Source organism: Hyalella azteca, unplaced genomic scaffold (genome assembly GCF_000764305.2).
Source record: "Hyalella azteca isolate HAZT.00-mixed unplaced genomic scaffold, Hazt_2.0.2 contig16131, whole genome shotgun sequence".
Taxonomy (NCBI): Eukaryota; Metazoa; Arthropoda; class Malacostraca; order Amphipoda; family Hyalellidae; genus Hyalella; species Hyalella azteca.
In genome coordinates this window covers 1-55,459 of record NW_025945958.1, presented here as the reverse complement: position 1 = coordinate 55,459, position 55,459 = coordinate 1, and the positions used below count along the sequence as shown (strand labels likewise).

Sequence of the window (55,459 nt, the reverse complement as noted above, 5' to 3'; positions counted from 1 at the left end):
ATTTTTGAATACTATGCGTCTCTATACATAATTTAAATCACTTTTCCTGTTAAGTTTGTGTACTTACATACACTAAAATACGATTTTTCAAGTGTACGAATATTTATTTCTCCCCACTGTATATAGTTTGTGTGTCACTCCCCGGGTGAAGTCATTTTCGCAGAGGCAGGATAAAATTCTGGCTAGAACAGAGTGTACCAATCGAAATCTAATTGTGGTTAGAAGCCCTTTTCCGGATTTATAGTGTCCTAAGAGTATGACAAGGGGCTAAAAGTATGACAAGAGCTGAGAGTATGACAAGAGCTGAGAGTATGACAAGAGCTGAGAGTCTGATAAGGTGCTAAGGAGTCGCCCTGCAAGCGCGGCCTAATCGGACATTAGCTGCTGAGTTACCTGCTCTCAGCGGCCAAGGCAGCCCCTGTTGCAGAGTGTCCGAATTTTGTTAGGGTCGGCGCCTGGCCTGGAAAAGTCAATCAACTGGGCGTCTCAACTGGTGAAATCACTCAACTGAGTACCTCACCTAGCAAAGTCAGTCAACTGGGTATCTCACCTGGTGATGTCATTCAACTGGTAGTCAGCTACATGAAGCCACACGTGGCCGCCTCTGTAGAGAATCAATTTATGCTGAATTGCTTGAATTTGTTTTTAAGAATTGATTAAATTACTCAAGATAATGAAACTTGAAAGAGATATATTATAATCTTAAACTGATGCGATTAAATTAATTTCATGATTCAATCCCTTCAAATGAATGAAACCTAGATTTTATTGACTGAAATAAAATATTGGTCGCGAATCGTGGATTAATTGAACGGTCAGTATATAGTAAGCATTAGGTTTCGTTTTAATTTTCGACTGAATCAAATAATCAAAATAGTTTAATTATATATGTATATATATCGCTGTGTTTTAGACCCTTAGCTCTCGTGGCTCTCGCGGCTTCGATTTTAATAGCTCACCATGTGTGCACTCGTGATAAATGCATGGGTCATATTGTTCCAAAAAGTGATTATCAAATAGACACTTTCTCTTACACGGTGCGAGGAGGAAGCACCAAATGACCAAAACTGGGTCAGAATGATCCACACAATGAATAAGAGGCATCGCTATTCGGACAAAGTCACAATCATATCTCTGAGTTTACCCGTCACCAGTTTCTCACGGTACGCGAGAAACTGGTTAAATGCATAGCACGAGAATTTACTGCACGTGTGTCTTACGAGTCTTTTGGAGACATTTGGAGTGGAATTTAGACTCACGTGTCTTTACTGTAACACGTCTGTCCCTGAAAGGCTGTCCTGATGTCATCGACTTGCAATTGCTCCAACAGTTGTCGCAGTTCATTTTCTTCCAAGCCACAGTACTTCAGCGCTATGGAACCAAACCTGCACGGGGAAACAAATGAGATTGACAGCTTTCACAAATGTTCCCATCACATCTGCAACAATGACGAATAGACTCGTAGTTTAGGTGAGACTCGTAACATACGTGAGACTCGTAGTATACGTGACACTCGTAGTATACGCAAGCCTCGTCGTATATATGAGACTCGTAGTATATGTGAAACTCGAAAAATTAGCGTGGGAACATTTTTTTACTGTTGTACTCAACCTAAAGGCTTGTGAACTGCACGCTAACATCTTGTTATACGGAGCAATGGCTCGTATGGCCCGGACTATGGCCCCACAGCTGCCGGGCTCGGGGTTACAGACCCACAAATGGGGAGGCGGTGGGGCTGGAAGACGCACCCCAAGTGTCGCTTCAACCCCAGCATCGTGTCCCTCCGCGCACAGTGGTGGGGCCTTGGCTTCAGCCACGCTATCCCAAGAGGCATCCTGCGGCCATATCCTCACCTCTGCGATCAACACAACAAATGAATTTTGCTTCAGAGTTCTTGCTCTGGCCTAGAATGATCTGCCTCATTAAGCATCTCACTGCCAAGCTACAGCCACTACTAAGCTTGAAAACAAACGGCACTATAGTAGCCTAGTATAGGTACTGCCATCATTCCTCAAAAACGCATGCAATGGAGAGGCATGACGATTAACTGGCATACGGCACTCGACGGACACTGGGGAGTTCTGAGCATAACGTAAATATAAGAGGGAGAGACGACTTCGCCAATGAAAAGCGTGACCAAAAGAAGAGGCTTTTAACAGCACCTCCTAAGCTCTTCTGTAGAATAAGAATTGCGAATATTTCTGTATTTAATTTGTTAACATTATTATTCACCGCCATTTTTATGTCCGCCATTTTTTATCTCGCCATTTCTCCAACATATCTAATAGCAGTTATCTTTTTATTTACTGTGTCGTATGTTGACTAATCTTTACCTATGTATATATTTAGTGAACTATTTCCGAAACTTGTTAATTATTGAAAATGTCGAGAAGAATCTGTTCTTAGCCAAGTCTGAAGATAACTAATTGTTATGGCTCCTATATTATTAATTTACCGACGATATCAAGAGTTGATTATTAACTATTATTCTCTTGAAGGTGGAGGTCGCACCTCCGTCTGTACTTACCAAGTCGATTGTACCTGCCCTGCAGGGCGCCCAAGTTAAGGAGGCCGTGCAGTGCGAAGGTCAGGAACGTCCTTGCCGCCGTAGAAATTGAAGCGACAGCGGCGACGCTGGCAGAACTGCTGATCCTGCCGCTAAACCTAATGAGTTGACACCTGCACGTGGCAAAACTTTCAGTTAGTTGATATACCAGCAAGCGGCAACACACTCAGAGTTTGTTGGCATCTGCATATGGCAACAATAGTAGTTAGTTGACACCTGTAGGTGGCAACATCTGAAGGGTAAGTGTTGACATCTGCAGGAGACAACACAAATGCAGTTAGTTTACGTCTGCATGTGGCAACACATATGCAGTTAGTTTATATCCGCACGTGGCAACACTATAGTAGAGTAAGTTGACATCTGCATGTGGCAGCAGCAGTGGAGATAGTTCAGTGGTCCACAAGTGGTCCAATGGTTGACAAGTAGATTAAGTTGACAACTGACACACCAGTAGATTAACTTGACAACTGGCACACCAGTGGAGTAAGTTTACAACTGACACACCAGTGCAGTAAGTTGACAACTGGCACACCAGTGAGGTAAGATGACAACTGACACACCAGGGGAGTAAGTTGGCAACTGGCGCACCAAGTGAGGCAAGTTGACAACTGACACACCAGTGGAGTAAGTTGACAACTGACACACCAGTGAGGTAAGTTGACAACTGACTCAGCAGTGGAGAAAGTTGGCAACTGACACTCCAGCGTAGTAAGTTGATAACTCACACTCCAGTGTAGTAAGTTGACAACTGACACACCAGTGAGGCAAGTTGACAACTGACACACAGTGGAGTAAGTCGACAACTGACACACCAGTAAGTTAAATTGACAACTGGCACATCAGTGGAGTAAGTTGTCAACTGACACACCAGTGGAGTAAGTTGAGAACTGACACACCAGTGGATTAAGTTAACTGATTCCCCAGTGGAGTAAGTTGACCACTGCCCATTCATTTAGGTCAGTGGTTCCCAAACTTTTTCAGGTTGGCGCCCCCTTTGGCTCCCTAGTGAATTTCTAGCGCCCCCCACAGACATACGCCTCTTTCTTGAAATTTAGTACGCCGCAATTTTAAAAGATAAAGGTTAAACACCAATGTGTATTTTACAAATAGAACCCTATTTAGTGAACCAATATGTTTTCAGCTGTTTTAACTGTCTCAGCACTAGAAACCTAGGACGTCTCGGGCAAATTTACGGCCGGCCTCGTGGCCGCGGTCTCACGACCAATCTCCGAATTCCATTATCAAGCAATATCTCCCAAACTAATGAACGCAGCTCTATAAAACTTGGGACACTTATTCACCAGAACCAAAAGGCGATGTTTAGCTTGTATTTTTTTTCAATTTCACCTTCATTCGTGAGTTACGCGTATATTGCGAAACAGGCCGAAATTCGCAGTGATCAAAGAATTTTTCCAAACTATTGAACAGATTTGAACTAAATTTTGAATATACATTCCTAACTACCAAACGGTGATTTTTTACCTTATAATTTTTTTCGATTTTTCCTTCGTTTGCGAGTTTTTTTCATTTCACCGTCATTCTTGATTTCACACTTCCTCATATTCGGCCCGTATCGCCGGGTAATTTGTCACTTAAATTCGCGGCGATCAAGAAATTTCTTCTTAACTACAGAACAGATTTCAACGAAATTTGTATATAACTACCTAACCTCTCAACGGTGATGTTTAGCTCGTGACAATTTATCCATTTTGCTTTCGTTCGCGAATTATACAGATTTAGGAGGAACGGCCGGCTTTTCTACCGGACGGTTTAGCCAAGAGCCTTATACGTATAGCCGCAAAACTCGAAAATGAAGGCAAAGCGAAAAACTGTGAACATGACCGTTGCTGAGGTTCGGTATTTAAATACCAAGTTTCACTCAAATCTGTTCAGTAGTTTGGAAAAATTTTCTTGATTACTGCGAATTTAAGCACGTATTGCTGTTTTAATCACGAATGAAGGTGAAATGAAAAAAAACTCGCGAACGAAGGCACAATCGAAAAAATTTTCACGAGTTATACATTACCGTTCGGTAGTTAGGACTGTAAATTCAAAATTTCGTTCAAATCTGTTCATTAATTTGGAAGAAATTACTTGATCACTGTGAATCTCGGCCCGTATTGGCGGTATTGCCATATAACTATGGCAAAATTCAAACAATTTTCACGAGCAAAACATAATCGTTAGGTCCTAATGAATACGTGCACCAAGTTTCATCGAGTTAAGTTCATTAGTTTGAAAGATATTCCTTGATCATTGAATTTGGAAATTGGCCGTGAGACCGGCCGCGAGTCCGGCCGTTAATTTGTCAAACAGATCTGGGTGAAAATACCATCGCTGGGAGTCATGTGCTGCACGTGTTGTGTACAAATCGTCAAACAAACGTTCGAATTTATGACTTCGATTTCGGACTATCGCCCCCCTATCGCCCCCCTACCGCTCTCCTCTTCCTTACCGCCCCCCAAATTTTTTCCACCGCCCCTAGGGGGCGATATCGCCCACTTTGGGAACCACTGATTTAGGTGTTGGCAAAAATACACCTCGATGTGTCATTCATACCCTTCGTACCCTCTATGCATATTGCCTCCTGTTTTAATCACTCTTATCCTTTAAAGTGACTAGGTTCAATGTAACTATATATAGTAGTAGATCTTTAGAAATAATACACCTCGATGGATTGTTACAGACCTGGAGCCATGCAGGCACCCAAGTAGATCGTCGCAAAGCCCGTATTTGTTCGGTGTGAGCTTCAACATCAGCTGTCCACGGTGATTCCTTGCCACCGTTTCCCAGCTGGAGCCCTCGGCCCGCAGCACCTCCGGTAACAACTCGATGTCGATGAGTCGTGGTTGTTTGTGTTGCAACGTCAGAGCGACTGCTACGACATCTCGAGCTGGAGAAAGAGTTAGGACATATCTAATCTTCACGGTGGTAGCACTAACTTCTTGTCATTCGATGAAATTAATACTTGCAATACTTCAGTCAAATATTTTAAAATTACTCTAGTGCCTAGTCCTCTCCTATAGCTCAACGGTAGAGGCTCTGCTTCGCGTGGGGGAGACCGGAGTTCGAATCCTGCAGGCAGGGAGTTTCATCAGCTCGATTTCTCACGAGGTATGTGTATGGTATTCTGAAAATTTGTTCCCGCTACATGTCTGATATTGTTACTTGTACTATCGTGGTACATCTATGTACGCTGCCCTTACAATGCTGATTGTGTGGAACTATGTCAGTAAATACATAAGCATCGGATTAGAAACTAAGTTAAAAAATTTTTAAGATTTCATTCTAAAAAGTGGCCATCGGTGGCTCGTCAATGTGCCACTGGTGCCAATGGGTAGTTATTTGCGGAAGAACAGCTTATCAGGTAGGGGGGCCATAGACAGGTTATAGGTGTGGTAAAGGTGGTGCACGCCACCCTTAATTCACTGTATAAATCATAGCTGCTCCATCTGTGGCGTCCGCCTATAGTCATCTTAAACACATAGGTGCTCCACTCTTAATTTTTATTTGGGCGCCGGCCCTAGCAGACTTCCATTCACTCTGTAAAGACGCTTTCAGTGATTCATGGCTAAGTCGGTTCCGCTCAATTGTTTCATGAACGATGCATTTTTACATTTATCCACGCAAATTTTATTTCGCAATCGTCCACCAGGAATTCATGGAGAACGAGTTGAATTCCAGCAGCAAACCGACTCGTAAATTCCAGGGCACAGAGTAATCATTTATCTCACCTGCCATATGTACAGTGTACATTAAGTTGATTACTTCATTCACAAAAAACACTCTCAGGTGCGATGGAATTTCCCGGTTACCTCAGGTCTGGGAGATCACATTCTATTTGTGCAATCGACCGCTTAAGGATCAATGAATTAGACATTAAAATTAAATCAATACTTACCCGTATAAATCAATTACTTACTCGCGAGCAAAAATCAATAATCAAGTTTAATATTTCAAAATTTACAGTCCAATTCTGTTCTACAGTCCAATTCTGTTTAATTACAATATTCTGGGAGAATCTTTAAAAATTGTTTGATAGTAAAATCTTTTGGTTTTGCAAATTCAGCACAAGAATAAATCAGGATAAAAACGATTCCAAAGAGTGCATAATAACTTCACCGCAATGGACAATTATATTATCATTACATGTTGTTCAGACTTGAGAAGTGTAACCGTGCCTTAAATATAATTTAGTTCTATGTCTAATTCCAGATAACTGAAAGCGAAATGATAATGAACTGAAATGTTGCCCTCTGTGTAACAACGGGCATAAATAAGAACGGCTTTACGATACCTGGGGTCGAGCAGAGACTCAAGAACATCATCGCAAGGTTGGAATCCAGTTTCCCAGTCCATCAGATTGAGGCGCAAGTCTCCTCTGTGGAGTTGAACAATCTTATGCCACCCTGCCGTCCTCAGGACCTGGGGGGACGCCTCCACCGCCAGGGTGGTGCATGGGGCGTGGGGGAGCATCATTGCCACGTCATCGAGGTCACACTCTGCAAATGTTGGTCGAAATTTTTTTTACAGGTTTAATTGAGTTTTGAATAATAAGCTGACTAAACAACTTATGTAACATCTTCGCTTTTGACCAATGAACATGACAAAAATTTTCACTCACTATTCACTTTATTGACTAAAAGACGAGATAAAATAACTCAGCCTCACGAACAAGCTCACCGTTTGTCCACAAGCCCACCCAGTTCAACAATCGTTTTTTAGCTGAAAATGCGAAGATAAAATATAATTGCGAGCTCATGAATCTTTCATGAACGCTACCCAGCAGGCATCTGACGTTGAAACAACGTTGTTTCTTGGTTGATTTCAGGTTGAAATGTTGAACAACAAAAATGAAACGTCATATCAAAGTCAAAATCTGACCAACACTAGAAGGGACGTAAAACAACCTTATTCCAACGTTGAAATAACGTCGATATTGGTACGTCGAATTTGTACTAATTTTTAAACCTTGAATCAATGTTGATTTCATGTTGAATTGCTGAACAACTCAAATTAAACGTCCAACCAACGTCGAAATCTGACCAAAACTAGAACGAATGTAAAAAACCTTATTTCAACGCTGAAATAACGTAGATATTGGTACGTTGAATGTTTACTAATTTTTAAACGTTGAATCAATGTTGACTTCAGGTTGAAATGCTGAACAACCAAAATTGAACGCCCGATCAACGTCGAAATCTGTCCAAAACTAGAATAAAAGGAAAACAACCTTATTTCAACGTTGAAAAATGATCGATATCGGTACGTTGAATGTTTAGCCATTTACCAGCATAGAACTAATGTTATCACAACAACATTGAATGAAATACATATAAATAAGTGTACGAGCAATGACCACAGAATGCATTTCAATTTTCGAGTAGTCGAACAATTCCTTATCTTATTCCTATTGCTCATGCACGCGAGCTGCCGTGGTCAAGGTTGCTAAGGCGTTGCGCGATCTCCAGCGATATCGGGTTCGAATCCTGCTATGGACGAAAAACAGGTCGGGTTTTCAACGTTGATTCAACCAGAGAATTTGACGTTGCAGCAATGTCGTAGTAGCAACGTTGATTCAACGTTGCATTGTGATGTCAGTACGACGTTTCGTGAGAGACGTTGCTTCAATTTTCATTCTGAACCTCTTTTCACCGCGGTCTCGACGTCGTATAATAGCCAATTCAACCAGAGAACTCAACGTTGCAGCAACGTCCTAGTAGCAACATTGATTCAACGTTGCATTGTAACGTCAGTAAGACGTTCCATGAAAGATGTTGCTTAAATTTTCATTCTAAACCTCTTTTCACCCGATCTCAATGTCGCAATAGGTAGTTGATTCAACCACCGAATGCCTGCTGGGTAAAATAGCGGTGTTTCATCCACTATTTTCCTTGTAACTTTAACTTTTTGATAAATTATCTTTCTTTAACTTCAGTTAGGAAGTATAGAGGAGGGTTGAGTACTGGAGACATTCATAAAGTTATTTAAGCATTTATTTGCCTTGGATATGAATAAGAAGAAGGGTTGAGTACGGAACAGCACATGCAGTGATGCTATCAGACGTTATCTCGATAAAAGAAAAAAGAGCCGGTACTTCGTTAACCGACCAAACCTACACTTACAATGCGAACGAACGGGAACGTTATCTTCCTCTTCTTACCCCATACGACACCGTATACGATTATAAGAAAGATAGATAAGATTTTCTAAACAGAAAGTCACTACACTAAAAATTAATTATTATCTCCAACACAATAAAGTTGTATGCTATGCAGACATACGAAATAAAGATATTTTGACGAAACAGAACGATGATCAATCGACGTATAAGAGTTTGTTCATGAATCATCCCCTGTAAAAAGTGCGAGATAACAATAAAAAATGAAAGTTAAAAGGGTGATGAAACACTTGGCACAACAAAGAAAATGATAACGAAACTTATAAGCAACGACTACACACAGGGGAAATGTAAGTAGAACTTGTACAAGGATTGAAACATTTGGTAAGAGGAGACAGAATAAATAAGTAATGAGGGGTATCGCGTATTAGAATAGAATAGAGAATTCGGCTCTGAAGAAATAGGCACATGGCCTGTTGCCGATCCATGTACTTTTCGTGACTTGATTAACAAAGAATCCGGCCTTTGTAACCCGATCTTTCCTTAACTGACGATTGATTGAGATAGCTGCTGGACTTTTTGCCTGGGGCCGTATAATCAAAACTTCGTATGTACGCAAAATCAACTTACGAGTGGCGTAAGTGCTGACTTGATGACGTAACTCTAGAGGTGGTATTATCAAAACATTTGCGCGGGAAGATACGAAACGTAACTGTACGCCTGCTCGGAGATGTCGTAAGTGGAGTTCCTTACAAGTTTAGAGTGTCTGCTGTAGCAATAGGAAACTATTGATTTACTAGCAAGTAGAAACACGGTGAATTGTGATAGAATTTTGTCAGTAATCCGACACATAATATGTATGTGATCGTGCTAAACGGTGATTTTGGGAAAAATGTCATTGCCTTTTGTGCTATAATTTACAAGCAAATGTTGATATTCATATCTAAGAGTTTTATGATCACTCTCTTGAACAATATATTAATGCCTTTTTGATTCAAAATTATATTGAGGTTAACAAGCCATCCATTTTTCTAGTTCTCTGCAAATAAATGTATTTCTTTTTATGACAGTCGCAACTCCAACACACGAAATTTTCTAAATTCTTTGTAACCTTCTAAATAATTCTTCTAATTTTGAATGGGATTAATGCATTTATTTTCTCTTATTGCAAGAAATTTCGGTTAATGATCACGACAACAAGTGCACTGATACTCGGATAACGTCTCATTTATTTCTCCCAATACACCCTAGTCAGGCACCGCAAATACCGCTGACACCGCACATCCTGCTTTCGTCCAAGCGCACCGCGCACTGGTCGGGAGGATCTATAGGAACAGGAACTCCGAAGCCTCTGAGTGGTCAGTTAGCCAGATGGTTTTGATAATACGCCTTTAGCTAAGACTTGTGTATGAAAGTTTTGATAATGCCAAAATTAGGGTGTACTTACGTAACACGTAACTTTTGTCGTACGGAAGTTACGTAACACGTAAGTTACGTAACACGCAACTTACGTATGTAAGTTTTTGTCGTAAGTTTTGTAACACATAACTTACGTAACTTTTTCGTCGTAAGTACGAAAAATTACGAAGTTTTGATTATCCGGCCCCTGGCCCGTAAGTTGCTAGGCATTTTAAAACTGAACATATGCTCCTGCATAGCTTCGTCTAGTCTGTTCTTGAAGACGTTCATACTCGGAGCGTCAACGATGCTATCAGGGAGGCTGTTCCACATGTCGGTGACTCGAAGCGAGAAGAAATGTTGTCGCATGGATGTGTTATTCCTTGATACATGATACACAAGTAAAGAAGACATACACGGAAGTATATCCCATTTGCAAACGAAACTCACCGCTCTTTATCATGAACTTCCCGTCTTCCTTGAGACTACATTGTGCAGCTTTGTTGGCAACCGTCACTTCCAGTGGGCGGCACTGCTTCGCGTCCTGCCAGTCTCGGGCTGTGGCCCGCGGTGGGCAGCAGTGCATTGCGTCCCGCCAGTCCCGCGCTGTGGCCCCCGCGTCCCGCATCCTGTGTTGTAGTTGTGGCCACTGAGCACTGACGTTACTGTCGTTGCTGGACTGAAGCTCATCGATGACTTGACTGACGGCTCTCGCAGTCCTGCAGGAGAATATTTTTAGCCTGGGTCACATAGGCAATGTTTGGTACTAATATAATTAATACTCTTTGAAATCGTAAGCTCAAGCAGAAATTTATTACTCAATGGAAAATTTGCGATCCAAAGATATCATGATCGTGTAAAAACTGACAACGGGAATCTCGGTGTTGTTTGGCGCAGAACATTCATATATAGTTTGTATGTCACTCCCCAGGTGACGTAATTTTCGCAGAGGCAGGATAAAATTCTGGCTAGAACAGGGTGTACCAACCGAAATATGATTGTGGTTAGAAGCCCTTCTCCGGATTTATAGTGTCCTAAGAGTATGACAATAGTCTATGAGTATGACAAGAGCTGAGAGTATGACAAGAGCTGAGAGTCTGACAAGAGCTGAGAGTCTGACAAGGTGCTAAGGAGCCGCCCTTCAAGCGCGGCCTAATCGGACATTTGCTGCTGAGTTACCTGCTCCCAGCGGCCAAGGCAGCCCCAGTTGCAGAGTGTCCGAATTTTGTTAGGGTCGGCTCCTGGCCTGGAAAAGTCAGGGAACTGGGCGTCTCAACTGGTGAAGTCAGTCAACTGAGTACCTCACCCAGTAAAGTCAGTCAACTGGGTATCTCACCTGGTGATGTCATTCAACTGGGAGTCAGCTACATGAAACCACACGTGGCCGCCTCTGTAGAGAATCAATTTATGCTAAATTGCTTAAATTTGTTCTTAAGAATTTATTAAATTACTCAAGATAATGAAATTTTAAAGAGATATATTATTATCTTAAACTGATGCGAGAAATTATTTAATGATTCAATTCCTTCAAATGTAATGAAACCTAGATTTTAACGACAGAAATAATATATTGGTCGCGAATCGTGGATTAATTGAACGGGCAGTATATAGTAAGCATTAGGTATCGATTTATTATTCGACTAAATCAAATAATCAAAATAGTGTAATTATATATGTATATATATCGCTGTGTTTTAGACCATTAGCTCTCGTGGCTCTCGCGGCTTCGATTTTAATGGCTCACCATGTGTGCACTCGCGATAAATGCATGGGTCCTATTGTTCCAAAAAGTGACTTTCAAATAGACACTTTCTCTTACACGGTGCGAGGAGGAAGCACACGTCGAAATGACCAAAACTGGGTCAGAATGATCCACACAATGAATAAGAGGCATCGCTATTCGGACAAAGTCACAATCATTTAATTCTCTGAGTTTACTCGTCACCATTTTCTCACGGCTCGCGAGAAACTGGTAAAATGCATAACACGATAATTTACTGCACGTGTGTCTTACGAGTTTTTTGGAGAAATTTGGAGTGGAATTTAGACTCACGTGTCTTTACTGTAACACGTCTGTCCCTGAAAGGCGGTCCTGATGCCATAGACTTGCAATTGCTCCAACAGTTGTCGCAGTTCATTTTCTTCCAAGCCACAATACCTCAGCGCTATGGAACCAAATCTGCACGGGAAACAAATGAGATTGACAGCTTTCACAAGGTTCCCATCACATCTGCAACAATGACGAATAGACTCGTAGTTTAAGTGAGACTCGTAGTATACGTGACACTCGTAGTATACGCAAGACTCGTCGTATATATGTTACTCGTAGTATATGTGAAACTCGAATAATTAGCGTGAGAACATAAGTTTACTGTTATACTCAACCTAAAGGCTTGTGAACTGCACGCTAACCTCTTGTTATACGGAGCAATGGCTCGTATGACCCGGGCGATGGCCCCACAGCTGCCGGGCTCGGCGTTACAGACCCACAAATGGGGAGGCGGTTTGCAGGACACGGCGTGTTAAATGTTCTCTCTGAACGGTACTCGAGGCTCACGATACTTGCGTCCACGATACGTCTGACTGCCTCGAACACCCGACCGTGACTAACTCGCGGTCGGCCCGCGCTCTCCCTTAAATACCGCGCCGGTCTCGCGCAGCGCTCTAGCTAGGCGGTTCCGAGCTCCTCCCTCGAAATCCTCAATCACTAATTTTATGTAAAATTTATTCCTATTCCTATTCCTAATCACACTCCCCTCCACGCCAATATCACCCGCTGGCTGATCTGCTACATCAGAGGCAGGACAGCCAGGTGCTCCTACAACAGCTGCATCTCCTCCCCACGCCCGGTCCTCGCTGGAGTTCCACAAGGCTCCGTCATCTCGCCCGTCCTTTTTAACTCCTATGTGTCAGACTTCCCCCAGTCCGCCCCTCTAATCACCTCATATGCGGACGACTTCACTGCCGCTGCGAAGGTCGTGCAGATCGCCGACGCATCTGCGGTCCTCTCCTCCCACTCCTCCGATGTGGCTGCATGGGCTCGTCGGAAGGGTTTATCGGTTTCTATCCCCAAATCCCACACTACCCTCTTCACCTCTGACACCCATCAATCACAAACAGACCCTCACGTCTGCTGGGAGGGGTCCGACCTTCCACTCTGTCGTACCCCGAAGGTCCTCGGGGTCACTTTCGACCCCGACTTCACCTTCTCGCCTCACATCGCTGCTGTATACCAGAGAGCCCGCCCGCGCCTCAACATCCTCAAATCCCTTGCCGGAACCAGCTGGGGACAGCAGAAGGAAACCCTCTTGGAGACTTTCAAGGCTCTTATAAAGTCTCTTATCACCTACGCTGCTCCAGTGTGGTTCCCCAACGCCTCTCCCTCGGCAATATCCAAGCTGCAAACTATTCAAAACTCTGCCCTACGCAAAGCCACGGGATTTCTTCTGATGGCCTCCGCTTCCCACCTGCACAGCGAAGCAGAGGTCTTACCCGTGGCCGACCACCTCTCTCTACTCTGCTCACAGGACCTTGCCAGTGCCCTTCGACCACACCATCCCAGCTACCATATTGTCATCAAGACATCAGGGCCCCGTCCCATGAAGCACACGCTTCAGTCCCGCTTCCTCCTCTCGGTCTCACACCTGCTGGAAGAGGGATCCCTCCCCCCCCCCCCGACACCTACTCCGCTGCCCTCAGCTCCCTGCACAGCTCCGCTGTCTCATCCTACCTGGCCTCAGCAGCTCCCAACAAGGTGCTGCTGACCCCTGCCCCCACTGTCTCATCCAGCGAGCTATCCCTGCCCAGGGCGGCCAGAAGCGCCCTTTCCCAGCTCCGCTCTGGCTACTCATCGCGGCTCAATTCGTACCTTGCTCGCATCGGCGCAGCCAACAGCCCACTCTGCCCTGAGTGCGGCTCTGTAGACCAAACCACCCATCACCTCTTCAGCTGCCCTTCGCATCCCACCTCGCTGACCCTACTGGACCTCTGGTCTAACCCTGGACCGACTGCGGCTTTCCTCTCCTCGCTCCCATCCTTCGCCGACATTCTTGGAGCGGAACCTCCGCTCCCCCCTCCTCCCCCCGGAGCCGCCGCCTCTTCGTGGGCGCCGCCGAGCAGCGGTTTCGGGCAATTAACAACAACAAGTAAGTTGACAACTGAAACATCAGGGGAGTAAGTTGACAACTGACTCAGCAGTGGAGTAAGTTAACAATTGACACACCAGTGAGGCAAGTTGACAACTGACACACCAGTGGAATAAGTTGACAACTGGTTCACCAGTGGAGTAAGTTGACCACTGCCCGTTCATTGAGGTGTTGGCAAAAATACACCTCGATGTGTCATTCATACCCTTAGTACCCTCTCTATGGGGTAATCACTCTTATACTTTAAAGTGACTAGGTTCAATGTAACTATATACAGTAGTAGATCTGTAGAAACAATACACCTCGATGGATTGTTACAGACCTGGAGCCATGCAGGCACCCAAGTAGGTCGTCACAAAGCCCGTATTTGTTCGGTCTGAGCTTCAACATCAGCTGTCCACAGTGATTCTTTGCCACCGTTTCCCAGCTGGAGCCCTCGGCCCGCAGCACCTCCGGTAACAACTCGATGTCGATGAGTCGTGGTTGTTTGTGTTGCAACGTCAGAGCGACTGCCACAACATCTCGAGCTGGAGAAAGAGTTAGGACAATAATCATTTTATCAAAACTACTTTAATCAAACCCGGGCGATAACCACCTGAAATATTACGTTCTCTACCCATGAACAGCCCACTTGGTCATTCACAACCCAATTGCCGTTCAATGTTTCGGTAATTGGGTTCGCACACATCAGTTAAATATTTTACACATTTTTGGGTATGCTAATTATCACTTAATTTTTAATAGTAATTACCAGTGCGAACTTCCCATACGTCAGTCTCTTTCAAGGTGACCTCGGCTGCTCGCTCCGCCAGCTCGCTGACATCGGGGCAGCGCAGGGCCATCATGTAGAAGCTCCCTGCGAATGTTAGGTAAGTTGCGGTCAAGTCACATCCCATACTCGGCAATGATCCATTTCTCCAGTTTACAAGCATTTGACGAGAACGTTAAGTAAAAGAGAGGGTCTACCCTCTGTTCTGGAAAAGAATTGTTTTTCCGTTTTCTGGTCTCATTCTGTTGCTGTAAAAGGGGCGTATTCTAACAATCGGTACACAGATTTCCTAAAAAATTGTATATATACGCATTAAACGGGACGACAATGAGAACGCGTGAAACTGGACAACAGTGAGTCATGAGGAGCATGTTGCGATGTTGGTATCCCAATACATGTAATAAGCGATGGGAGCAGGAAAATCAATAGCAAGCTTCAACACCAGCTGTCTCAATGTACGGGTTGAGATGAAACGTTCTAACCACTGTCGTTTCGTAATGTATGTTCTCTGCCACGAACACTGCTGACTTTCATTCCGCTATATCGTTGTTTCTGTTGCTAGTTATACTTGTGTTATGTTAATCAGTATTTAATGTCAGTTACTCGCATTTCAGATAACTGAACATATGTTCGAATAAATCTTGGATTGTCAACTCTTCCTTATTTCACAACATATTTTTTCTGCTTATACTTTTTTTGGAACACCTTCCAGTTATTTGCTTCTCCTGAACAATCGAAATTTATAGTTTACGTTGTCCTAAATAGTTATGTTCTCCTTTGATTTAAAAGCTTCAATGTGAATGTTCCCTAACACTGCATGAATATCACTGCAGTGATACCGGCAATGTTAAGTGCCTAGATACGCAAACAGTGATACGCCTAGACTTGCCAACTTGTTTTAATAACAAATAATAATACATTTTTTATGTTATATAATATTTTATTTATTGTTAATATGGTTTTATGTGTGTTATTTGTTTCTGATATTATGGTGATTCAAACATAATAATAGGGGGCAATAAAGGCGACTCCTGGGAATGTGCGGCAAGCATTTTTTGCTTATACATTAATTATTAATGGAAATATTCTTTCCACATACGCGAACATTTCCTCATACGAACCCAGTCACGGAACAGACTAAGTTCTTATGTGGAAGGATCACTGTTTATCAAGTCCACACTAACCTCATGTTAATTATAGTTATAGAGCATCAGGCCTCATATACGCTCCAATCTTGTATAATAAAATGTGATCTTAAATTCCTAAGTTTTAAATGAATTAATTAATTATATATAAACCTATTATAAAAATTTATGTATTATTTCTGGGATTCCTTAGGTTTCATTAATAAAATGTGATAGCCACAATATCCTGTCACTATAAGAATTGAAATATGACGATGGGTAGGATTCGTGCTCAAATATCTCTTCTTTATATTCACCTTATTATCAATATAATATATTACATATATTCACATTTTAAATGTATATATATATATATTTAATAAATTTATTTATAGAGGCTACTAAACACAAACATCTCTCAAAAAACGTATTCGTTTCTTGAATACCCGCAGGGTCGTGATAATGAGCTCAATGCACAAGCAAATGAACCATGCGTCACATTAATCACGAGGCCTTGAGCTGGCTGGTAGCCGCTTCCTAACAAATGAGTTATTGTTTGTTTCCCCGACAGGCTTAGTTGCTACACACAAAAAACGCACACGCTTTAGCATGGTTATTTTATATTTTTTTAATTATGCTTACTTGCAAGTGACGTGTAATGATGCGATGTTTACTTCATGTAATATATATATTTATGGTGATAGAATTTAATTGAATAGAATAAAATTTTGAATCTCAATTCAGTGCGTCAGTCCTCTTGTCTTCAATAATTATTGATGATTTCAAATTATTACTTATGTTATCTCAATACGATCAATGGCAATGAATTTGAGCAATTGGTGGCTATGCTCCATTGTCACGCACCTCCCAAGCACAATGTAAAAAATAAAATCAGTGACACAAACGCGTTTATTTTGTGAATAATAGCAATACTGTCGTTATAACGTTAGGATAGCAGCGGTAAATATGTTGTGAACAACAGCAGCCAATGCAGCGCATCTCACTGCCCTTATCATGCAATCTGTAAAACACAACTTGACTTCCTTCCACCTTGATTTTTTGCAAAAAAATAAACTTGATAAACTTCCTTAAAACTTGATTTTTTGCAAATTATCGGTAAACAAAATAGACACGGGAGGCAGTGATAAAGGAACAACTGCTTTTCCACAGAAGAAAAGACACAGGCAACATCACCATTAGACACACACATACAACTTGCCTCTGTCACACCACGCGGTGCACTGAAACATTCGTCAGCACTCAGCTCGCGTTATCTATGAAGGTCATTGAGAGCATCTGCGTCTCTTTGCTGTCGCTATTTGCAAAAGGTTAATGGTTCCTCTTAAGTAGGAGCTTTATTCACTTAATAGACAACGTTAAAAGTTATACACAAGTAGTAATAATTTTCATCTGGGCATTGTTTTTAATCTACAGAAGTTATTATCACTGAGTGCACTAGAAGTCAGAACTTCCGCACAAATGTCCTTTTTCGCTCGCCGAGCATTGTTTGCGAACGCGGTTGCCGAACGTTTGCGAACAGGATTCCAACTGATAACCTGTACCAACCTGTAGCAGTTATCCTCATGAAGCATAAATCACGTAATTTAGAATATCGAATTCGCAATGATAAACTAGTAACCTAAAATAAAGGACAGAGGAAAATGAAGCATTAATTTTAATAATTTAATCCTTGCGTTTTCTTCGGCCTTATTAAAAAAATTATTTATTCGTTTGCCAGATTTATCCAATCGAATTTAAGTAACGTAAATTAAACAGAAGAAAATAAAACCGTTACGGCAAAATGAAGTCACATGTTCCTTCTAATAAAAGAATTTCAATCTCAAGGCATATTCGATTATTAGTCACTGTTTTCGTCTACTCCACGTTATATCCAGGAAATTAAAATTGAATAAAAAATAAGTCATTCAATTAAATTAATTGTAAGTTATTATCAAGCAAATAATTTCAATAAATAAATCAATATTTATTATAATTTCCATTTTACGCAGTTGATCAGACTTCCCAAGTGAACACATCATCCCTTCATATATATCTGGAGGATAGGTGATTACTATATGTCCGGAGGATAGGTGATTACTATATGTCCGGAGGATAGGTGATTATTATATGTCTGGAGGGTAGGTGATCATTATATGTCTGGAGGGTAGGTGATAATCCAATGTATTTGAAATTTGAATTCAATTCTGTAATGATATGTGTACAAATATGATGAGCAAATTACAACTAAATTTTATTTAGATCAATGCCTTGATTTTGAGGAAAAACGTTCCAGAAAAATATCATAATCTAATACTGAATAATTCATACTTAGCTGATTATCAAGCTGGCAATTGTGAATGTCGCGACAAGCGAAAAAATACTTTTATCAGAGCTGTGGTGATCTGCGACAGCGATGTCAGAGCTGTGGTGATCTCTGACAGCGATGTCAGAGCTGTGCTGATCTCTGACAGCGATGTCAGAGCTGTGATGATCTCTGACAGCGATGTCAGAGCTGTGATGATCTCTGACAGCGATGTCAGAGTTCGACATTAAGTTCAAGCTTCTTGGGTGTGAATGAATGAGAAAACGTTCACAAAATTCTGAGATAGGAATGGAGATGAAGTGGCAATAATAGCTAAACATGTCTCATGTAAATTACTCGCGCACATGTTTCTATTTCATACGCTGCCTCCAGGACGATTTGAGATTTTATCTACAAATGTCATTGTAAAGGTGAGATTTTATGCGGCTTATGTATATCTCAAAAATTTTTAACATTATTTATTAAATAAAGTTCGCCGTATAATCAGTAGGAAGCGCTCAGTTAAGTAGATCAATTAGCTTGTATACAGTGTAGAAAGGCAGTGTATAAAATCTGGATAATTGAGAGCCCTTGCAAGGGCCATCAAGACCCAGTTTTGCCCGGCAAAAGGAGGTATCAGTGCTACATGCAAAAGTGTGTCACTATTTCGACAATGTGACTCATCAATTTTTCTGAAAGCAGAGGTTCTGTATTGACTTTCATGGACAGTGCGAGCTCTGCTCAGTCAGCTGACAAGTGTTTTAGTGTGCCGCGGGGCGTGAAGGTGTGGCGGTGTTGTGGCTCCTGCTTTTGTGAAGTTTTGTCATAAATCCACTACTTCTCATGCTTATTGTCTATAAGAATAATGCCTTCTATATGTTCATAAAGACCCGAAATTGTCTCTTGGTTTGTTGGCGGCAAGGAAGTTGTTTCCTGTTTGTTTTGAATGCAGATAGCATGTCAGTGCATCGATCCGCGCGCTGTTGCCTCGGGCGACCATGGCTGTTGTTATAGACAGATTGATCGCCCATATCTTAACCATGTGAAAACTTTGTCCGTAATATTTACTAATTTCTTAGCATTTACTTTTTAACGGTGTGTTTGAGAGTTCAATGGAGCATTCCATTATAAATTATATCGCCATTGATTTTACGTATCGGAAAAACTTCCATGCTGAGAACAAGTGAGAACAAGACTGTCCGCTATTATGACTGGATATTTTTGTCGGGCAAACTGGGTCTGGATGGCCCATACAAGGGCTCTCAATTTTCCAGATTTTCTACACTGTATAAGCTAATAGATCTACTAAACTGAGCGCTTCCTTCTTAACGGCGAACTTTCTTTAATAAATATTGTTAAAAATTTGTAACTTGTACATAAGTCGCATTAAATCTCACCTTTACAATGACATTTGTAGACAAAATCTCTAATCGCCCTGGAGGTAGCGTATTAAATAGAAACATGTGCGTGCATAAACATATCTTGACGTGACGTGAACATTAACATATTTTAATCACTACACACGACATGCAAGTTATAATAAATAAAAATAAGCATAATAAGTGATGACTATCTCAGAAATACTAAGGCTATTATACATGCTCCAATTCAATTCTTATCGTGACGGAATATTGCCTGGGGTTTACTGTTGAGGAATCAATCACAAGTCATTACGAACAATACAATTTATGTAAAACAAATTCGTTGTATTTTAGATATAATATTTTAATTTTAAGATTTTATTCAAATTTAACTACAAATTGTATGTTAGTAATAAAACTAAATTCTCCGAATATTTCAAGTTGAGGGTTAAATTAGATTGATATGGTGCTTTATCTTTCCCTATCAACTTAGCAAGACTGTAGTATTGGTGTGATAAAGAGAAGCGTGGGTAACAATAAGTAGGAAAAAGATTTAATAAAAGTAGTAGCACGTCTGAAGAAGAGCTTCCTGTTAACCAGCAATCATTCAATAATGTCAACAATTTGAACACTTGTCTCTCCCAGCGTTGCCACTGAAACATGGTGCAATAGCTGCCATGCGAAGCTCGGTTGCCAAACACCGCCATATTGGCGGCACACGACTGGCGATGTAGAACAGCTCCTATATGTTTACTTACTGGCAACTAACTTCGTATTTTACGCATAGGCGTCAGTAACCGTGATGTCTATCTAATAAATAATATAATTGCCTAGCTTCGTTATTCGTCAGAACGCACTAAATGCGACATGATTGAGACTTATTGACTAGCGGCTCTGGCGGCTTCACGCGAGTGCTGCTGCTGCTTCACGCGAGTGCTGCTGCTGCTTCACTCGAGTGCTGCTGCTGCTTCACGCGAGTGCTGCTGCTGCTTCACGCGAGTGCTGCTGCTGCTTCACGCGAGTGCTGCTGCTGCTTCACTCGAGTGCTGCCGCTGCTTCACGCGAGTGCTGCTGCTGCTTCACGCGAGTGCTGCTGCTGCTTCACGCGAGTGCTGCTGCTGCTTCACTTGCTTCACTAGAGTGCTGCTGCTGCTTCACGCGAGTGCTGCTGCTGCTTCACGCGAGTGCTGCTGCTGCTTCACGCGAGTGCTGCTGCTGCTTCACGCGAGTGCTGCTGCTGCTTCACTAGAGTGCTGCTGCTGCTTCACTAGAATGCTGCTGCTGCTTCACTCGAGTGCTGCTGCTGCTTCACACGAGTGCTGCTGCTGCTTCACTCGAGTGTTGCTGCTGCTTCACTAGAGTGCTGCTGCTGCTTCACTAGAATGCTGCTGCTGCTTCACTAGAATGCTGCTGCTGCTTCACTCGAGTGCTGCTGCTGCTTCACTCGAGTGCTGCTGCTGCTTCACGCGAGCGCTGCTGCTGCTTCACTTGATAGCTGCTGCTGCTTCACGCGAGTGCTGCTGCTGCTTCACTGGAGTGCTGCTGCCGCTTCACGCGAGTGCTGCTGCTGCTTCACGCGAGTGCTGCTGCTGCTTCACTCGAGTGCTGCTGCCGCTTCACTCGAATGAGCAGTCTAAGCCGTAATGGGAGGATGAAGGCTGATGTTTAGGTACAGTTGAACGTTAGGGTGGACGACTTTATAGTGTTTTGAAAGTCAGTTTTTTTGCCGTACTCCCTGCAGGCGTCAGTCACTTTATTCTCAAAATATCGGGGGAATAAAATGGAACGTAATTATCATGCATCTGCCACCGGTGACATAGTTTATGAACGATGCGACTGCCTACTCAGGTATTGCCTATGAAAAAAGAACGATATAAAATTTTAACCTTGTTCGAAGATCACCACAACGCTGGTACGTTGTTTTGGGTTGGTTGTTACAGGGCATCATTGCTCAATCCTGTCTTCACTCTCACTTCTTCCCGTGCGCAAGCTAGCATCCTACTGAGTAGATTAGTTTTTCAACTTTAGTTTTTGGACTTAGGAGCCATAGGTGCATAGCCCAGCAGCCACTGCTCCAGCCATTATGGTCTTCGCGGCATGTTCCCCCCACCAGCAAGCGTCTTCCTCAACACTTTCCAGTTTGTCTGAGCATTTTTGTACATAGTGTTTGCTACAAGGCTTGTTTGAGAGTTAAATTTGTGGCCGACGGCTGCGCACTCTGTTGTTCGTACGGAAATTAATGCCACGTGGCCTAGATGTTCAATTGCAGACAATGGGTAAATTTTAAAACTTGCTGACGGAATATACAGAAACTATGATTAGGCGGAAATCTTTAGACAATTGTAATTTATAAATTAAATTACCTAATTGAATTCTAAATATTACTCCAAGCGATTGGTCCACTTAAGAGGCCAATAGCCCAAAGATAATGTTCAAAGAGTAAATCAATAATGTAGTTAGTAATGCTAAATTAGCCCCAAATTTTTAGTTTAAAGAATTAATATAAGCAATAAGCATGCAATAAATAATATTATTGAGGAGTTTAATTGACCGGGAATTTAATCTGAACGTAGTGAATAAGCATGAAGAAGGGGATGAAAATGCTATTTAAAAGTGGAAATTATCAGAAAAATACTTGGGCTTGGGCTTTCGCCCTCGGCGGTCGATCACTGTCAACAATTATCTCTAATTTTAAGGTGGTGCAAAAAAGCTATTTATATTTTAATTCGGCAAGAAGCATGAACAATTTAAATTTTTAATAGTTCGGTTCTGCAAAAAGGAGGCAAGATTAATGTACAATTTCTTATACGCAACCTACATTTCCTGGGCAGAAGCCTAATTCAGGATGGCGCTGGCCCCGGCTGAGACAACTTTATTTAAGGAAATGGAGACCATTCATAAAGTCTATGATGCAATTATGACGCTATGCCCGAAGTATATCCGCAAGCTTCTTGCTCTGGAGTGTTGGGATAAACATAGCTCAGATAGCTATAAAACTTATCTAGAGAAATGTCAAGGCGGCCCTTTCAGCCAAAAGGAATGGAAAAAGCTTCGCGGTTATAATTTCGAAACTGAGACGACTTCCGACAAGTTTGATGTGACTGCGTTGAACCAATTATTCCAAATTTTATTTGAGATCAAGGATGACTGGAGAAACTCTGAGAAACTGTTAGAGAAATTGAAGGAAATCACATGCATTAGAAATGATCTTATGCATGTTGCTGAGTCCATGAAAAATCCAAAGAAATATGAAGAAATTGAAATTAAATTGTTCGAGCTGTTAACAGAAGCAAAGCAGTTTTATTTGTCCTCTCAAAGTGAGATAAACTCCATGGAAAAAGAGCTGCGAGTTGATATAAGCACGGGACCTTCTCCTGGAGGGAGAGAGTTGGCTTATGCCGTCTACTGCGTCATGACAGATGGGAAAGAGACTGCAAATTTCGGGTTTAGAAAGTACATAGAAGAAGAATTGCCCCTTGAGGTTGGTCAAGTTAAAAGATCCGAAGTGTTTCATCCCCTCGAAGTAATGCTGCAAGACGATGTAAACAACATACTTCCTTTTCAGGACATATTTTATTCGTCTGAAGAGAAAATCACGATCGTTTCGGGCGTTGCAGGAGCTGGAAAAACTACACTACTCATGAACATAACCCAACAGTTCTCAGAATTACAACCTAACCTCCCGGGTTACCTACAAGGCTTTGATATCTTAGTCTTCGTAGAGTGCAGGGACAGAACAATCAAAAATCTGCAGCAAGTCATTCAGGAGTTTTTTAAGGAAGTGTGTATTAAATTAGGAGAGGGAAGGGTTTTGCAAGCTCTTTTGGAGATCCACGTTCTGTTTCTGGTCGATGGCTTTGACGAGCGCAACGAAGGATCGATGGCAGTTTTGCGTGAGCTGTTGAAGAAAGCCTGGCATTCTGAATCACGCATTCTCATCACGACGCGTCCTCACGCAGTCAAGGATCTGAAAATTTTTTTATCCCAAAATAACTGCAAATTTTCAAACTATACGATTGCTCCTATATCTAAGCTGCAGGAGCAGTTAAAGTTTATTGAGAGGTACGCACAAAGTCTGAATAATGACTCTGTGGCCATGCAAGAACGATTTACTAAACTTGACTCGCAGTTACGCAAATTCTTTACTGAGCCTATAACACTGCTGAATTTCTGCTCCATTTTCAAGGACTCTCCCGGTAAGATCAGCCATTGGAAGATCGCCAATGACGTGGCAAAGGACACAGTGCAGCTATACAAGGCCGTCGTGACAGCGAAGCTGAGCGATATCGCTGTCGCCAACAAAGATATACTGATTGATGACCTGTTCATGATTGTTGGCCGGTGCGCTCTTGAGTTCCTGTCCTGGAACAAGATCACATTCACAGAAAACGAGCTTCTGCGTTTGAAGCGTCAATGCTACGAAAAAATCTAGTATTATGAAGCCGACAAGGAGGTTGATGCAGCAGTGTTCCTCAACGCCATGCTAAGGGTGAAAAAATCGCTAGCTGGGAAGGCTTCCGTGTCATACTCCTTTGTGCACAAGTCAGTCCAGGAAAGACTGGCAGCGTCCTACGTTTCAACACACTTGCAAGCCTCCGACGTTTTTCTGCTAGATATCATGTGAGCAAAGCCTCCTTCAAACAGGAGGTACGGGTCAGCTAGCGAGTTTGTCGAGCGCATGACTGAATAGTCCGTTAATCTTAGTTCTGTAATGCACTCCTGTAGACAAGTATAAATTACTCGTGAAGCGAAGCGTGATTATCTTTTAAATTCATTCCCTCACCGCAGAACTGCTGCCGCTGCTCCAGGTCTTCGTTCGGGGGAGAAATCCTGTTTGAGTACGGCTGATCGAATGCCGACAATGCAGTGCAATTTCGAACAGTAAGCGTGAACACCTTCTATTAGCTGGGTGTATTGTATAATTTATCTGCTTATAGATTCCCAGCATCATTTTTTTTCATTAAGAGTGTGGTTCACAGCCTTGATTACCGAGCCTTACTGCTCTGATACCTATGAGCTTTTTTCTGAAAGTTTGGACCATGTATTTATACTCTTGTATGAGATGTACGTACGTATGAATATTTTTCATGCTACTCGATGTGCTTTTTGCTTCGATTTTTCGATAACAAAAAGTTAAATCTAAAAAGTTTGTCAATACTTATCGCATTTGAAATGGGACTCTCTTAGACTAAAATTTCTTTGAACGGCCTTATTCTGATGGATTTGTTGACAACCTGTCTAAAAACCTCAGCTGTCTCAGGACTGATTCACGGGGCGAGCGTGTGCAAGGGTAAGGGGATGTCCAGTAATCGGCTATTGATAATAGGCTCTGGTCGACCTCTGGCAATTCATCAGCCATCTGAAAACTGTCCTTTTTCTAGGAACATTATTATGGTTGTTGAGCAACGGGATAATGACCATCCCCGCAAATAAACTCGTTTTACTGCGTTGTCCTAATCATGGAGCCGCACGGAATTCATCATGCCTCACTGAATCACCCTGTTGAACATAGATGCTAGCTATCTGCATTTAAAATTCACGAGGCTGCTAATATTTCGTGCTCTGCATTATATTTTTCTCATCCCAGGCTGCAGGAAGTTCTTCTGTACGTCCTGCAAGACTTGCACAGCAGTAGCAATCCAGCGCAATTCCATGGACGTTGGCCCGAACTAAGAGACGCCTTCACCGACGCAGGCGTCGCCAGCAGCGCCGACTGGCAAAATTTGTTGTTGCGAAGTCCTGACGTCATCGAGCTGGCAAAGCACGCAGCACAGATCACAATCGAAGAAACCGAAGAATGGGAAGTTCGCGATGGTGAGTTATATTCATAATTGAATTGATTATTTTCATCACCTAAATAAAAAACTTGTACCCTGAGATCGCTTCACTCGGCTTATGGATCTGATGTACCAACTGAACGAAATGAACTCCTGGTCAGAATATCCACTCCGAACTTATAGTTTCCTGAAAGTATGACAAGGTTTGGTCAAAGACGAATCATGTCGAGATTTCAATGTGCTCAGAAGGCTGCTTTTCAAGCCTGGCCAAAGCGGATATAGGACGGCGGCCGCGGATTTACTTGCCCACAAGTCTTAGGCGGTCCTCGTTGCGGGATTCTGCCCGTATCCAAATTCAATTGAAAATTGGTATGTAAACGAACTGATGTAGCTCTTGACTAAGATTATGGTCGCCGAAATGTTGAAGGGCAGTGAGAATTGTGTCTGACATTCAGGAGATGTGCCGTTTTATCTCGCATTCACCCGACGCAACAGTTCTTGATTAAGTCGTGATTGAAAATCGTAGGTTAGAGTTTCTACTAACGCTCATTACGTTACGTACTGATGAGAATAATTAGACGTTAGAGAGGTTACGATTGATCTTAAAACGTTGGCAAGCATGCAGGGTTTCAAGCGACGGGATCAGTGTAGACACAAAAGCGCTTGATGGAGCCAGTCTTGAGGTGACTTTCAAGTGTCATCCAAGTGGCGGCAGAGACATTGCCGGCGCTAAGTGACATTTTAGCGGTGCAGGTACGCTCCATATAACGGGCGCGCAGCCGTGCACCACCAATTTTGTGCACCAATAAGCACTGATTCGAACGCCTTGGATCTCTCCGGATCTCCGCCAATCAGCCGTGAACCACTAGGCTTTGTCCTCCAACGGCCTTACATAAAACCTGCCGTTCATCAATAGCCCGCGGACTTCCGGGCATCGTTAAATTACGTAATTTTAAGTTCACCGCATCTGAGGTTAGGTTTCAGATAGCATAGTTCTGTTCCAAAATTTATCGTCCTTCGGCGAGTGGCCGTTCGACCGAGGGCTGGTTCGACGCACGGAATAGATATGATTGTCCAAAAGTGTTGGAGGCTACGTTCCGGAAGGCAGGAATCATGATGGTCCATTACATACAGGGCAGTGGTGGTCTTCGGCAGGCGACCCCATATAACGACGGCACTAGGTCTCTCCGTGCGGGACCTATCATACGATGATTACTAAAAACAGAACAGAGCATTTTCAAAGGCCACAAATTATATTTTAATATAGTAGAGAATCTGCAGCCACGGCACAAAACTATCAACTAAATGCAAATAAGTTGACAAAAGCTCATTGACGTCGGACCTATTGAAGTTTAGAGACAATATAAAGTGTGATTATTCCGGCAAAAGTAGGCTGCCTACTCGCAATCGGCTGCTTCCCGAGTATACTAGCTGCGCACACATTTTCACTTCAGTCTAGGTCAGAGAGGTGCGGCGGCGGAAGAAGACTCAGTGTTTAAGGCGTGGGCAAGGCTGCCCCGCTACATCATCAGGCGTTTTTGCTCGCGTTATCTTAGCAAGGCTCGTAAAATCAGTCAGACAATGTTATTTCGCACTAAAATTCTGGCCACATACTTTGGCCGATATGTTACTGTTGTGACATATCGCTTTACACATCACGCATTAGGCCCATTCTTAGGTTGAAAGCTTTAAGGGGGGAGGTATACCCTAAAATTTTCAGATTTGGCATTTTTTAAAATCTCATCTTAAAGCTGAAATTCTGCTCTTTCCAATGGTACCACTGCCATCTCTGTACGTAAATATTTACGTTCATGACGTCTCTTTAAAGGGAAGCGGGTGGGAGAGTTCTTTAACTAATTAGATATAAAGTAATTAGCTGCTGAAATCTTTGAATATAGTTTCTACTTGAGTTGTGCTGCAGTCACATGCTTAGTCTCATCCTAAAGCTGACATTCTGAGCTTTCTAACGATACTACTGCGATCCATGTACGTCAAAATTTACGCACACGGCTGGTCTTCAAATGGGGGGCGGGGGGGAGTTCCTTCAGTAATAGATCCAAGGAAATTAGACCGGCAAGACTAGATATATGGCTGTATATGGCATCAGGGCTTAGTTACCCTCCTAACTTTGTACGGAGAGGTGCGCCACAAGTCGCTGCTAGCATCCTTGAGTGGATTAAGCTACAGAAGCCTGTAGATTGGTAGCTATGCTACATTTAGTGACTATTTCAAGGCGCGCGGAACTTTGTCGCGCCGTCCTGAAAAGTTCAACTTTTTGTCACGGAAAACCTATCTCCTTCAAGAGTTTTGAAGCTACAGCGATGAGACATATACCATTCTATTTGTAAAGACCATACCTATCGAGTAACACAGCCTTTTTTATATTTGTGCATAGTTTGGATTCAAAATGGGGGGAAAGGGGGGGTAAAATGAGAAAAAAAGAAAAAAATGGAAAAATGCTTGTAAAAAAAAACTAAGGCAAAAATCAAAAATCGGGCTGTGTTACTCGATTGGTATGGTCTTTACGAATAGAATGGTTTATGTCTCATCGCTGTAGCTTCAAAACCCTAGGAGGAGATAGATTTCTACAGTACTCCCTTTTTTGTCCGTTTTCTATGAATTTCACGTTTTCTATCAATTTTCCGAAAAAATCACGCGAACAAAAATGTCTTAGAAATCTGTTTTACATAAGTGTACCAAGTTTCAGAGTGATTCGTCCATGAACAAAAAAGTTTTTTTGGAGGGTATACCTCCCCCTTAATTTCCTTCTCTTTATGTCGATCGGGTATCACTCAGTTTCGAAATCGTTTCGAAGAAGTAAAATACTACCTCATTCACCAGCATGCCATGTTATGGCAGTGGCGCTGATGATGCCACACAGACAGCCACGACTCATCAAAATCGAGATGTTACCTGAAGTGCTGCTCTCCGAGGCCTCCAGCTGGGCAAAGGTGGCCCAGACTCACCGAGGAAAACTGGAGCTAAAACTCGCACCGAACCAAGACGGGCTTTGTGACGACCTCCTTGAGTGCTTAAATGGCTCCAGGTCAGTAGAATTTTACCTCCAAAAATTCATTCATTATGTTGAGTAACCTCAATCGTGTAACTTGAAACTAAATTGTGGGTGGCGATTCAAATAATCGACAGTATTCATGAAGGTGAACTGAGTTCGATAGAAGAAACATCTAAGTATATTTTTCACGCTCAGATCAACCAGTGGCAGCTCGAATTAAAAGTTGAAAGTCAATTTGAGAATCGAAGCGATTTGCTCCTTCAATATAACAACAATTTGATAAATTACTGACTAAAAATATATTTGAAATGGTCATAGATTTAGGAACTTGCAGGAGAAATTTAAATTTCTGCTTTCTGTATTCTATGGTTTCAGGCGCCAGCCTGAGCAGGTAACCAGCACTCGGGCAACCTGCTTTCACTGTGTGCGTACCCTAAGTGATTATAATATGCTTGTTACGTAGTTGATAATGAATGATACATATGTGAGGGAACCGAACAAAAAATGTAAGTGGCGAGTGAAAGTCGTGAACTGGGATAATTTTAATGCGTAACTCCCTGCTACAGAAAGTAAAGTTACAAGTGACAGGAATGTTTTGAATTAATAACTTAAAAAATGTCTGAATTAGGCTGCCAGGGCTGCATGCGCAAGGACCGACAAGAATATCTACAAAAACCTAAGAAATAATGAAAAATATAGTTGAAATGATGTGAAAGTAGCAAGAGCAGAACAAAACAGATGTATTTGATTATGTAGGTAACTACCGAAAAAGAGGCATGATGGTGAGGAATCGCGCCCATGCTTCCTGGAATATCAGAAAGCATGGCTGGAGTATGAACCAAAGAGAACAAAAATTGTCATTAGAAACCATATTGTGGATTATGAGCGAAATAGAAAGAAGGAATTTATTATATATGAAGAAAAGGTGGACGCGAATGATTTGCCTTCCTATTAGGTGACAATAGGGAAAAATAGCTGAGAGTGGATGTGCTGAATGTAGAAGGAGTGTATGCGAATGAGAGAACAAGATGGCAGAAGCTGCGAAAGAATTCTGGGAAAACATACAGAAGTTAGGCAAAATATGGGGAACACCTGAGAAATCCGCAAAATATGTTTTAGTATGGTATAGAGACACCTCCTGTGGCAATTAACGCCTCAATCCTCCGAAGTTTGATTCCTACAAATTGTGAATTATTTTTAAAATAATTCTAACCAATTCTTCAGTTAAAACTCCTTTCAGCTCTTTTAAAGACGAATGGCGGTACAAATTGACTTCTGATATACATTTTTAAAATCGACTATAGATGCTCGATAAGGTCTGGTGATTGTGATGGCCTAATGAGATGATGAACTTCATTGATATGTTCCTCGTGCCAATTTTTAACAATTCCATCTGTGCAGATCAGAGCATTACCATCTTGAAAGATAGCGTTCCACTCTGGAAACAGTTTGAACCATTAAAATCACTTGTTTGCTTGAATCGCAAGTTAACCAGGAATTTAAAAGCAAAAAAATACCACAAAAATTCACCATATCTTTATAAGAGAAAACGTTTCGGAGTCCAGCTTCATCGTCAGTTCAAAACACAAAATTCTGTTCAGAAAAAGTTCAGTCCTAGAAACACAAATAAATCAATTAGTAAAGTAAAATGCACTGTAAGGTTTTGAAAAAGTTCAGAAAAAGTTCAGTCCTAGAAACACAAATAAATCAATTAGTAAAGTAAAATGCACTAAAAAATAAATAGATAAGACATGAAAACAATGCTAGTAAACGTAGACGGCCTATCTATTTACTATTTCAAGAGGAAAGGAGCTAAAAGCGGCATTCAGGCTAGGCTTCTGTTTGAATATATAATGGGATTCTAAAATTCGTAGATCACTAACACCGGATGCGGAAGCTAGAATTTTGAAATCACTATCAGATACACAGGTGTTGCACTGCTCGGCATGAACACGTACAGCAGAATGAGGTGGATGTGCAAGTAGGTTCCCTGTTCTATAACTCCTGCCCTTATGCTCAGCCAGTCTAGTATAGAAATTGCGTGCCGTCATACCGACGTACGCTGATGCGCACTGCGCACAACTATATCTGTAAACTAGTGACGATCGCATAAGAACAGGTAGGGTATCCTTATACCTGAAAAACGAGCCGATTCTAAAATGAAGAACCAGCAACACGTGAAGATTTACATCCGGAAGATATTTGGCAAATAAAACTTTTAATTCCTTTGACATAGTCTCAGATGCGGGTCCAAAGTAGGGAAAAGAACAGTAAACAACTTTCCTATTGAACCATTAGATGAACTTGATCCTGCAAAATTCCTAAATATAATATAGTCACGGCTGTTGATACCTCCATGAAGAGAAATCATTGCTCCGCCGAAATTTCCAAGTAATAGCACCCCAGATCATCTCAGAACACCCGCTATGTTTTACGGTTGGGAGGACGCAGTCGGGATTGAATGTTTCACAGCGAACGTATCACATAGCGAACGGACGCGTGTAAGTTCATTGACGCCATTTATAGAACGGGAAATGGTAAATGGTTCGCGCATTTACCCTGTTTATGCTCTGACCAGCCCCATCAGGCGGTAGCCTCATTAGCGTTTGACCAGTGGCATCATGAGGAAGCTTGACCAGCTGCTCTTTTTAGTCATATTACGCAGATTCGGCTCGCCGGGTAATTGACTTCCGAAAAAGAATACAAAATAGAAGCCAAGCACCGTACGTGGCCTATCTGCGCCTGATTTACCTCTAAGCCGGATCCAATGCCACAGGGGCGACCTTAATTGGAACGAAAACTTTGACAGGGTTAAAAATGGGGGCCGCCATTTGTCCGATGTCATCTTTCAGAGGCTGAGTGAGGTACCGCCGTCAGGCCGCGTCCAGTCCTATATATGAGGTTTAGTTTATTCACTATTTCTTTGAACTATAACTTCCGTCCTAAATAAGATACAAGTGCCGAATTTGGAATGCTATTCCAGCTATTTTTCTTCATTCCACGTACGTTAAGATAAAGCTTGCAAATTTGTCTTTCAACTGTTATTATGAAGGGGAAAATTTTGCACCCAGTTGTTCGTGAAGCTAGTGTTTTTTCTACCGTCAGGTCTCGATGTACATAGGTGTAAAGATTTATTCTTCATTAAGTGGTACACCATTCACTTTTAAATCAGATTTCTAGAAGTAAATAGAAGTTATTATACCAAAAACTGTGAAATTCTGTAGATAAACGCACGATTTCTGCTACGAGTATCCTACATTGGAGGCGTCAAAGTATCCCCATTGGTTTATGAGGTAACCACAAACCTCATAAATTACTTGCCTGTCGCTGTCAAGAGCCACTCGCCTGTCGCTATCAAGAGCCACTCGCCTGCCGCTGTCAAGTAATGTCTTTTTCATAAATATATATATTGTAATTATATCTATACTAGTTCTTTTCTTATAGAGCTTTCAAATCAGGAAGTTTGCGTGAATGGCTCTGTATGTAATTCACGATCGTTCTAATCTTGTGCGAGCGCAAATTTCATCTAGATCTCTCTGGCAACATCGTTAAGGTTCTTAGCCTACATGAGGGCCTATTTCACTTCTGCCGCGCTACAACAAAGTCCCGCCGAGTACCTTCTTACGTGTTGTGTTAATTAATAAATTCACTGAGGGAGTAGTTCATCAAAGTATTAAAATATGCAATTGTTCCTCGTATATCATGCCATGGTATATTCATTCTCTTGTTAAAAATAGATTGATAAGAATTTTGTCATATTTTTACGCCGACTCAGCCTAGGGGCTAGAGTAGTTAAAATCACGTCAGTAGAGCCACGGCCTCATTAAGCTGACTCATCATAATGATTCATATGCTCGTAACCTTTCTTTGTTGTAAATGTTATCACAACTTACGCCAATCACTCTAACGGTTTATAAATGTAAATAGGCTTCTGATATTCTTCTTGTATTAATTTATGACTCTATTATTCACTCCGGTTGTAATATTATTATTGTCCAGTTATTAAATATAAGTTAACCACCCACAAGACTGGCGACAGCTGACGCCCTCATTATCAAGAGTGAGTCCTCAGCTATCAACCTACAAAGCAGCGAAATCATGAGGACGTTGAAATTATTTCTTAAATATTTTTAAGTTTATATTGCTAACGGTATCTATGATCCCCCTTGTTCGTACTACAAAATTTCAAATTTTTGCGGTGCAAAACTTTCATTCGCGTGAAAACGAATAATGAATATACGAAACGTCTTAATAAAATGTCTTTTGGTTACTTAATTGGTTTTCGATCTGCCATCGTTGGCAAAGAGCATCGTTCGGCTCACTGAGAAGAAAAGTATTAAGGAAAAGCGTTCTTAGATATTTAATAAAACTGCCTAAACGAACGACTTCTACCTAACCATGCATATTTTCTATATATGTATAATTGTTAATACATGTTAAATTACTGATTAATTGATGAAATGTGAAGAAGTCATTCGCGCCTCTAAATTTATAGATAAATGGAAGTCCTAAAAAATTTAAAAAGTTTAAAAAATGTTACAGTTTAAAAAATATATTTATTTGAAGACATGCGATAGCAAACATGACTGATCCCACTCGAATGTGTCGACTAGTTGTATAATTTTTTGCATATGTCGATTGAATGTACGGATGAATTATTTTCCGAGCCTTATTTGAGATTTTTAGAACATTATCTTGGTATACTCATATTCGTTATATTCCTACTGAAAATTTTAAATTTATCGAATCTATACCGTGAATTTAATCTAATATTGAACTGTGACAGCAATGTATTGTCCTAAAAGTAGGGCAACATGGGGCAGCGCCCCCCCCCCCTTTTTTAACTAAATTTTTGATGAAGTTTTAATTGATACTAGGTGGTTCTTTCTTTTGTTTAAAGGTACAACTAATGAGAAATGTATGATGTGAATTAGACTCCTAAAGAGTTATACTATTTTTAATGAAACACTATTTTGTAAAAAGTGTCAAAATGGGCCCATTGCCCCACCCCTGGGGCAAGGCGCCCACCCTTGGTCCCTTTACCACAATTGCATATTTTTCGTTTAAAAATGATAAAACAACACTTTACAATTAAAAATCGGAAAAATGTAATAAAAAATAGGACATTCATTCATTTGTTAACAACTCAAAAAATCATATCCTTAATTTCAAAAAAATATACTCTTGGCTTAAAAAATCTATCACTGACGTGAAGAAAAATATTTCATTGACATAAAAATATATATCCTTGACTTGAAAAATATATCCTTGCGATAAAAAATTCGTCCTTGACATGAAAAAAATGTATCCTTGACTAGAAAAAATATATCTAGTTGATCAGAAAAAAAACTTCGTTCCAATTTCGTTCATAATCCAGATATTATGTGCAGAGAATTTGTACCTAATCGTGATTTCAGCTAACACCATAAAAATTCATCAACTTTTGGCTCATTGGTGTTGACTTAAATCAACTTTTGGCAAGGCAAGAGTCAATAACTCGATAAAGGGTCATAAATACGCATAACTAGAAACTAAACCTTCTGCCTTGAGGCGGCAAATCAAAAAATCATGCAATAAAAAGTGTGATTTTTAATTCAAAAAGCTAGTCATAGTTTTGAAAAGGTTTTTGACAACACAAGACTTCACCATGGGCGCTTTGCCCCGTGACACGCGTGGGCCCGTTGCCCCACTAGGTATCATTTCAATTTATATCGTGTCAACATTTTATTTTAAAAGCTAATAGTCTAAACTTGATCTCAAAATTATCCCTATAAATATTACTTTCAAAATATGATTCACAGTAATTTCAAAAGCTTCATCTACAGTAATCGTAAAAAGTTTTATTTAGCAGCATAAAAATTTTTATCTGGGCTAAAACAGTTATTCACAAATAACTTAATAACGCAAACACTTAGCAAAACGTAAATCCGTACACTTCATCCCAGTGAAACTGTCGACCGGCGGTAAAGAACACGGACCAATATCTGTCATTCTTACGAGAAACCCGCTATGGGCCCATGACCCGCAGTGGGCTCGCTGCCCCATTTTACCCTACTGAAGAGTGAAAAATAAGCAGAGAAACTAATTTGAAGTAGAATCCTGTTGAAAAAGAATTTATTCTTTTAATGCTCTAAGGAGGGCGGGGATAACCCTTAAAAAATTGCTTTTCACCATCTGTTCAACTCTAGTGGGGTCGCCACATGCAGGCCTCAACTATAAACTCTTTCTGGTGTTAGCACGTTCAGGTGTTAACTAACTCTTACCGATGTCGCCTCACGAAGGCGTCAACTAGCTCTTACTAGAGTTGCCGCATTCATGTGTCAACTCTTGCTGATGTTGCCTCATGCGTGTTTCGGGTACGCAGCCGTGCACCACTAAATTTGTGCACCAATCAGCCTGGAAAGGAACGTCTAGCATTTTTCCGGATGACCACCAATCATTCGTGGATTAAGCCATCCGTCGGTAACCAGCCCATGACATCATCTTGCATTAAATGTTAGGAGCTTTACGCCACCACATTTTGAAGCGAATAGCCCAGAGAGTAATGGTTATGCACCAATGAACGTTTCATCGAATCATCACTTCATACCCTGACTTCAGCTCGAACTGTAACTTGCGGACAACGGACTGCGACCAACCAGCCCAAGTCGCCAGTGGAACTGCATGCATCCTGCCGTGCACCACCAGACCGTCACTTTTAGCTCAACATCCGGGGTTAGGTTTCAGAAAGCATACCCAGTTCGAAATTCTCGCAGTCATTGCGGCCGTTCGCCGCAGAGACGTTCGCAAACGCGCAAATCTAGGCCTGTTGTTGCCGACTTTACCTCGCGTCCAAGCAGTCTAGCGACGATATGGCCTCATCTGCAACGAATAGCGCGAGGCCTCGGTCGGCAAAAGCTGCGGCAGGCAACTGGTCGCTCCTCTACCGCGGCCTACGTCGAATATGCCGGCGGACGGCGGTAACGTTCAAGCCGTTGAGTTGGCAGGGAGAGGAAGGGGGTGAAGGGTTAGGGAGGCGGAGGAATATCGAAAGAACATTCTAGACATGAATCTTAATATGGGGCTTATACCGGAAGAAACTGATTGAATTATTCGCTTATTTAATTTCTCTAAAATTATGAGGTTTACATGATTTTTTATTTTNCGACGCCAGGCTTATTTTCCTGTGGGCTGATTGATCTAATTCAATGGATGTGATCTGTCTGGTGGCGTGCGGCTGATAACGTAACAGTCAAGATGTGTTGTAGGCTACGTTCTTCAGGGAAGGGATCGTGATAGTCCATTCGAAGCACGGCAGTGGTGGTCTCCGACAGGCGTCCCCGTGTTTCAACTAAATCATATTTGTTTTGCCTAGTGCAGGTGTGATCTCATCAGGTTTAGCGGCAGAATCAGCACTCCTGCTGGCATCGCTGCTGTCGCTGCAGCTTCTCGGGCGGCAAGGACGTACTTGACCATCGCACTGCCAGCTCCCCTCAACTTAGATGCTCTGCAGGGCAGATACAGTCAACTCGGTAAGCACATACAATCGAATAGGTGAGCACATACAATCGACTAGGTGAGCACATACAATCGACCTGGTGAGCAATGTTTTGTTCACTGCTCCGGCTACTGCTACTCACCTGTTCCGGAATCGACCAGGTGAGCAAGTATAAGCAACAAGGTAACAGCAGAGACCAAGGCAGTTATCTGATACCGGAGAATAATTTGCCTTTTAAACGGAACATTTAACATCAGGCTTGCACACAAATTTGTGGGCATTGTCAATTATTGTTTCTTAGTCATTTTTAACGATTAATACGCTCGAAATGACATTAAAAATTAGTCAATTGAAGACACGGTTTCCGAATCGATAACTAAAGACTTATTTAGGAGAACCCAGCTTACAAGGACGCATAAATCATAAATAATTGTTAAATAAACTAACTAGATTATTATTTGATTTTTTGTATTTCAAATGTGCCTTGAACGAATGAACCAAAGTGTCGCTGGCTGTTATGAGCGACATCTTTTGGTTACAATCATTACCGCCGATGTCGCCCCGCGCTTACATTTCCGTTTATTTCCAGTTGCAGTGCCTCTCTACTCCACTTAATTTCTACTCGCAGAGCCTCTCTACCCAGCTAAAACTTAGGGCAGGGAATAGAACCGGCAGTCGCATGCTTTAGGGTCGACGTAGAGACGCGACAGAACCGCGATATCGCAGAAATGTCTGCATATATGCCCTTTTCCTCTACGGGACTGTTGGAAGGATTGAGACTGGCCTGAGACCAGTAAGCCACATGGCTGGGCCTCATAACTGGCGTGCGCGTTTCAACTACGGGACTACGCGCATGTGCTGGGATCGAGACTGAGTTCCATCTGGGCTTCCGCCCCGCCGTACGTGACATTTCAGTGCGTATATTGGAGCGACAGCAACACACAATCTGCTGGGACGGAAGTCACAGCGACACTACCGCATGAACGGCTCAAAAGATTGAACAGTGCTTGACTCGCCGATGAGCCCGTCTCGATGGCCGGACTGCCTCAGTCTAGACTGAAAAAGCCAGTTTTTCTGGCGTCAGTCGTGGTAGGGGCCTTTATGGTGCTTATATATGGGGACAGTGCAGGCGGTAATGAAAAACAAGCATCCTTCATTGTTGGTACTGTAGCGGCCCGACTTTCTGACTGTCGTTCTCGCTCTTCTTCTTTCATTCCTACGCATTACTCGAAGCTAAAATTGAACATGAGCCTGTTTTGGCTCACTCTCGATTGAGCCGCCTGCTGGACGGGCGTTGCTGGACGCAGTAATTGGTCGGGTGCTTGGCAAGGAACTACCTTGGATCTACCTCCGATGCTGCTGTCAACCATTCATTTAAGAACCAAGTTCTTGTATTATGATTACTTCTTTCGTCGGCCATGGACGGGTGCGTCTGCAGGCAATCGGAGCTAGAGTACCAGTCTCGACGACGGTAACGCTTCCGGCGCTGTACGTTGCATGGACTTGGTCGTAACTTTGAAGATCTGTTCTTTCCACTCGAGGAACAGCGTAGAAGGAAGCAGCAACTTGTTGGCAACGTTGGATAAGAGTCCCGGCGTAATTTCGGCAAGCACTGCGCTCCTCCGCTAGATTCCCACACTTTGAATTTATTTGCCCTAGTCGATCTCCGATAGACTGGGACTTCCTCTGGGCGACAACACCGATAACGTATGGATGGACCCAGCCGAATTAAATGTTTAACTTTACATTTCCCGGTCTGGTAGCTACCGATTAATGATGTACCGCTCATGAATCCGCTTGTTCATTTATTTATATTGTTCATGAAATATAAAGGTAATGCTTTCATTTATATAGTTTGTTCATTCTTTCTCACTATCCCGTTGGGGTAGCCTATATGTGTTATCCCCTCTCCCGCAACAGTACCAGCAACAATCATAGATGATGTTGTCAACATCCGAGATCAGGGAAAGTTCTATCTTATTCAAAATGAGACAAACTGTTTGCAGTGAATGCTGTTAACCTTTTGAGCTCATGCACGATATGCAAGAGTTTAGTGGTAAATATTGCTTTTTTCGGATTGCAGAGGTGAGTATTCGACCTCAGGATGCCGCTTGGCATGCCATAAGTCAAACCCATCCACCACTGGGCGAGGAGGAGCAAGATGATGGCGTTAACACGAGGAGGGACGCAGCAGCCGTTGTGCGTCTCCCAGCCCAGCCGCCTCCAACGCTGTGGCTCTACAAGGTTCAGCCGGGCAGCTGTGAAGCTATCGCTCGGATCATACGGGCAATTGTTCCTTACAATAAAAGGTTATTTACTCGCCGCCCACAAGCCTAAATTTCATTATATTTTTGAGTCACTTTTATGCTACGAGTCACATCTACACTTGGTCGGACTGTTCGTCAGTATGCCGATGATACGGAATTATAATAAGAGACTTTAATCTCATATGTTTTCCCGTATACAGATTGGGTTCCCTAAAGCTGTACAATTGCGGCTTGAAGGAAAATGAACTGTGTCAACTGTTGAGGCATTTGCACAACGATGGCATCAGGACTGCCTCCCGGGGACAGACGCTGTACAGAAGAGACTCGTGAGTTTTTATATTTAAACATTCGGCCAGTGCACTCTCTTGATACTGGCGCCGCGCAACATTTTAATGATGTAAATACGTGCCATGAGACGTGGTGAGTACTTCAAGCCACAGCCGCAGGTCTCACCAGACATATTAGTGTAGAACATACGAACCATGAAGCCTACTAGTGTAAAAAACACGTATAAGCGGCTATTATGAAATAATTCAATTAATTTCATTGTTAATTTAACTAATAATTAGTTAATACGTCATTCTTACGAGTCGCAATTCAGTGAATCCTCAATTTGCAATCCATAATTAAATCCAATCTTAATGTTGTATGTTTTGTTATTTTCAGGGTATGTGTTGTTGAATAAGTTACAAATAAGTTTAAGTTTATTATGTATCATTCATATTTCGTAACATGAAATAATTTATTTATATCTTCAATAATCATTGACGTGTTCAATGTGCATGTTCAAGTGCAACTGTCGCATGCTAAATTATTTAAACTGTCTATCAATGTAGTTAATAAAATTAAAATACAATTCATTGGATAATAACTATCGAAATTCATTATTCAATCAATAAAAAATGGATTGCTTCTATTCAGAGGCCGCCACGTGTGGCTTCATGTGACAGACGATCTCCCTGACTTCACCAGGTGAGACACCGACTGAATTCACCAGGTAAGGCCTAGTGAATTCACCAGGAGTTTACTAAGTCACCCATGTTCACTCAAATAGGTCGAGTGCGTATGATGAAAAAAAACCCTTCGGTCCTGATAAAATGAATTCGCAGATATAATGACTGCGCTAAGTAACAAGAGAATTCATTACAAGTCATCATCATGAAAGTTTGGTATTTTCAAATTGTGAGCATTTTATAGTAATTTGCTGCTCAAAGCTTGGAAATTCAAGTTGCAAACATTTTAGTAATGCTAGGTTGAAAATATTTTGTTGCAGGGCGGCGGAGGCCGTGAGCCGAATTCTTGCTCAGCTGCAGTCCAGTAGCGCTGAGGATTTTGAGGCTCAGTGGCCAGGACTGGTACGCTCGATGCAAGACGCGCAGGCCACCGCGCGGGACTGGCGGGAGGCGATGCTGTGCCGCCCTCTGGAAGCAATGCTTGCTTTCGAAGCTGCCCAACGCAGTCTCAAGGAAGACAAGAAGTTCAAGATAACGAGCAGTAAGATACTTGCATGCATGCGTTTTCAGTGATCTCTTCTTCTCTTTAGATCACGAATAGATGTATGAATTATACCGCAGAAGTATAAGGGCGAGTAAAATGGTGGATGTGACCTAGTAGTCACTGGTAGCCGGCCACGTGCGAAAACGGCTGAAGCCATAACAGACGGAACGTGAAAAAAGACTCAAATTTACTTGTTCTGCCAAGCAAGCAGTTCACTGTTACCTTTGTCTCTAGGATTCCGAATTCTAGATAAGTGTGAAGATTACAGCTTCCTAATCCAAATGACCTTAGGCAGATTCTTTTCTCAGCGATTTCTTAAGACGCTCACTTATTATACCCTTTAGCGGGCTACTTCTTTCCTCAGTACCGAGTGTTTAACAATTCGAACAAATTTTTTAACTCCATTCAACTTATATAATGGGTGTGGATAAATGTTCTGAATATCTTTTATATATTTCCATTATTGCCCGTTTTACTGTTTTTAATGTGGCTCACTTGACAAACTAGCTTTACCTAACTTCGCACTTAGGTTTATATTTCCTCTACAGCGGGTAGTCTCCTATAGAGGTCGTCATGGCTGCCTATGGAGTGGAATGTTACGAGCCTTTGCGTCACTTCCACTCATTAGGCATGCTCTAAGTCTCAGTTAATCACGGTCATCCTGTATCTGGCCTAGCCTACTCCGGCCTAACCTGCTCGCGTTGCAACACTTCTTACCAAAAAAAAATCTGAGTAGACCCAACCTAACCTCATTGGCTGCTGGAAGATAGGAAGGGGGCAAAGTGAGCAGATTGAGCCAGTCATTGATAGCCAGGGTAGTGCGAGTTATGATTGCGTGTATAGTTTAGGCTAGAAAAGGCTAGACCTGGGGTAGGTGAGCCCGGATACAGAACTGCTTTCTGCTTACGGGCGAGCATGCTAATGTATTGGTTGAAAATCTATAGCGCTATTATATTTGATTAGTGTGTTACTGGTCTTTTTGCGTAGTCGGCAGCTTTTAGATTTAAAGCCGAGTGTAGTTATTGCATGCTGAGGCTATGCCATTTCTCCAGGGCTTATTCAAGAGTTTAATTTGCTGTGCAAGGCAGTGTCCCATTTTTTTACCGTCTTCATACGATAACATATCAGCAATAGGAGCTTGCTAACGTCTTAACGTACAATCTTTTTTCCAAGAGATCTGTTTAGAATATAGTGGTGTTGCGACTGCGGTGCTTTAAATTTATAGATGAAGCCGGTGCATCAAAATTTTAGACAATGGTCACATTGAACTTTAGAAGTCACAGATTGTTGAAAAAATAACGTAGATCTTGGAAAACAGTAATACTGATCAATAAATGAAATACCGAACAGAATAGGAAAGTATTTGGTAATGCGTTCATTCATTTTTCGTATGAACATTTCAGTAGAAGTGAATGGCTACAAGAAAATGCCGGATGAATCACCGGTTCTTAAGAGTTGATGAGTATACAATCCGCTCTAAACCATATTATCGTCTAAGTGTTCAGCGAAGTAGCCTCCGTTGGAAGGGGACGGCTTGCTCGTGTGCGAGCTGCGGTTCCTTGTCACCCACCTTTAAAGTAAACATTTAGTGGAAAATTGTTCTACGTTCAGTGAGCTGATGCAAAGTTATATAGATTATGCAATATAGATTAAGTAATAATATTAGCCCGTCGTTTGCAGGTCGTGACGTAGATGCTGTGGGATTGATGCTTCCCTACGCTCCAGACGCCCCCTTGGAAGTGGTGACGTTACCGCAAGAACTTAGGACAGCCGGGTGGCAAAAGATTGTCCAACATCACAAGGGAGACATGCACCTTGATCTTGTGGACGACTGTAGGAGTGAATTCCAACCTTGCGATGACGTGCTCGAGTCTCTGCTCGGTCGAAGGTGACTCATCGACCTAGCCGCATTTAAACCCTGTAGTTGCAGAGAAGGCAGCATTTGGCCTGTTGTCTACCCACATGAAATTTTTTGAGAGCTAGAAATGGTCTCGAGTTGCATTACCTGATTTTTAATCATGGTCTTGACGCTACAACTCAAATAACGGAAAGAACATTTTTTACGGTAGTGTTTCCCCATAGCTAAGTTTTTCATGTCGCCATCTGCCAAATAAATTCATTTCCAGCGTATTTTACGTAAAATATTTCCAGAGGTTCTTCAAATAATACGTAAGACGTAGTATTTTCCGCGATTTATGATTTAATATTAAAGTTTTGAACGATTATTCTGATTTTCAAGTTATTAATCCGTTAAGTCGGATATCAATGAATGATTATTAATTATGTGGCCCAAATATTAGCATGATGGAGCACAAATTTAGTCAGCGTATGGCACATGTATAAGCATTATATGGTACATGCATAAGCAATATTAGGCGCAGATATAAGCATCATATGGAACAAATTGAAACATCATATGGCACAAATGTAGTTATCAAATGACACATTTGTAAGCATCATATGGCGTATATATAAACATATTGTGCCATATATCTATTCATTTCCAGTGATTTTGCAGTTGTACCACTTTCTTGGACATTTGTCAAACTTTTTGACAGCTCTGACATAATCTTATGTCAGAGCTGTGTCTTGAACTATACAATTATTTAAGTATATTTTGCAATACATGCTGTATATCTAAAGGGATAAATTTGGTAGGTTCAACTTGAAACAAATCACGACCGGTCAACAAATTTCTAAAAAGAGTTTTCACCGGACCCTAGTACACCTTTTCGAGTCCATTATTTCTGGAGCTACTATCTCCTCGCTGCGAACTTCTGGGTATAGTCCCTTTAAAGGGACTTCTGGTTGGTAGCCCCTGTGAACGGACTTCTTGATGTAGTTACTGCAACTGCATTTCTTGGGGTAATACCTGTAAAAGGACTTCTGAGGTAGTCCTTTTACAGTATGGACTTTTGGAATAGTTCCTCCAAAGGGACTTCTGGGGTAGTCCCTGTAGAGATACTTCTGAAGGTAGTCCCTGTGAACGGACTTATGAGGTTCTCTCTGTTAACGGATTTCTGGTGTAGTCACTCGAGACGGACTATATAATTGGAACCGTTTATGTAGTAGGTATTAGTCATAATATTAATTAATATTGATGGTTACAGGAGGCATGAACTGCAAATATGGATGAAAGTGTTTTCTTCGTACAAACTTCATAATTATTGAAGCAACATCCATATTACAATTGCCTTTGGTCAATTTTTAGTCATCATGAAGGATTCAAATTACCTGATCAGTTAGGTCTTTTCTATTGCTTTCTGTAGCTTGGATAAGAAATGCAATTAGAGCCCAGCAGAGTTTTTGCACTGCATTTCCACATCATGCGACCCGATTTATTCAGGTTTTAAGTATTCTGATAGTTCTTGAATAGTTCAGATGAGCTTAAAAATGAGTTCAAGTTGATTTATTTGGAATTTATTTATAATATTTTCCACCTCCTACAGGCCGATGATTAAATTTTTCAAAGGCAGCATCAAAACATTTGCTGGGATAAAAGCTCTTGCGGAAACAGCGGCTGATGCACCATCTCTGTACATCAGGCTCGAGGACCCGTTGGACCTCAGCCCACTGCCCAGCAAATGCCGATACCTTCGTGAGTATTTTCCGTGAGAATAATATCAGTTTCAGTTCAATGTAGGTAATTTGCTGCATTACATTTTTATTTTGTGTTATCAGATTCTTCGTATTATATTGCATGACACTGTATGAGTGACTTTTCATTATTCAAATGGTGAAGGGAGTGATAAGTCTGCTGAGAGCCTAGGGTGGATCCTCAAATTTTCCTATCTTATTTTCCGCACAGGTATTTATGTTCCGGTACTTAGCAGCACGGCGACAGCTGTGTCGCTACCAGAACGGCCTTCTCCCCATCTCACGGTACTTAGGGCTCAGGCTGGGAGCTGGGAGGCGGTGGCCCAGACAGTGCTTGCTTATGCTCCTCCTAGCAAGTGGTCAGTAGCATAGGTGGCTATGAAAATGAAGGCATGCAGTATGCATTTCTATGTCCCAGTTAAGTCTGTCATGGTGTACCGTGTACTTTTTCATGAGATATATATTCCTTATTATTACAGCTTTAATTTTAGGTAAATAACATGTAGATCGGTAGTTCCTAAAATTTTTATATTATAAATGTTCTGATCAATGGCCGCAGTTTTTGATGTGACTAACCGTGCCATTTGAAGAGATTTCATAATAATGATAAAAAAACCGTGCACTAAAACGAAGGAACACAAATCAATGGTAAACTCAAGCTGGGGTTGTGAAATTTGATCATTCTTACGAACTGTATCGACGGACAAGTTTTTCGCTCGCCTTTTATATCATATACTTCTCAGTTAAATTGACTAATTAAGGAACAATCAATGGCAATCTAACCGCTATCACAATTTCCATTGTGAATTTTTGTTGATTCGACCTTCTTACGTAACATTCATCGTAATGGCCGTGCAACTAATATTTATTATTATTATATTATATCATGTGGCAGTTACGCCGACATTGCCCTGTATCGGCCGGAGCTGAGCGAGGAGGAGGAGCAGCGGCTGCTGGCGCTGCTGCAGGAGGAAGGCATCAGGACCAACCACGCGGGGACCACACGCTGCGAGGGGTGAGGATGTGAGGGGGAGGCAGTTGTGGGGAATGATGCCGAGTTTGGTGAACGTGAGTTGGGTTGTCGTGGGTGTGAGTGGCATCTGGCAGTTGTGGAGTATGATGGTATTGAGTTGGTTGAACGTCAGTAAGCGTTTCGTGTGGTAGGGTTCGCTGCTTGAGACGATTTATTGTTTATAATCGAGCTTTCACAGATGTCACCAACGAGGATGAATTGAATGCTTGGCATCATAAGCGAATCAATATTCATTTAGAGGTCATAGAGGTTATTTTAATCATGGTTTTTATTATTATTAAACATTGGGACAATGAGAAGCATGCTCTAATGATTTACCAGGCCATTTGTCTGACAGTTCGTCACGCAGCCACAATCATGTCTTTACTCTGCCGATTCACCACGCTGCCTCAATCATGTCCTTACCCTCCCAAACAATAATTATTGGTTGAGCATCGATTAATATAGGTGGCTATAAGGGGAAATTACATGTGGAGCATCGATAGCGCATCGATGCGGCTTCGATAGCTTGACACTCCTATGTTCCACCTATAACAGTCTAATGGCCACCCTACCCAAAAAAGTCACCTTCCACTAAAAACTATCCATTGTCACCGGTGGTGCAGCGATGATCCACCGATGGCCACCTTTAAAATGTAGTCGACAAAAATTCTTTCTTCGGTTTGAAATGCATTTGCATTTACTAATATTGCTTCATACGATCACACATTCGTATACACATCCGTATACGAATGTATACACATCCACCGTATACGAATACGTATACACATCCACCATGGCAGTACAAGTAGCAATGTCAGACATGTAGCAGGAACAATTTATCAGTGCCAGACACATACCTCGCAAGGAATCGATTTGAAGAAAATTCCCGGCCTGCAGGATTCGAACTCTGAGCTTCCTCGTGCGAAAGTCAAGCCTTGATTTGCCGTTTAGTCATCAGAGAGAACTTGGCACTTGAGTCAATTTAAGAGACTTAAATAAAAGTTTGCATGTATTATTTTCATCAAATGACAAAAGTTAATGCTACCACCGCGATGATTAGATAGTTATAACCATTTTAATTTAACATGCTGCTATATTCGAGTATTTAACAGCCGCTGAAAGAGACTTCGTTCAGCTTTGAGTAAAGGTTACGGGAAAATGGTTGATAAGTATCGAAGTTTCATAATATGAACATAACACCAATTGTGACAGTAGTTCGATTCGAACTACTTTTGCCTATACTATTGAAAAAATAAATTGATATCGCTCGATGATTTTGAAATGTTAGGCGTGAAATATCTTCACCACTTCGGATCAATCAATATTTTTTTCAACCTAATCTATAATATTTTGCGTAGTACAGCTACCAAGACCACTTTGTAAGAAATGTAGACTTGAACTCAAAATAATTATCGGATAGTAAAATCAAATTTCCCATTAATAATTAAATTTCACTATCGAAGTCAGCGATAGAAAACCGAATTGACACTCGTACCTCTTTGCGTAAAGATGATACTTTTTTGACAAACAAATTACCTGGAAAGCAAACATTTAATGCAAGACAAGGTAAAGATTATTAAGAACAACGCTCAATGCCGACGCGCCCTAATCCCAACAGGTATAAACGTGTATATATTTACTCAATGACTCGCTCATTGCGCTTAGGGATGCCCCGCCTCCATGATAAATTGAAACTTATGAATATTATGGAACACACTTAATCGAACATACAATTCATACTTATTGATACAATAAATTGGTCTCAATTGATGACAATATTTCAAATGCAGTAAATTAGCGCACAAGCAAAATTCGCAACAAATATACACAAAATAGCGGGTGAACATGAAAATTTGGATTCGCCATCTTTTGAAAAACTGTATTTTTTCAACAAAATTTTTCATTTTTTCTCGGATAATTCATCAAGAGCAGTCTGATATCTTACAGTGGGCTTCACTCTACCTTGAAAAATTCATGAACTCTTAGCTTCAGTCTGCCAGTTTTACACGTACCTACGGAAATCAGCCTATATTTTCGCTAAATCTACTTGAAGCAAAATCGTACAAGCCAAACACACAACGAAGTCATGGTTTCGTCATGAGCAACAAAATAACTCCTGTCTAGGCTGGATAAATTACAGTAGCAAAAGGGATTTGCCTGCGATACACCATCGAGTATTCAGACTATCGATGATTCATGACCGCCACCTATACTTGCCGCCCTTTCGACTTATTAGTGTTTTACTGTCGATTTTTGTCAGATGTGGCCACCCACCGTTACGCCACCTACAATCTACCATCGCCACCTATAATTATCGATGCAACACCCTAATTTTTATTTGAGCTGCAGGTTCACTAAGCTATTTCAATCATGCCCAAACGCTTCTAGTTTACCACGCTGCCTCATTCATGTTTTTTTATCCACAGAGAAAGAAACAAAAGGTGCCTCGTCATTTGCGACGATCCTCTCACAGTTTAATCTCAGTGACGTCAGGAGGGAAGTGGCGTCATAAGTGGAGTGCTCGCACGGATGGAACCAGGACGCCACCCAAGAGTAGATTTCTGAGAAGACAATTTGTGTGACTAACTTTTCATATTTTTCTTATCTTATGTAATCGATTTTACTCAACCGCTCAATCGAATGATAATATATATGAAGATTATTTGTTTCTTACTCAGTTTGAATCTAAGAATAAAAATACTCTGGTTATCATGGCCCGGCCCTTGTATAATGCGCTGAAGAGACTTAGAGAAGGACTTCACATATAACACTTCTGTAGCTAAATTATCAGCACTTAAGTTGAGCACAGCTTGACGTCAGTGATGCTTCAAGATAATGAGCCGTATTATAATCGTAAGTCATGTATTCATCCTGATTTGAGGCTCAATCTGCCAATGTAGGTGCTCATCCAAATATTCAAATTAATCGTCAAGTGATATAGTCTAACGTTAGCAGAAGAACATCACGATGTAGCCTACGTAACCCCGCTTTCTACTTCTAAATTTCCTGGAAACAACTTAGGAATTGGGAGCTCATCTTGGCAACTGGTGCTGCCTACGAAATAAATACATAATAAATTATTCACGCATTTATTTTTTTTGCCCGTAATATGCTTGTTTAAATACATCGGGAAGTTTGTATTTCTTGTACAGAGAGCAAAAGAAAAAACTTTTATCCAGGACTTGTTTAACACCTCATACGTCTTTGCTGACGGGAAGAAGTAGCAAAATCTTGTTGTCTGGACCGCAGCGCTGCATAGGACGAGCTCCCCTTGCCGTCCTTGGAACTGGGCCTCAGTGTCGGATGAGACGAGCTCCCCTCGCTGTCCTTAGAACTGGACCGCAGTGTCGGATGAGACGAGCTCCCCTCGCTGTCCTTAGAACTGGACCGCAGTGTCGGATGAGACGAGCTCCCCTCGCTGTCCTTAGAACTGGACCGCAGTGTCGGATGAGACGAGCTCCCCTCGCTGTCCTTAGAACTGGACCGCAGTGTCGGATGAGACGAGCTCCCCTCGCTGTCCTTAGAACTGGACCGCAGTGTCGGATGAGACGAGCTCCCCTCGCTGTCCTTAGAACTGGACCGCAGTGTCGGATGAGACGAGCTCCCCTCGCTGTCCTTAGAACTGGACCGCAGTGTCGGATGAGACGAGCTCCCCTCGCTGTCCTTAGAACTGGACCGCAGTGTCGGATGAGACGAGCTCCCCTCGCTGTCCTTAGAACTGGACCGCAGTGTCGGATGAGACGAGCTCCCCTCGCTGTCCTTAGAACTGGACCGCAGTGTCGGATGAGACGAGCTCCCCTCGCTGTCCTTAGAACTGGACCGCAGTGTCGGATGAGACGAGCTCCCCTCGCTGTCCTTAGAACTGGACCGCAGTGTCGGATGAGACGAGTTCCTCTCGCCGGGGCGTGAGGTTACAGAAGGGAATATCACAGGATCACTCGGCGAAATTATCGTTGACATTTCACGCTGCGCAATGCACTTCCTACAGAAAAGCCTCAGTAAGGCAGGGGCTACATATTCCATTAATATATAGCTCATATTTTACCCATAAGCAAATTATCAAATACCTTAGTGTTCTAACCAATTAGCTCAATGTACTAGCCAATTACCACAATTCAATGAGCAATTATCATAATATATTGGCCAGATACCTCAATGTACTAGCCAATTACCTCAGTGCACTAGCCCATTACCTCATTATTATAGCCAATTACCACAATGAATTGATCAATTACTACGTTTTACTAGCCCAATACCACAATGTACTAGCCAATTAGCAAAATATATCAGTAAATTGCCGCGATTCCTCATCCGCTGCAGGTTAATGTTCCCGGCCTACTTAGGTGGAAAGCTCAAATTCATCGTTCATGCATGATTAACTAATGTTTACCTTAATTCAATTTTTCTAGTAAAATGTCATAATTTTCCTGTTCTACGCATACTTCTACATGGATCGTCTCTAAGTTAAAACTCAATGATCAATTCAAATTACGATACTTCAAGAAAAAATGCAGCTTAAAACATTATTGCCATAAAATAAAAACAATACAAATTTTTCGACAGTAATAATAGATTATGATTATCAAAGTAACTAAAATTGCAACAACAAAAAGATCACAAACTTATAACTATCGAACAAACTTATTCTCTTCCACAAAATTGTCACTGGTATCTTGAAACGCAATGATTTAATTCTTTTCACATACGGATATGAAAAAATCAAGTTCTGATAAGATAAACCTCGATAGTCTGGGCAATTTTTAAACGTCCAACGATTGTCTCTCATGATATGATTTACTAATCTGCGCTGAGTATATAAAATTATCCATACACTTCATTCTAAAGCAAAAATATATGTACCAGTAAGGTTATCTTTTGCCAGTGAATAAAACAACTCAATTTAAATGTTGAAATACTCGTGAAAGCCATTATTGCTGTAACAGTAATCAACAGTAATCGCAGCTGTAACTAAACGAAAGATTCATACCATTTTGAGTGAGAGTTATTAAAATAAATTAATTTATATTTAAGATTATGGTGACGTCATAATTTGGCTAATTTATATTTTCAATTCGACTCTGACTATATCATCGTGTTTTCAGCCTTTCTTTTCGTAAAATTCAAATTTCATAAAAATTTCAATTTTTTTAAGACCATGTCATGTGATGGGCTGAAGTGGGCACTCGGGGGGTCTGATCAACTGTTTTAAAATGAAAATTATAATAAATATCGATTTATTTACTGAAATTATCTGATTAACAATAACTTATAATTAATTTAATCGATTGATTCACCTTTTATTTAAGTTTAATTTCCACACTGTTAGAAAAAGGACCGTTAACGGTAATACCGGCGTTTCAGTGGCCGGTCGGCACGTGAAAAGAAACACCATTTCACCGTTTTTATTCCAATTTAACACCAGAAATCCGTAAAACATCTGATAAAAACGGCAAAACAGTTTATTTTCACGGGGCGACCGGCCACTAGGATGCCGGTGGGACATTTTTTTCACCGTTTTTCTAACAGTGCAGGATATCAATTGGAGCAGACGAAAATAGTGACACATAATCGAATATGCCTTGTGATTGAAATTCTTTCGTTAAAAGTAACAATTGACTTCATCTTGCCGTAACGGTTTCATTTTGTTCTGTTTAATTTAAGGTACTTAAATCTGGTTGGATAAATCCACCAGACGAATAAACAAATTTTTAATAAGGACTAAGAAAACGCAACGATTAAATGATTAAAATTAATGCTTCATTTTCCTCTGCCCTTTATTTTAGGTTACTAGTTTAAGCGAATTCGATATTATAGAATTAGATATTCAAAATTACGTGATTTATGCTTCATGCAGATAACTGCTACAGGTTGGTACAGGTTATCAGTTGGAATCCTGTTCGCAAACGTTCGGCAACCGCGTGTTCGCAAACAATGCTCGGCGAGCGAAAGAGGACATTTGTACGGAAATTCTGACTTCCAGTGCACTCAGAGATACTAATAAATTCTGTAGATTAATAACAATTGCCAGATGAAAATTATTGCTACTTGTGTATAACTTTTTACCGTTGTCTATTAAGTGAATAAAGCTCCTACTTAAGTGGAACCATTCACCATTTGCAAATAGCGACAGCAAAGAGACGCAGATGCTCTCAATGACCTTCATAGATAACGCGAGCTGAGTGCTGACGAATGTTTCAGTGCACCGCGTGGTGTGACAGAGGCAAGTTGTATGTGTGTGTCTAATGGTGATGTTGCCTGTGTCTTTTCTTCTGTGGAAAAGCAGTTGTTCCTTTATCACTGCCTCCCGTGTCTATTTTGTTTACCGATAATTTGCAAAAAATCAAGTTTTAAGGAAGTTTATCAAGTTTATTTTTTTGCAAAAAATCAAGGTGGAAGGAAGTCAAGTTGTGTTTTACAGATTGCATGACAAGTGCAGTGAGATGCGCTGCCTCAGGCTGCATTGGCTTCTGTTGTTCACAATATATTTACCGCTGCTATCCTAACGTTCTAACGACAATATTGCTATTATTTATTAAGTAAACGCGTTTGTGTCACTGATTTTATGTTTTACATTGTGTTTGGGAGGTGCAGGACAATGGAGCATTGCCACCAATTGCTCAAATTCATTGCCATTGATCGTATTGAGATAACATAAGTAGTAATTTGAAATCATCAATAATTATTGAAGACAAGAGGACTGACGCACTGAATTGAGATTCAAAATTTTATTCTATTCAATTAAATTCTATCACCATAAATATATATATTACATGAAGTAAGCATCTCATCAATACACGTCACTTGCAAGTAAGCATAATTAAAAAAATAGTAAATAACCATGCTAAAGCGTGTGCGTTTTTTGTGTGTAGTAACTAAGCCGTGCGGGAAACAAACAATAACTCATTTGTTATGAAGCGGCTACCAGCTCAAGGCCTCGTGATTAATGGGATGCGTGGTTTATTTGCTTGTGTATTGAGCTCATTATCACAACCCTGCGAGTATTTAAGAAACGAATACGTTTTTTGAGAGATGTTTGTATTTAGTAGCCTCTATAAATATATTTATTAAAAAATATATATAAAATGCATATATATGTAATATAATATATTAATAAAAAGGTGAATATAAAGAAAAGATATTCGAGCACGAATCTTACCCATCGTCATATTTCAATTTCTACCGTGACGGGATATTGTGGCTATCGTATTTTAATTATGAATCCTAATTAAGGCGTACTAAAAATATTACATTAAATTTTTTATAATGAGTATACATATAATTAATTAATTCGTTTAAAACTTAGGAATATGAAATTATATTTTATTATACAAGACTGGGGCGTATGAGGCGTGATGCTCCCTAATAATAATTAACATGAAATTAGTATGGACTTGATAAACAGTGATCCTTCCACATAAGAACTTAGTCTGTTCCGTGACTGGGTTCTTATGTGGAAATGTTCGTGTATGTGGAAAGAATATTTCCAATAATAATTAATGTATAAGCAAAAAATGCGTTCCGCACAAACCCATGGAGTAGTCACCTTTTTGCCCTATTATTATTATGTTTGAATCACCATAATATCAGAAACAAATAACACACATCAAACCACAACAATAAAGAAAATATAATATAATATAAAAATGTATTAGTATTCGTTATTAAAACATGTTCGCAAGTCTAGGCGCATCACTCTTTTCGTATCTAGGCACTTAACATTGCAGGTATCACTGCAGTGATATTCATGCAGTGTTTGGGAACATTCACATTGAAACTTTTAAATCAAAGGAGAACATAACTATTTAGGACAAGGTAAAGTATAAATTTCGATTGTTCAGGAGAAGCAAATAACTGGAAGGTGTTCCAAAAAGAAGCAGAAGCTGAAAAAATGTGCTGTGAAATAAGGAAGACTTGACAATTCAAAAGTTATTCGAACATATTCCTCCATTTATTTCATTGATCTTATGTGCTATTGGTTAGGTTAGGTTATATGTTCAGTTACCTGAAATACGAGTAACTTACATTAAATACTAATTAACACAAGTATAACTAGCAACAGAAACAATGATATAGCGGAATGAAAGTCAGCAATGTTCGTGGCAGAGAACATACATTACGAAACGACAGTGGTTAGAACGTTCCATCTCAACGCGTACATTGAGACTGATATATACGGTGTTGAAGCTTGCTACTGATTTGCCGGTTTTCCCGTCGCTTATTACATGTATTGGAATACCAACATCGCAACATGCTCCGCATGACTCATTGTTGTCCAGTTTCACGCGTTCTCATTGTCGTCCCGTTTAACGCGTATTAATACAATTTTTTAGGAAATCTGTGTACCGATGTTAGAATACGCCCCTTTCACAGCTAAAGAATGAGATCAGAAAACGGAAAAACAATTCTTTTTCAGAACAGAGAGTAGACCCTCTCTTTTACTTAACGTTCTCGTCAAATTCTTGTAAACTGGAGAAATGGATCACTGCTGAGTCTGGGATGTGACTGGACCGCAACTTACCTAACATTCGCAGGGAGCTCCTGCATGATGGCCCTGCACTGCCCCGATGTCAGCGAGCTAGCGGAGCGAGCAGCCGAGGTCACAATGAAAGAGACTGACGTATGGGAAGTTCGCACTGGTAATTACTATTCGAAAATTAGTGATAAATAGCATACCCAAAAATGTGTAAAATACTTAACTGATGTTGTTTGCGAACCCAATTACCGAAACTTTGAAAGGCAATTGGGTTGTGAATGACCAAGTGAGCTATTCATGGGTAGAGAACCTAATATTTCAGTTGGTTATCGCCCGGGTTTGATTAAAGTAGTTTTGATAAAATGATTAATGTCCTAACTCTTTCTCCAGCTCGAGATGTCGTAGCAGTCGCTCTGACGTTGCAACACAAACAACCACGACTCATCGACATCGAGTTGTTACCGGAGGTGCTGCGGGCCGAGGGCTCCAGCTGGGAAACGGTGGCAAAGAATCACTGTGGACAGCTGATGTTGAAGCTCAGACCGAACAAATACGGGCTTTGTGACGACCTACTTGGGTGCCTGCATGGCTCCAGGTCTGTAACAATCCATCGAGGTGTATTGTTTCTACAGATCTACTACTGTATATAGTTACATTGAACCTAGTCACTTTAAAGTATAAGAGTGATTACCCCATAGAGAGGGTACTAAGGGTATGAATGACACATCGAGGTGTATTTTTGCCAACACCTCAATGAACGGGCAGTGGTCAACTTACTCCACTGGTGAACCAGTTGTCAACTTATTCCACTGGTGTGTCAGTTGTCAACTTGCCTCACTGGTGTGTCAATTGTTAACTTACTCCACTGCTGAGTCAGTTGTCAACTTACTCCCCTGATGTTTCAGTTGTCAACTTACTTGTTGTTGTTAATTGCCCGAAACCGCTGCTCGGCGGCGCCCACGAAGAGGCGGCGGCTCCGGGGGGAGGAGGGGGGAGCGGAGGTTCCGCTCCAAGAATGTCGGCGAAGGATGGGAGCGAGGAGAGGAAAGCCGCAGTCGGTCCAGGGTTAGACCAGAGGTCCAGTAGGGTCAGCGAGGTGGGATGCGAAGGGCAGCTGAAGAGGTGATGGGTGGTTTGGTCTACAGAGCCGCACTCAGGGCAGAGTGGGCTGTTGGCTGCGCCGATGCGAGCAAGGTACGAATTGAGCCGCGATGAGTAGCCAGAGCGGAGCTGGGAAAGGGCGCTTCTGGCCGCCCTGGGCAGGGATAGCTCGCTGGATGAGACAGTGGGGGCAGGGGTCAGCAGCACCTTGTTGGGAGCTGCTGAGGCCAGGTAGGATGAGACAGCGGAGCTGTGCAGGGAGCTGAGGGCAGCGGAGTAGGTGTCGGGGGGGGGGTGAGGGATCCCTCTTCCAGCAGGTGTGAGACCGAGAGGAGGAAGCGGGACTGAAGCGTGTGCTTCATGGGACGGGGCCCTGATGTCTTGATGACAATATGGTAGCTGGGATGGTGTGGTCGAAGGGCACTGGCAAGGTCCTGTGAGCAGAGTAGAGAGAGGTGGTCGGCCACGGGTAAGACCTCTGCTTCGCTGTGCAGGTGGGAAGCGGAGGCCATCAGAAGAAATCCCGTGGCTTTGCGTAGGGCAGAGTTTTGAATAGTTTGCAGCTTGGATATTGCCGAGGGAGAGGCGTTGGGGAACCACACTGGAGCAGCGTAGGTGATAAGAGACTTTATAAGAGCCTTGAAAGTCTCCAAGAGGGTTTCCTTCTGCTGTCCCCAGCTGGTTCCGGCAAGGGATTTGAGGATGTTGAGGCGCGGGCGGGCTCTCTGGTATACAGCAGCGATGTGAGGCGAGAAGGTGAAGTCGGGGTCGAAAGTGACCCCGAGGACCTTCGGGGTACGACAGAGTGGAAGGTCGGACCCCTCCCAGCAGACGTGAGGGTCTGTTTGTGATTGATGGGTGTCAGAGGTGAAGAGGGTAGTGTGGGATTTGGGGATAGAAACCGATAAACCCTTCCGACGAGCCCATGCAGCCACATCGGAGGAGTGGGAGGAGAGGACCGCAGATGCGTCGGCGATCTGCACGACCTTCGCAGCGGCAGTGAAGTCGTCCGCATATGAGGTGATTAGAGGGGCGGACTGGGGGAAGTCTGACACATAGGAGTTAAAAAGGACGGGCGAGATGACGGAGCCTTGTGGAACTCCAGCGAGGACCGGGCGTGGGGAGGAGATGCAGCTGTTGTAGGAGCACCTGGCTGTCCTGCCTCTGATGTAGCAGATCAGCCAGCGGGTGATATTGGCGTGGAGGGGAGTGTGATTAGGAATAGGAATAGGAATAAATTTTACATAAAATTAGTGATTGAGGATTTCGAGGGAGGAGCTCGGAACCGCCTAGCTAGAGCGCTGCGCGAGACCGGCGCGGTATTTAAGGGAGAGCGCGGGCCGACCGCGAGTTAGTCACGGTCGGGTGTTCGAGGCAGTCAGACGTATCGTGGACGCAAGTATCGTGAGCCTCGAGTACCGTTCAGAGAGAACATTTAACACGCCGTGTCCTGCAA

At 41.8% G+C, this 55,459-nt stretch overlaps 2 protein-coding genes across 2 annotated transcripts; one reads left to right on the top strand and one right to left on the bottom strand.

Annotated features, from left to right (window-relative positions):
- Positions 1-6,296: 6,296 nt before the first annotated feature.
- LOC108670134 lies at positions 6,297-12,549 on the bottom strand. The gene is made up of 6 exons (XM_047884765.1): positions 12,498-12,549; positions 12,139-12,264; positions 11,422-11,475; positions 10,536-10,804; positions 6,864-7,068; positions 6,297-6,300 (listed from the first exon to the last, which is right to left on the bottom strand). Exons 4-6 carry the CDS (start codon positions 10,711-10,713, stop codon positions 6,297-6,299), a joined length of 387 nt encoding a protein of 128 aa, XP_047740721.1. The 5' UTR covers positions 10,714-10,804; positions 11,422-11,475; positions 12,139-12,264; positions 12,498-12,549.
- A 10,100-nt stretch (positions 12,550-22,649) lies between these two features.
- On the top strand, positions 22,650-47,527 carry LOC108670135. The gene is made up of 14 exons (XM_018157587.2): positions 22,650-24,406; positions 24,575-24,667; positions 25,374-25,600; positions 28,405-28,609; positions 35,936-36,087; positions 38,137-38,362; positions 38,521-38,646; positions 39,242-39,292; positions 39,594-39,814; positions 41,498-41,705; positions 43,267-43,415; positions 43,626-43,773; positions 44,310-44,429; positions 46,856-47,527. The coding sequence occupies exons 1-14, from the start codon at positions 24,267-24,269 to the stop codon at positions 46,905-46,907; spliced, it is 2,118 nt and encodes a 705-aa protein (XP_018013076.2). The 5' UTR covers positions 22,650-24,266; the 3' UTR covers positions 46,908-47,527.
- The last annotated feature ends 7,932 nt before the right edge of the window (positions 47,528-55,459 follow it).

What these genes read in the sequence shown, in the direction of transcription:
- LOC108670134 (XM_047884765.1), bottom strand. Translation starts at nt 10,713, where the DNA reads ATGCGGGACGCGGGGGCCACAGCGCGGGACTGGCGGGACGCAATGCAC. An exon ending in GAAGTTCATGATAAAGAGCG is followed by an intron (nt 7,069 to 10,535) that starts GTGAGTTTCGTT and finishes CAACATTTGCAG; the next exon opens with AGTGTGACCTCGATGACGTG.
- LOC108670135 (XM_018157587.2), top strand. Translation starts at nt 24,267, where the DNA reads ATGCTAAGGGTGAAAAAATCGCTAGCTGGGAAGGCTTCCGTGTCATAC. An exon ending in GAGTCTCTGCTCGGTCGAAG is followed by an intron (nt 41,706 to 43,266) that starts GTGACTCATCGA and finishes CACCTCCTACAG; the next exon opens with GCCGATGATTAAATTTTTCA. An exon ending in CAGCAAATGCCGATACCTTC is followed by an intron (nt 43,416 to 43,625) that starts GTGAGTATTTTC and finishes TTTTCCGCACAG; the next exon opens with GTATTTATGTTCCGGTACTT.